At 33.3% G+C, this 70,342-nt stretch overlaps 9 protein-coding genes across 11 annotated transcripts in view; 5 read left to right on the forward strand and 4 right to left on the reverse strand.

Moving 5' to 3' along the window:
• The first annotated feature begins 2,620 nt into the window (after nucleotides 1-2,620).
• LOC114177474 (adenylate cyclase) lies at nucleotides 2,621-5,150 on the forward strand. 2 transcript variants are annotated; one of them, XM_085670545.1, is made up of 2 exons: nucleotides 2,621-3,533; nucleotides 4,647-4,849. In XM_085670545.1, exon 1 carries the CDS (start codon nucleotides 2,918-2,920, stop codon nucleotides 3,515-3,517), a length of 600 nt encoding a protein of 199 aa, XP_085526671.1. In that variant the 5' UTR covers nucleotides 2,621-2,917; the 3' UTR covers nucleotides 3,518-3,533; nucleotides 4,647-4,849. The 2 variants fall into 2 exon arrangements, with proteins under 2 accessions (XP_085526671.1, XP_027918643.1); XM_028062842.2 differs by lacking the exon at nucleotides 4,647-4,849 and adding an exon at nucleotides 4,877-5,150 and having other exon boundaries at nucleotides 2,624-3,533.
• A 2,856-nt stretch (nucleotides 5,151-8,006) lies between these two features.
• On the reverse strand, nucleotides 8,007-10,110 carry LOC114177475 (uncharacterized). 2 transcript variants are annotated; one of them, XM_085670775.1, is made up of 4 exons: nucleotides 9,820-10,110; nucleotides 9,361-9,448; nucleotides 8,691-8,746; nucleotides 8,017-8,598 (listed from the first exon to the last, which is right to left on the reverse strand). In XM_085670775.1, exons 1-4 carry the CDS (start codon nucleotides 9,924-9,926, stop codon nucleotides 8,262-8,264), a joined length of 588 nt encoding a protein of 195 aa, XP_085526901.1. In that variant the 5' UTR covers nucleotides 9,927-10,110; the 3' UTR covers nucleotides 8,017-8,261. The 2 variants fall into 2 exon arrangements, with proteins under 2 accessions (XP_027918644.2, XP_085526901.1); XM_028062843.2 differs by lacking the exon at nucleotides 9,361-9,448 and having other exon boundaries at nucleotides 8,007-8,598; nucleotides 9,804-10,110.
• A 423-nt stretch (nucleotides 10,111-10,533) lies between these two features.
• Nucleotides 10,534-23,783, forward strand: TIP1 (Ankyrin repeat family protein with DHHC zinc finger domain-containing protein). The gene is made up of 13 exons (XM_028062874.2): nucleotides 10,534-11,175; nucleotides 11,632-11,772; nucleotides 11,976-12,088; nucleotides 12,853-12,932; nucleotides 13,063-13,226; nucleotides 13,431-13,569; nucleotides 13,691-13,790; nucleotides 21,129-21,186; nucleotides 21,305-21,382; nucleotides 21,510-21,608; nucleotides 22,814-22,892; nucleotides 22,984-23,132; nucleotides 23,217-23,783. The coding sequence occupies exons 1-13, from the start codon at nucleotides 10,915-10,917 to the stop codon at nucleotides 23,652-23,654; spliced, it is 1,899 nt and encodes a 632-aa protein (XP_027918675.1). The 5' UTR covers nucleotides 10,534-10,914; the 3' UTR covers nucleotides 23,655-23,783.
• An 11,190-nt stretch (nucleotides 23,784-34,973) lies between these two features.
• On the forward strand, nucleotides 34,974-44,417 carry LOC114175724 (uncharacterized). Its single transcript, XM_028060508.2, has 16 exons — nucleotides 34,974-35,128; nucleotides 35,616-35,916; nucleotides 36,015-36,143; nucleotides 36,258-36,465; nucleotides 36,820-36,966; nucleotides 37,309-37,383; nucleotides 38,314-38,385; nucleotides 38,625-38,696; nucleotides 38,966-39,037; nucleotides 39,155-39,226; nucleotides 39,898-39,969; nucleotides 40,550-40,621; nucleotides 41,321-41,464; nucleotides 42,702-42,773; nucleotides 43,513-43,659; nucleotides 43,912-44,417. Exons 2-16 carry the CDS (start codon nucleotides 35,719-35,721, stop codon nucleotides 44,094-44,096), a joined length of 1,737 nt encoding a protein of 578 aa, XP_027916309.2. The 5' UTR covers nucleotides 34,974-35,128; nucleotides 35,616-35,718; the 3' UTR covers nucleotides 44,097-44,417.
• Nucleotides 44,418-44,706: 289 nt separating this feature from the next.
• PHOX3 (Octicosapeptide/Phox/Bem1p (PB1) domain-containing protein / tetratricopeptide repeat (TPR)-containing protein) lies at nucleotides 44,707-48,995 on the reverse strand. Its single transcript, XM_028060506.2, has 3 exons — nucleotides 46,129-48,995; nucleotides 45,802-46,041; nucleotides 44,707-45,124 (listed from the first exon to the last, which is right to left on the reverse strand). The coding sequence occupies exons 1-2, from the start codon at nucleotides 48,104-48,106 to the stop codon at nucleotides 45,893-45,895; spliced, it is 2,127 nt and encodes a 708-aa protein (XP_027916307.2). The 5' UTR covers nucleotides 48,107-48,995; the 3' UTR covers nucleotides 44,707-45,124; nucleotides 45,802-45,892.
• Nucleotides 48,996-52,535: 3,540 nt separating this feature from the next.
• On the reverse strand, nucleotides 52,536-55,304 carry ABCI8 (ATP binding cassette protein 1). Its single transcript, XM_028063482.2, has 2 exons — nucleotides 53,798-55,304; nucleotides 52,536-53,126 (listed from the first exon to the last, which is right to left on the reverse strand). The coding sequence occupies exons 1-2, from the start codon at nucleotides 55,196-55,198 to the stop codon at nucleotides 52,908-52,910; spliced, it is 1,620 nt and encodes a 539-aa protein (XP_027919283.2). The 5' UTR covers nucleotides 55,199-55,304; the 3' UTR covers nucleotides 52,536-52,907.
• A 5,785-nt stretch (nucleotides 55,305-61,089) lies between these two features.
• LOC114176282 (LOW protein: nuclease-like protein) lies at nucleotides 61,090-62,688 on the forward strand. The gene has a single exon (XM_028061264.2). It carries the CDS (start codon nucleotides 61,163-61,165, stop codon nucleotides 62,423-62,425), a length of 1,263 nt encoding a protein of 420 aa, XP_027917065.2. The 5' UTR covers nucleotides 61,090-61,162; the 3' UTR covers nucleotides 62,426-62,688.
• Nucleotides 62,689-63,529: 841 nt separating this feature from the next.
• Nucleotides 63,530-67,185, reverse strand: LOC114177414 (calcium uptake protein, mitochondrial-like). The gene is made up of 7 exons (XM_028062742.2): nucleotides 66,582-67,185; nucleotides 65,858-65,925; nucleotides 65,506-65,729; nucleotides 65,309-65,392; nucleotides 64,799-65,006; nucleotides 64,191-64,487; nucleotides 63,530-64,104 (listed from the first exon to the last, which is right to left on the reverse strand). Exons 1-7 carry the CDS (start codon nucleotides 66,916-66,918, stop codon nucleotides 63,898-63,900), a joined length of 1,425 nt encoding a protein of 474 aa, XP_027918543.2. The 5' UTR covers nucleotides 66,919-67,185; the 3' UTR covers nucleotides 63,530-63,897.
• Nucleotides 67,186-69,156: 1,971 nt separating this feature from the next.
• The window catches only part of LOC114176108 (uncharacterized), a 2,926-nt gene continuing 1,740 nt past the window's right edge, over nucleotides 69,157-70,342 (forward strand). The window contains exon 1 of the mRNA XM_085671069.1: nucleotides 69,157-70,342. This exon is cut by the window's right edge and continues 502 nt beyond it. Within this exon, the coding sequence (XP_085527195.1) occupies nucleotides 69,915-70,342 (428 nt within the window). The 5' untranslated portion in view covers nucleotides 69,157-69,914.

The raw sequence follows: 70,342 nt of genomic DNA on the forward strand, positions 1-70,342 counted from the left end.
AATAAAAGTTATTTATATAATTATAGTGAAAAAATTACAGTATGATTGATAATGAGTTAAAAAATAAAAAATAATTAAATAAAATATATCGAAATAGTATTATACATAATGAAAATAAACAAGAAATAAAAATATTAAAAAATTAACAAATGTTTACAAACAATTTGAGAGACTATTGAAAGAAATCGCACAAAAGAAAACAAATGTATAATTAAGGGTATGATAAGTTAAAAAATATCTTACAGATCTAAGAAAACTTTTCAAATATCAACATATATACTCAGTAGTTGAGAAATAACAAAAAATGTTTTAGTGAAATAAAAAAGTTATTCAAATGAAACAAAAACTAATAATAAGAATAATAAGTAAATGATTTTTTTTATATTACCTAGTAAACAAAATGTTTGTGCTATTAAATACTTAAATTGAGAGTATTAAACATTTTCATGTGAAAGAAAAATATACATTAAATAAAAATATTAAAAAATAATTGAAATATTCAAATGTGAGACATAAATTTTTTTAATTAACATACATATTTTGAACATAATTACATAAAGATTATGATAAGATGAAAAATATAATTGAAATGCAAATGAGTTTCATGACAATCCAAATAATTAGAATAAATAAAAAATAATATATATATATATATGTGGTTATTTAATTAATTAGGAATATTTTAATAATTTAAACGGGGACGAATAATATGGCGGGGATATATACATCCCCATACCCATCCCCATACCCAATTGAAAAAGTCGGGGATTCCCGATACCCATACCCATACCCAGTCAATGCGGGGATTCCCCGTCAAAACGAGGACGGGTTTATTTGCCATCTCTAGATATAACAGACTTAAAGAACAACAAAAAATATTAAAATAAGATTTAGATGACTCTCATACTTTCCAATATATTTAAGTCTAACACAGTATTATAAATTAACTTATTAAATAAAATTCGTGTACACTTTCATACTCTAAATTCTCTTCATTTCTAATAAATAAAAAATCTCTAACTTAACATTTTTTATATATTGTCATATTCATGTTAATGTAGTATTCACTCACAATTTCACCGACATTTTCTTCTAATAAAAAAAATAATTTGAAAAATATAAAGCATATTGTTCTATTTAACATTAGTGTTATTATTAAGTTAAATTACTCTTTTAATCATTCTATTTGTTAAGTAATATAAATTTGGTTCTCAAGTTTTTTGTTGTCTCAATTTGGTCATCATTTTCTTAAAAATGATTCAATTTGGTCCTTGCTGTTAATTTTGATGGGTTAAATATGTTTTTGGTCCCTCAAGTTTCAGTGAATTTTTGAATTAGTCATTCTTCGAAACTTTATACCAATTTAGTCCTTCATTTTTAGAAATGCATGGATTTAGTTCTTCTTACCAAATTTTGTTAAGTTTATTTGACATTTTAAACGCATTTTATGATAAAATTTGAGTTAACATTGAAGCAAAAATGTGTCAAACGGTATAAATAATTCAAATACTATTATGAAATGCGCTTGAAACGTCAGATAAACTTAACAAAATTTGGTTAAAAGGACTAAATTCATGCATTTTTAAAGATGAAAGACTAAATTGATCAAAAGTTTTGAAGAAAGATTAATTCCAAATTTCACTGAAACTTGAGGGACCAAAAACATATTTAACCCAAATTTGACCAGGTGTTAAACTCAACTTCATGTGTCAATTTATTATATTTTTATTTTTTTATTGAATTTTTTACACTTATCACTTCACAATTGTGACACATGTCAAAATTACTCAATTTGGTCTTAATATTTATTTTTAGTTTCAATTTAGTCCAAATTTTTATAAAAATGAAGCAATATTGTCTCTCCTTAAATTGACATTTAATTTAATTTTTGTATACAACTTATGATGATATTCTTAATAAAATTGACATTTTTATTAAATCTTTGTAGAAATATTTTTAAACAAGCTTTTCTTTATTTAGTTTTATTATTAAACAAAGTTAAACCCAAACTTAATTTCAAAAATTAACAATTTTGTCATCATATACAAAGGCATCAAATATATTATATTGTACAAACTTAGTGAAGATTAAAAATCAAATAACTTGTCACACATAAGTTAGGAACTAAAAGTCCAAACAAAACCAAAGTTTAATGTTTTGTATAGAATTTAAAGTTAATTCAAAATATTTATAGAAATATTTAATAAAAACATTAATTTTAATAAGAATATCACTATAAGATTTATAAACAAATAAATTGAGTGTCAATTTAAGGAGGGACAATATTACTTAATTTTTATAAAAATTGGGACTAAATTGAAATTAAAAAACAAATATAAGAATCAAATTGAGTCATTTTGACACGTGTAAAAAAAATATATTTTTTATTTTAAATTTAAAAAAATCAGAAATTGACAGATGACATTACTTTGAACACGCGATTTGATATGGTAAGAAGTAAATTGAATTATTTTTAAAAAATAAAAACTAAATTAAAATAAAAAAATTTTAAACACTAAATTGATATTATTTGACGAATAAAATAAAAAAATAATTTAACCTTATTATTATTATTATTATTGCCGCTACCCGACCCGAATGTTATGACGATTAAGAATAGGGTGCGCTCAACTTGAACGGCGTAGAAGAGGGAGTAAGCGGAAAGAGCGGTTTCCAAGTTAAAAGATGTTGAGAAGAAAGCCAACAAAAATCGAAGTCAAGATCGAAGACAAAGAAGAACTCGAAGAAGCTCGCCGACGCAACGCTTCTGTAACCACTGTCACCACTACGGCCCCCGCTGGCACCACATCTCTCCTCCGTCAGCTGGATCGCGGCGGTGAGGATCCCGCTTCCAAGGCGCATCGCATCGGTCTCTCCTCGTAAAACCCTAGCCTCAGTCTCCCACCTTTCTTCCCCAATGGAGGTCGAAGTGAAGCTGCGCCTCGCAGACGCCAACGCCCACCGCCGTGTCACCAGCCTGCTCTCCCCCTTCCACGTCGTCACCCACCGCCAGCAAAACCTTTTCTTCGACGGCGCTGCGTCCGAGCTCTCCGAGCGCCGCGCTGTGCTGCGCCTCCGCTTCTACGGTGACGACGAGCGGTGCGTCGTTTCGCTGAAGGCGCGGGCGGTGCTGGTGGACGGTGTCAGTCGCGTGGAGGAGGACGAGGAGGATCTGGACCCGAGGATCGGGCGCGAATGCGTTGCAGAGCCTGGGAAGTTGGGATCGGTGGAGTCTAGGGTTTTGCGGAGGGTGAAGGAGGAGTTTGGAACTGAAAAGGGGTTTGTAGGGTTAGGAGGGTTTGGGAACGTGAGGAATGTGTATGATTGGAAGGGATTGAAATTGGAAGTGGATGAAACTAAGTTTGGCTCTGGAATTCTCTATGAGATCGAATGTGAGAGTGCTGATCCTGAAGGAGCTAAGCGGCTCCTTGAGGAGTTCTTGAAGGAGAATAAAATTGATTATTCTTACTCCACCGCCTCCAAATTTGCAATCTTTCGATCTGGAAAACTGCCTTAGTCAGAAATTTGTCTGAGTGAGTGAAATTTGTGTACTTTTGAGTTATTTTATGCTCTGCTTTTAAGTGTCTAAGAATAAAACAAACTCATGTCATTATGAGCTGTTATACCTGTTTTCGTATATGGATGTTTGTTTTATTGTTTCTATATTGCAAATAGACTGTGCTTTCATTAGTTCTAAAATGATGCTAACTCTTGCATAACTAGTAGTTGTGAAACGCATCATTGCCGCGATTTATATGAAGGCAAATTTTCTCATTTTTACTGTGTTTATGCCTGTACTGCTTGGTGATAGAGAAAGGGTACAGGAAAAATAAACTAATTTACTATTACGTAACTAATTTACTATTATGTTATGTGTTTAGGATTTAGGATGGTTGAATGAAAGCTAATACAATTATAGGTTTAAAGGCCAACTTAATGCTCAGTCCTAGGATATTTGTAACAATATAGTATCATAAAGGAAGAGAGGACAAGAATAACCACCAAAACTTTTGTTGAAACAGAATTTCAAACGTAATGAAAAATAAAATACAGACAGAATTTGCCGAAAGACAATACAGAGAATGTCATAGCCACATATACTAACTTTTTTCCCCACTCTGTCATGCTAGTGCAACATATATAACTTTTGAACCACACAAAATCAACCAACTAGTTGGTTATTTTGGGCCGAGAGTGCCACGCCCTATTCCCTCCTCATTTTCCATGTGTATTACTGCCTTTGTCCACAATTTCTCTCTGTCCTGATATCTGCAGGTATACTCGTTACAATACTTTATTGCTCATCTAAGTAAAGATCATGTTCCTGATACTGACAAAAATGTATGTTCAGTGAGAAGAAGAGCTATTAGTATTGTGCTCCTGTGACGTGATTTGTCTTGGGGGATCAGATTAATAACAACCAAGCTAGTACTGACAACACACTTGCCACTGGCGTCAAGTTTGCCTTAGTCATACTAAGGAGTTGTAAAGAGATTCACTAAATAGGAGTAGAACTGATATAACTTGTAGGATAATACGTAAAATCATGTTATTGTTACAGTGACAAATAAGGGATGTGATAAACAAATACTTAAATTGTTAAGTGTATATTATGAAAATAAACTAATTTCCGGTTATGTATTTAGGGTTGAAAATGGTTAAACAAGACTTAGTACAACTTTGCTTAATGTTTGAAGGCAAAAACAAACTGAGAAGATTCATTGTCCCGTTGTTTTTGTCTTGTGAAACAATGCTTTATCCTTGGGTTTATCATTGCCGCAACTAAGGAAAAAGGCCCTTGATTATGCTATTCAAGCAATGGAGGCTTCTAAAGCAGGACAATTTGTTACTTCTGTCTTTTCTTTTTCTGTTTCAGCGCTTTGCCTCAGTGTCCTGGTCAGAATAGATAAGGGCAAGAGGGAGGCAACAGAGGAACTAATGTTGCTGATTAATGTCGGAGAACTGAATGGAAGAAGAATGTAACAGGATTCGAGGTTTTTCTGAGCCTATGAGAAACTGTTTTGCTCAAACTATGCTTATCTACTAATCTGGGTTATGATCAGTACGAATAATGTGTGGCAGAGAAGTGTTTGTAATGTGTTTGTTTGGTAATCCTTTCTTGACTTTGTGTATAATGTGTTTATGGTTCACTCTTGTACCATCTTATGATATATCCGTTGCTTGCCGATAGCAAAAGAAGTATGTTCTGCAAGACTTTTTTTTTGGAAGTGATTGTTCATGAATAAAATGACTGTATTGGGAAGTATAATTTAAGCAAATGCTTCTTTTGATTGTTTTTACCTAAACATTTTCTCAAGTACTTCTTTTACAGGTTATAATAATTTTTTTTATTTTATATATTTTCCTACTTGGGTACATAGTTTTCTTCACAACCAAACTATTGTGGACAAGTTTCCACCATTTTCTAACCAATAGTACTTCTAAAAATTTCAGTTTCATAGTGCTAAGTTATGAGTTTAATCTTCCAGTAAACTATTTAACTTTAGTTTTATCATTTAGTTTTTGTTGTACAAAAATAATTTATATTTATGAGATTTTTAAGTGTGAAAATATTTTTAAACACCTTATACTTTAAAGGGAATTGGAGTTATTATTATGATTCTAGCTAGCATTCATATTAGTTTAGTTTAGAGATGTCAAAATGAGTTTTAATCATGAGTCAAGGGTTGAATTGAGAAAATTTTAATTTTTTTAAAAGTGAGTTTGAACTTGATCTGGTTCACCTAATTTACGGGTTAAACGAGTTTTATTTGGGTTGGAGACTGATTGATCCATTTAATCTACTAACATTTTTTTTAATAATTTTTTTGTTATAATTATTTATTAATCTTAATTATATATTTCAAATTTTATATTTTTAAATGTTAGAATATTGTTTAATAATATTTGTATAGTTTAAATGTTTAATTAATTTGTTTATCAAGTTATATAAGTTGATATTTTAATCCTTAACTATTATTTTTATAATAATATTTCGAGAATTAGACGAATACTTTGATTTTATTATTATAAAAAATAAATTAAATAAATTCATTTTTATTGTAATATAATTCTTTTATTCAGTAAAAAGTTACGTTAATCTTTTTTAATTTAACTTGTGGTAAGTTTTGACAAAATCACTTTCACACCTATACTTGGATTACTCTTTTAATGTTTTTTTTTTTTAAATTAGGCTAGTTTTTTTTTTCATTAATAATTAATTAGTAGAAATTTTGTTCCTTTGGTGGGACATGATCCGAAGGTCACAAGCATTACATGCCTTAAAAAGGAATAACATCAAATATTACATGTTTAACTATCAATAAACATATTTCTTATGATTCTCTGTTGTTTCATTATGTACAAATCTAACTTCTTGTATGTATTATATTTTATTTCAAATTTCAATTCTTTTTATTATTTAATTTTTTAACCGATACAAGATGTGTTTATTAACTAAAGTGTTAATTTGAATATAATATATTTTATAAATATAAAAAAATTATTTATTCTTACTAATTTTATCTTTATTATTATTTAAGGAAACCAACTTATTAGTTTATATAGAATAATGTTAATGATTTTTTTTTCTTAATAAATTATATGTTATGCATCTTTATTTCAAAATTTTAAGTTATGTTACTGCCATCAGAAACAAACTATATTGATTTAGGTTACTAGATTAGGAAGATTTTAGCATTATTATCCTATAGAAGAAATAATATGTATACTTAACAAAGTATATATATATATATATATATATATATATATATATATATATATATATATATATATAGTGTAAATAACTTATTTAGAAAAATCAACTTTTTTATTTTAAAATTTGTTTCAAAAATTTAAATACATATTTTTAAAAATATATAAAATAGTTCAATGAAAGAAAAAATTCATGACTAAACACTCATAGTCATCTAAAAGCTCATAAATGACATGTCTTCGATTTTGATTTAAATGTCTTTAGTGAACTGTGAAAGTGACTTTGATGTCTATTTTGATTGAATTTGAGATACTTATGATGTTTTTAAGTAGAGAAGATGAGAACATAAGAGATCATTGGTTTAGGTAAATCTTTAGTGTCCATGTTAAAATGTCCTAAAATAAATTGGGAAGAAATAAAAAAGAGGAGTAAAACCTATTTATGTAAATCATTTGTTTATACGTATCTCGCAATCAGTTGCACCAGTCAATTATTTTTTATAAATATTATATGTGAAGGAACCAATAAATATACAACCAAAAACGTATTAAATCTAATTTTTTACATAATAATTTATTGCCATAAAATTTAAAAAAAATAATTATTCGATTTTGCTTACTCTATATTTTAAGCTAGACAAAAACTTTATACTAAGACATCAAATAACTGAAACTGTATGAAACATTATGCTAAATCTATCATTAAACCAAAGAAATAGCATTCAATTTATTTATTCAAAATAGTACTAATAATGACATTAAAAATATTAATTCATAATAGTATTAAAAATGACATTAAAAATTGAAAAGAAAGTGGTTTTTCATTTTCAAATTATCACAGTACTTCAAAACATTCAAAAATTACTACCACAAAAATTTAAAAACACATCAATGATAAAATTGTAAAATATTTAATTTAATCACTTGAATCCTATACCATTGATTTTCTTTCTTGTAATTAATTTTATTCAGTTTCGTTCAATTTATTTCTTCTGTAGCTTTTTTGACAAAAAGTATTTAAATTAACAAAATTTTAAGCAAATGTAATTTAACATTAATTAACGCTCTTAAAAAGCTACAATCAGTTTAGAGGTGGGACATTTGGGACTCACGAGGAAGTTGGATAGTACAATACAACCACTGTAAATGTGCATTACTGACATTTCTATTATATTAAAGTTAAGTAAAACCACAACATGCCCTACTGACTCGGTACTCATCTGGTTTTGCTACTTATACAATTGGGTTTCAATAATAATAACTATGATAACACTAAAAAAAGTGGGCAAAAATTAACTCAAATAACAGACAATACAGAAATTTGTATTATATTAAAGTTAAATAAAACCACAACATGCCCTACTGACTACTCATCTGGTTTTGCTTTTTATACAATTGGGTTTCAATAATAACTATGATAACACTAAAAAAAAAGTAGGCATGGCAAAAATTAACTCAAATAACAGACAATACAGAAATTGAACTTTTATATGTGGAGAAGGCTCCACTTGAAAGTTGAAAGAAACTTTGGTTCGGAGAACTAAGATTTACTTCCTCTTCTTAGCTGGTGGCTGTGGAATCTCTTCTTCCTCTTCATCCTCTTCCTCATCCTCATCTTCATCTTCATCTTCTTCATCACCATCATCACCATCTTCGCCATCTTCACCATCTTCACCATCTTTTCCACCAGCACCATTGGCCTCAGGATCATCCTCAGGCTCAGCCTCTTCCTCACCTGAGAAGTCTTCTTCTCCTTCCTCATCATCTTGATCTTCTTCCTCCTCTTCTTCATCTTCTTCCTCCTCGTCTTCATCTGACTCACTAGCATCCTTGTTGTTCACAAGGTAAGTATGTCTTCCCTTGTAGAGATCAGCAAAAGGAAAACTGAGAAGAATCGGCATACATCAGAACTCCAATTGTTTCCAGACATAAAGCATTGTTATATTTTCCAAAGTGTTGCATAAACTTATTCTCACCTTCCATCTATTGGGGTCAATTCTGGGATGATGTCAGTCAGCAGAGATCCGGCCATCTGGGAAACAAACAGACATAATCATTTGTACCCACTACTATATGAAAACGTGAACTACACTAATGTGTCCCATCAAAATTATACAAAAGATAGTAGAACACAAACCAAGCTCAGGACATACACAAATCATAACCCGTGGCCTAATTAATTATTATTGTATGGACTTATTATTACAATAAGAAGCTTCATCAGTAGCTTCCCTAGCAAGCACCAATCATGGTCGTACAAAACAAAGAAAATCAAATATCCATGTCTATTTTCACGAACAGAATGCAGAATATAAATTTAGCACCATTTAAGGAGACGAAATTTCAAAACAAGAAAATATAACTAACGCAGGCACAACTCACATGAAACCCCACATTAACAAACTGTCCTACTGTTAAGCATTGTTAATGTTTTATCAGAACCATTGGTTAATTTCTTGAAGGAAATATGATTCTGGGAAACATCAGGTTCAACGTAGAATACAATCTTAATCAAATTACAATAATTCGATTGCTTTTAGTTTGACCTGAACAAATAAATAACAAAGATGATATTTTAACACTCTCTATTAACAAAAAACAGCATTGGCTTACACAAAACAACAAACAACTATCATTCTTTTGCACCTGACTGAAATTTTTTGGTTCGTAACACAAATAGAGACCAACCTCGGTAACCGAACACACCCAGCAGTCTAGCAGCATCAAAAAACAACAATTATGAATAGGGTTAAGCTGCAACCAAATCAACCCCCAATCCGCACAAGAGAAGAGTAGTTTACACGCTCCCCCCAATTCATTATCAGCTTCCGTTGACTTTGACCACAACAGATAACGGTAAGATTTCAGAAAAAAAAAAAATCCCTAAATTCCTCTCAAGATAAGTAAAAAGTGAACTAGACGTTAAAATTCATGCCAATAGAAAAAACTTTTGATGAACCGAAAACAAAATTTGAATTATTGAAAGTCTGGAAATACCAATTGTTGACGCCACGATAATTCTACAACAGGGATCGGACATTACAATATTATAAGAGTTAAAATTAAAGGAAAGGGTATGAAGGGAATACCAGAATGAGAAGGCAAAGGAGAGATTTGGCGGTGACAAGAATTGTGTCCACCGCCATGGCCTCCACAGCAGAGGCGGTGCGCATGGTCTTCTCCACCGTGATGAGAGAAGATAACTCCTCCATAGTTGTAAGCTAAATATTCAGAAATAAAAAGGAATGAAAACGCAAAGAGAGAAGAGAAGAGGAATCTGAAAGAGAGCGAAGAGAATCGAAGTGGGGGAAGAAGGAGTTCGGTCCGGTTAGGATAAACCTTGGTTGGTCCAGTTAGGGTTTTTGACAGCAACTAATTGCTTATGTCATCTCAATGTTAATGAATATTCTGGACAGGGTTATTATTATTATACAAGAAGAAAAAACTGAAATGAATCTTAATAAATATATAAAAAAGTAAGGGCAGTGGTAAAAGAATCTTATAAAAAACATTAATTGAGCAAATTAATATTAATAAAAGAAAGAATTTTGTGGCAGTTGATCTATGACATCCATAATAATAAATAAAATGTATTTTGCTTTCCTTTGTTTTTGGTGTGTATTTAATAACTAGGTAGATTTTGTTGTATAGGATAAAATGTACCATATTTAAAAAATGTAGTGTAGAGAAACTAATTTTAGATTGTAATGAAACTCAGATAAGTTTTGTTGTTAAAAGTATTTATAGATATAAAGATACTAAAAATATGGTGTGATGAATTAATTCGTAATTGGTATAGTATTTTGGTTCGGGCAGAGGAAAAAGGAAGGGTGAATAAAGAGTTAAGAAGAGAATGGAGTGACAAACAGAAAGACACCAAGTGGCGTGGCCTGCTAGAATAGAATGATATCTATGAATAGACTCCTCTCTCTCATCAAATCGGAATTGCTATTGTCTCTTTGATTCCTTTGTATCGTCCTGAGAGGGTCAACAGGGACGGCCATGACCCAAACCCTCTCTTTCTCTCTCCATCGTTCTTTATCGCCTGCGCAGAAAAACCCTAGAAATTAACCAACCAACCAATCCTCTATTCTCCATTCCCCGATTTTTCTTTTTGTATTTAAATTTTGGTTCAATCGCCAACCCCTCCCTCGAAGTCAACGCGGGAGCCCCTCAATCAGGTTTCGAAAAGCTCGATCTATGTCATCCGAGATCGAGGTCGTCGAGGAGGTGCAGTCGCGCGATGAGCAATCGCTGGCGTCGGGAGGCGGCGATGCCGTGCCGGATGAGAGCCTCCGGAACGACGTCTACACGGCGGCGTCGTACGGGGATTTGGAGAAGCTGAAGAGATTGGTGGAGGAAGAGGGTTGCCCCGTCACCGAGCCCGATGGGTTGGGTTACTACGCGCTTCAGTGGGCTGCACTCAACAATTGGACTGCCGTTGCTCAGTACATCATTGAGGTTCTTTGATCGGTTTGTTGAATTGCGTTTGCTTACCTTTGCTTCTCGAGCTTGCCCCTTGGTTTTGCCCGTTGTTTGCTCTTGCCTCCTTTATGATGTATCCCTTGTTTTGACATTTACTGAATTAGTGTTTTTTACTGCAACAAAAGAAATAAAATGTAGGAGTTAGTTACTTGTTGTTGTTGTTGTTTAAGGAGGGTGTAGATGTAGGAAAGAAGATAGTTTGATGATAATGATGGTGAGTGTCATGCTCTTGGTTTGAATTGGTTAAAGTAGCTTACTGTAGCTCGGGTTGGCTTTTGTTCGTCATGTTTATGTTACGAAATGGCTTGGCTTGTTTGTGGTGGAATTGAATGTATGCATTGAGATTTGGCTTGTTAGAACGTGTGGAATTAGACCTTTTTTCTTTATGTTGATTTGGCGTACGAAATTGAGTGGTTGGTTTATCGTTGGCAGCATGGGGGCGATGTAAATGCAAAGGATCATACTGGCCAGACGGCCCTACATTGGAGTGCAGTTCGGGGTGCTATCCAGGCTGCAGAGCTTTTACTTCAGGAGGGTGCTCGAGTGAGTGCTGCCGATATGAATGGTTATCAGGTTAGATTGATCTGAATGTTTTAATCTTTATTACAGTGATTGCTGGTGGGGTAAAGCAGTTAACGTTATTTTTTAGCTCTTATACCTGGTTGTCTGCATCTGGTTACATCTAGGAAATTGGTAGTTTAGGGTTCTTGTTTTACTTGAACCACATGTGTGCAGCTGTAAATGTTGTTTACTAATTATAATGTACTTGGACTCAGACAATCCATGTTGCTGCACAATTTGGTCAGACGGCTTTCCTTTACCACGTTGTTTCAAAATGGAACGCTGACCCTGATGTCCCTGATAATCATGGAAAAAGCCCCTTGCATTGGTAATAAAAGATCTGCCGTTCAACCTTTCTTTCTGTTGAAATGGATGTTTTCGCTTTTCCATTTTTCCTAATTGCTATGTTGTCAGTTGGCCAACCCGTTAACTGATGCTCTGACAAATTATTTGCTGAGTATGTGTCCTTTGACACTATTTTTACTGATTTATGATACCTTCTTTTCTTCAAGCAAACTGCAAAGGTTGTTGGTTGGTTATTTCAAAGCAGATCGTAAACCTAAAAGTGTATTTGGTAGTATTGACTTATGTAGGGTGGTCATCCCTATTAGCCAAAGTTGAAAACTCTTTTTAGCCTACAGGGTCTTAATTAATTGTCTAATATGTCAACGCTTGTGATGAACATCGTGAAATTTCTCTCGGCACATTTTCCATGTAATATTACCCAACATGAAAGATTATTTTGAAATTAAAAGGCCAATAGACATGTGACATACTTCATTTCTATTACATATGTGGCCATGTTCTTTATATTTATACTTGGAATTCTCTCAATAATACATTGGTCATATCTTCATCCAATTTGACTCACTTCTTTTGTTTCTCCAGATAGAAAGTTGCCCCATGTTTTCCTCTGAAGTTTATTGTACAGTGTTACTGAATTAGTTTACTATATGTGCTAGTTACTGGGTTACATATTCGTATTTTCCCTTCTAAATAAATTATGAATGGTTCTGCTTCAGTGAAATTTTTATATAATTCTTCGGTATTTTAGTGCTATACTTTATGCTTCCTTTCTCACTTGAATTTTAGGGCTGCTTACAAAGGGTTTGCCGATTGTATACGTCTTTTGTTATTTCTTGATGCACATAGGGGACGTCAAGATAAAGAGGGTATGTTTCAATGCTCTATCCTGAACTCCTTTTATTCTCCTCAAACTAATCATCCATTAAATGATGAATTCATCTTTTTATTTCAAAGCATAATTATTTTTTCTTTTTATTTTATTTTTTATATTTTAAGGTTGCACTCCTCTTCATTGGGCTGCTATTAGGGGGAACTTGGAGGCCTGTACTGTGTTAGTGCAGGCTGGCAAGAAGGAAGATCTAATGTTGGCTGATTATACAGGCCTTACACCAGCACAACTTGCTTCTAATAAGAATCACAGACAAGTTGCTTTTTTCCTTGTATGTGTTTTATAATCAACATAGTTTGATTTGATCACTACTTTGCTTTCCATCACTTTACAATATTTCCATCTGTTGTAATTTGAGAATTGGACTGGCTGTGGCTTATTTTCCTGAAAGCATCCGTGTTTATTGAATTTATAGGATGGGCGCTTGAGTGGACTATGTATGTTCATATATTAACCAATTATGGATATCGTGTAGGGGAATGCCCGAAGGCTGCTTGACAAACGCTGTGATGGGAACAGCCGTCTTGGAAGAATTTCCAAATTAGGACTTGCGCCCATCCTTTGGTGCATAATTTTTGTGCTCTTGGTTACTTATATTCATTCGGTCATCTTGGGTATCTATCTTGGCTTCCACATATGGAATCAATTATGTCTGCATGTGAGCACTTGCATGCATAATTATTCCTTTATTTGATGGTTTTCTCACTATCATTTGTATCTTACTTTTTCCTATAGCGACAAAATTGCCAAAGCTTACAGCTGCAGCTGGTCTTCTTGCATGGTTTGGAGTTTTGCTTGCAACTGTTGGTTTGGTTATGTTTTACAAGTGTAGCTTGTAAGTGATGTGGTCTTAAATTTTACAACTTCATGAGAATACCCTCTATGTGATTAAATACAAGAAAAAGATCTTTCTTCAGAGACTTCTAGGATTTTCTTACTGCTGCTATTTAATGTATTTGGATGAGGATTATTGGTGGTTTGATCGGGCAACTCTTATTCTATAGCAATATATAAATTTTTGCAATGTATTGTTCAATTGCTTTGATGGTTCTAATCCTCTTTCCTATACAAATTGTTTAGAGGAAAAGTAGGGGAAATTTACGTGAAAACCATTGGTCTTGGGTGGGAGGGATGTATGAAAAGAGGAGTGTTTCAGGTATTATCTGTGATATTAAGGTACAAGTTCAATTATAAGATAGGGTAGGGATCATAATGTTGCATTGAGTGAGTGACATACTTGATAATATATGTTTGGGAATGAATACAATCTTGCCTTGGGTGGTTTTACTTAAGATTAAAAATGAAGAAATATATCTTGAAGGGCTTGAAGGACTCCTCTCACTATGTTCTGTTTATAATGAAAAACTGATATAAGAATACATAGAAGATTAAGGGACTACACTAGATACCTAGGTGCAAAACTAGGTGCGGCTATAGGTACATCTGATAGATGTTTCCAACACTCTACACCCTATACTTAGGATTAATGATAATACATAGATGTAATTACTCTAACAGTTTTGATATACGTGGAGTAGACTCGTAGCTCCCTTAAGGAAAATAAAGCATGGATTGGATGTAGGGTAGTCCTGATGCTAGAGCAGAATGAGATCAAGAATTATATGTGTTAGAATTATTACCTATACCTATTGTATCATTAACCCTATGTGTAGGGTGTTGAGTGTGGGAAACTACCTACTGCCATATCTACTATTGCATGTAATCATGCCTAGTATCTTAGAGTAGTCTTTTCATATCTTTTCATATGTACGTGCTTGCTTCACTATAAATAGAAGAGGAAGAGAGTGGTACTGTTGTCCACTACTCCTATTTTAAAGTCTCAGTCTCAAGTTGGTATCAGAGCGGGTCGATCCCGCTCTGGTTTCTGTCTCAGCTGGTCCGTCACCGCTGTCCGCGGTTGATCGCCGTTAGTCACCGCCGCTGTCCGCGGCTGTCTAAGTTCGGTTAACCTCGTTTCTGAACTACCCAACACTGTCAAACAACTTCTCGCCACTGTCTGCGTCCTCCGCCGCTGTCCGCCACCGTCCGCCGCCGTCCGCCGACACAGTTCCGTCCGGAAACCACCGGATCTGAACCGCCTCTCCGCGCGACAGCCAACCCCGCCGGTGTCGCAGGCAGCACCGTCGCCACGCGCCTCCACGCGCGTCTTCTCTGTTCGCTGCAGGCAGGCGCGTGCCGCTCACGCGCCGCCTTCCCGTCGCCAGTTCGTCGTCGCGCCACCTCCGTCGCCGTCGCCGGAGCCTCCTCTATCCGTTTTGACCATCAAATCTCTGTTCCGGTGAAGTTCAGTAGCACCTCTTGTGGAAATCGTCCCTTTCGAAGTCGAAAATTGTCACTGTTTCACTGTTTTCGTCACTGTTTTACTGTTTCCGAGATCCTTTCTCTTTATCATGGCCACTGGAGGAACTGGGAGTGCTATTTCATTCTCTGGAAGCCCCTGCATTACGTCCGAGAAACTAAATGGCCAAAATTACTTATCTTGGTCCGCTGCCGTCGAGATGTGGTTTCTCGGTCAAGGACACCACGAACACCTTGAGAAAGATGGCAGCCACGTACCGTCTGAAAAAGCTGAACAGTGGAAACAAGCGGATTTCCAACTATGTGCTCTATTGTGGCAATCGGTGGAACCACGACTTTTGATGTCCCTACGGGCCTTCAAAACTTGCCACTCGTTTTGGAAGCGAACTCAGAATATCTATGCAAATGATATTCAACGCCTCTATGATTCGGCGAACAAGTTGGCATCTATGAAAATGACTAACCATGATATGATGTCATTCATGAATGACGCTCAAGCTGCTGTGGAAGAACTTCGAATGTTCTTGGAAGTCGACTCTCTAGATGAAATGAAGAAAAAGCTTGACAAGTACTATATGGTAATGATCCTCCGCGCTATACACCCAGACTTTAATCATATCCGAGATCAGCTTTTGACCTCTCATGAGGTTCCTTCCATGGAAACTTTGATCTCCCGCATGATACGTGTTCCAACTCTTCAAACTCCAGAAACTCTTGCTGTAATGGAACCATCTGTCATGGTTGCCACCCGAGGAAGAGGAGGTCGTGGAACTAGAGGGGGTGGACGTGGAGGTCGTGGGCGTCCTCAGTGTACGTATTGTAAAAGGATGGGTCATACCCAAGAAAACTGCTACACTTTACATGGATTTCCTGCCAAAACAGCCAATGTCTCCCAGGCAGAGACTACTGACTCCAAGTTCACTGAGGACGAGTATCAAGAGTACCTACGCCTCAAATCCAACAGCTTGGCACAGTCATCTCAAGCTCCAAGTACATCAACTGTTTGCATCTCTCAATCCATGGAAGGTCACAATTCATGGGTAATTGACTCTGGTGCTTCTGATCACATTTCTGGTAATACCTCCTTGTTCTCAACCATTTCATTCCAAGAAAAATCTCATTTTATAACCCTCGCAAATGGTTCTAAAACATCCTCAAAGGGAGTCGGTCAAGCCATCTTATCTCCGTCCTTAAATCTAAAATCTGTCCTTTTTGTCCCTAATTGTCCTTTCAATTTAATTTCCTTAAGTCAGTTAACCAAAACATTGAATTGCTCTGTAACCTTCGATGACAAATCTTTTGTTATACAGGAGCGTGGCTCGGGGAGACCGATTGGAGAAGGATATGAAGCGGGCGGATTATACCATTTTGGATCTCGTCCACGTGTGTCCTGTGTTGCAGCCCCCAATCCTAAAATGTTACATGATCGGCTTGGTCACCCTCACCTGTCCAAGTTAAAGAAAATGTTTCCTGAACTTAGTCGTCTCCAGACTTTAGAATGTGAGTCATGTCAACTAGGAAAACATGTTAGATCTACCTTTCCTAAAAGATCTCAATCAAAGTGTACTTCTAGTTTTTCTGTCATCCATTCCGATATCTGGGGACCTAGTCGTGTCTCATCTTTTGGCTTTAGGTATTTTGTTACTTTCATTGATGAATATTCGAGATGTACTTGGGTTTATCTTATGAAAGATCGTTCTGAATTATTATCCCTCTTCACATCTTTTTTGAATGAAATCAAGAATCAATTTGGTCAAGTAATTAAAATCTTAAGAAGTGACAATGCCAAAGAGTATTTTTCGTCTGCTCTTTCTAATGTTTTGAGTTCCCATGGTATCCTGCACCAGTCTACTTGTCCTCATACGCCACAACAAAATGGTATAGCAGAAAGAAAAAATCGACACTTAGTTGAAACTGCTCGTACCCTTTTGCTTAGTGCCAACGTTCCTGTCCATCACTGGGGAGATGCCATCTTAACTGCAGGTTTTCTTATTAATCGGATGCCATCTTCCTCTCTCAATCATAAGGTCCCTTTCTCCATTCTGTTTCCAGACAATCCTCTCTTTCACACTTCTCCTAGAGTTTTTGGTTGTGTATGTTTTGTTCATGACATGTCTCCCGGGTTAGACAAGCTTTCTGCTCGCTCTCTCAAATGTGTTTTCTTGGGCTATTCACGACTCCAAAAAGGGTATCGATGTTACTCTCCTGAAACCAAGAAATATTACATGTCTGCCAATGTTACATTTTTTGAACAGACCCCTTACTTCTCTCCATCTGTTCAAGATGTCCATGTCATCCAGCAGGTCCTTCCTATTCCCGTTGTTGAGTACAATATTTCCAATGTCCCTGTCCCTCCAAGTCTCGACCAAAGTCCTCCTGAGCCATCATCTCCACCTATTGACTCTCTCCAACACAGGACGCCGACGAATAGTCCAGTTGTTCAAGAACATGGTGAATCCCCTACTTCAGATTCTTCTCCCTCGTCTCTTGATCCCACGACTCCTGATGAAGGTGATTCAGGTTGGCCCATTGCTCTCAGAAAAGGTACTCGTTCCTCTCGAAATCCACATCCCATTTATAATTTTCTTAGCTATCACCGATTATCGCCTTCCTATTGTTCACTTTTATCCTCAGTGTCTTCTGTTGTTATTCCCAAAAATGTGAATGAAGCACTTGATCATCCTGGATGGCGACAAGCCATGATTGCAGAGATGCAGGCTCTTGAAAGCAATCATACTTGGGAGCTCGTGCCCCTCCCTTTGGGTAAGAAGGCTGTTGGTTGTCGATGGGTGTATGCAATTAAAGTTGGCCCTGATGGTCAGGTTGATCGACTCAAAGCCCGATTGGTTGCAAAAGGGTACACTCAGGTTTATGGCCTTGACTATTGTGACACCTTCTCTCCCGTGGCCAAGATGACTACTATTCGCCTCTTCTTTGCAATGGCAGCAATTCGTCACTGGCCTCTTCATCAATTGGATATCAAAAATGCCTTCCTTCATGGTGATCTTGAGGAGGAAGTTTACATGGAGCAACCTCCTGGGTTTGTTGCTCAGGGGGAGTCTGGTATGGTATGCAAATTGCATCGATCTTTATATGGCCTCAAACAATCACCACGAGCTTGGTTTGGAAAATTCAGCTCCATTGTTCAGAAATTTGGGTTAAGACGCAGTGAGGCAGATCACTCAGTCTTTTACAAACATACCTCTCCTGGGAAATGTGTCTACCTAATAGTATATGTTGATGATATTGTTATTACAGGAAATGATACTACTGGAATATCTCAACTGAAGGAGCACCTGTGTAAACATTTTCAAACCAAGGATCTCGGAAGCCTCAAATACTTCTTGGGCATTGAAGTAGCTCAGTCAAAAGATGGAGTTGTAATCTCTCAAAGGAAATATGCTCTTGATATATTACAAGAAACAGGTATGATTGACTGCAGACCAGTAGAGAGTCCTATGGACCCGAATCAGAAGTTAACAACAGTAGAAGGCGAATTATTCTCCGATCCAGAGAGATATAGGAGGCTCGTTGGAAAGTTAATTTATCTCACTATTACGAGGCCTGATCTATCTTTCGCAGTTGGAATTGTTAGCCAGTTTATGCAGACTCCATGTCTTGGACATTGGAATGCCATCATCCGTATTTTAAGGTACCTCAAGAAGGCTCCAGGACAAGGTTTGCTATATGAAGATAAAGGCAATGTTCAAATCTCTGGGTACTGTGATGCTGATTGGGCAGGCTCTCCTATTGACAGACGCTCTACTACGGGATATTGTGTCCTCCTTGGAGGAAATGTTATCTCTTGGAAAAGTAAGAAGCAAAATGTAGTGGCTCGATCCACCGCTGAAGCTGAATATCGGGCAATGGCGTCTCTCACGTGTGAACTCATATGGGTAAAGCAATTTCTTCGAGAGCTTAACTTCTGTGAAATTCAGACCATGAAGATGTATTGTGACAACCAGGCTGCTCTCCACATTGCATCAAATCCAGTGTTTCATGAGAGAACTAAACACATAGAAATTGACTGCCACTTTGTCCGAGAAAAATTGATGACCAAGGAAATTTGTACTGAGTTCGTTGGGTCAAATGACCAACTTGCAGATGTGTTGACCAAGTCATTAAGGAGACCTCGGATTGAGTTCATTTGTTCCAAGCTTGGTTCATACAATTTGTATGCTCCAGCTTGAGGGGGAGTGTTAGAATTATTACCTATACCTATTGTATCATTAACCCTATGTGTAGGGTGTTGAGTGTGGGAAACTACCTACTGCCATATCTACTATTGCATGTAATCATGCCTGGTATCTTAGAGTAGTCTTTTCATATCTTTTCATATGTACGTGCTTGCTTCACTATAAATAGAAGAGGAAGAGAGTGGTACTGTTGTCCACTACTCCTATTTTAAAGTCTCAGTCTCAAGTATATGTCAATAGTTGGTCTATACAATGTAGACTTGATTTACATAAAAACATTTTGGCATTGTTTGAACCATGTTGCAGACCCTGGATTCATAGAAAATGCTTGGGTTCTATTACCGGAATCCAAATTAATAAAGACTATTATGTGTGTTATTTTATGGTACAATCAGGTCTAGTCTAAGAATCTCTTTCCTTGCTACCCTAGGATAGCTAGGTAATACGGTCATGGGTTCTGACAAGTATTACTGTAACCTGTATGTTTACAATAATTCCATTCAGTGTTGCCAACTTCTGGGTGTATATCCTGAGTAGCTTCTCTTTGAATGTAAATTTAGTTTTACTCAATTTTATAAAATCAACTAGCACAATGGAGTTTGTTCTCACTTGTATATTATAATTTGACCATTTAGTCGATGTAGTATTCTCAACAACACACACTTCACACTGATGACTGAACATCTTAAGCATGAGATTAGATATTGTGGGTGATATTAGACTTTCTACACCATCTTGGAAAGTGAGGTCTATCCTTGCTTATATATTGTAATTTGACTATATCTCTAATCTAATCTGTGTGGAATCTTTAATATGCACCCTCACTTAAGAATTGGACATCTCAAGCATGGGACTAGATCTTTGTAAGTGATCTGGTAGTGGTGCGATAGTGAGTGGCAAAATTAGTCCAATAAACCTTTTCAAGGTTATGTTCTAATACCATCTTAGTTAGTGGATTTAGGCCCAACTCAAGTTTACAATATTGACTTCTAAAGTGAGGTTTGCACTCACTTATACACAATGGTTTGTTTGACTATATTTTAATCGGCGTGGGATCTCCAACACACTCATGTTGAGGATTGAACATCTCGGCCTTGACACTAGATATTGTGGGTGGTTCAATAATGGTTAGATAGCAAGTCAAAAGGTAGGTCGAACAAGCCTTATTAGGATAGATTCTAATACCATCTTAGAAAGTATTTAGGCATAACTTAAGCATATAAAATTGGTTTGTAAGGTGAGGTTTTGTCTCCCCTTGTATATTGCAATTTAGTCATACATCTAGTCGATGTGCTATCTTCAATACTTCATTGTTAAAATGTTTGATAAATATATATGGTTAGTGTCCTGTGGAGCTTCTGGACAACTATTTTCTAAACCTTTTTGTTTGACCTCTCAAGATAACAAATCAATGACATTCAATCTAGGGTGGTGTTGGTTTCTAATGTATGGTGATCAATACATGATAAAAGTACAACCCAGAAGTAGACATGCTCTATATCATATTTCATTTTCATTTGCTGTTCCTGTGAATATCCAGCAGTTTCAAATTGCTTCTAGATGCCCGCTGCATTCTATATTTAAGCTCTCTTTAAGTTGTTTTATTTTATTTATTTATTTTTTTGTTTTCTTAATCTCGCATCCCCTTTCTCTTGCAGTAAGGATCCTGGTTATATTAGAATGAACATGCGTGACACTCAGGATTCAAAAGATGATGTGAGTTTTTTTTTTCTTTTATCACCTGATATCTACTTCAATTTTTTCAACCTCTCCCTCAGATTTTATACTGTATAGCATGTGGCATTCTCTTAAAAAGATTGAATGATTGTTGCAGGAGCCTCTTTTGAAGATTGAGATAAACAATCCTGCTTTACTTGCTGGAAACTGGTCCCAGCTTTGTGCAACATGCAAGGTTCTCTTTGCTTTCTTTTGATTGTCTTACTCTGAAGCCTATAAATGTCTTGCAAACACAGACTACAAATGCCCATGCTTCTTTGCTTTGAACGGTTTCTAACAATTTCATGTTGGCTTTTCTTTAGATTGTCAGGCCTCTTCGAGCAAAACACTGTTCTACCTGTGATCGTTGTGTGGAACAATTTGATCATCATTGTCCCTGGGTGTCTAATTGCATCGGCAAGGTACTTCTGGATGTATTTGTTTTACATGCTATGCATTTGGCTGCTAATTGAACATTTTAAAAATTTCAATGTATCATTTACTTTAACGGAAAAATGATACATCTGGGACAATTTGTTATATTCTGTCATCTACCTTATGGATGGAGCATAACACCTATGCTTTATTTGGATTCAAATGGGGATGGAAAGAGTGAGAAAGGAGGGGAAAGAGAGGAGAAAATTAGATGGTTTGGATTAAGTGAAAGTGAATAGATTTGAGTACAAAGTTTGTAATAGATGTGACTAAAAAAATGTGTTATGTACTGAATTACTTATATGCCCTTGGTGGTATTTTATTGATGATGGGTATCCACATGTCTTCAGCATTTAACTAGTAATTTAATATAAGAGATGTAACAACATACACAAGAGATACCAATGTCAAAAATCTCATGCATGGTAATGAATTACTTGGACCATAATCTATTATGGCTTTATGTATAATCGACAACATAACCGATTATGCATAAAGTCAAGATAGATTATATTCCACGTTATTACTGCCCTCACATTTTAAAATTTCATCAATATTAACTTTTATCAATTTAAAATAAAGTTTAAATTGTTTTTGTCCCATCAGTACACTGTCCCAGTAATATATGGAGGGCAAGATGGCTCAATAGGCTCAACTTTCCGCTCATGGCAGGGGGGGAGGGGGGACAAAAATCACCACCCACCCTGCCTGACAATCCCCACCATTTCAAATAAGTGAATTCAAACGCAAACAATCTCCTTTTCTAATCCATATGTACAATAGATACTGAAATGCAAACAGAGCCCTGGTGAACCTCGAGCATGTGGCACGGCATTTATTAGTAAAGGCACCTTTTGATACCAAAGGGGACTCCTTATTTGGTGATTTACAACATTACATGTGGAGATTTTTATACTGCAAGCAGTTAATCTTCTAGTGATTGTTTAGCTTAAATCTTGCGATATAGCTACAAATGTAATGTATCTACTTTATGTGAGTTTGTCATAAAAAATCAATGTATGCCATTTATATTCTGTAAATAACAAGTGTTGGATAGGTTAGAGTATTAATATTGTCTAACTTTGTTGCTAGAGTATGATGATTACTAATCCTACCCACTGAGATTTTTTTTTTGTTCTTCTAATGATCATTAATTTTGATTTACTGATTTTGCTACAATTTATTTCTTCAGAAGAACAAGTGGGATTTCTTTGCTTTTCTTATTCTTGAAGTTTCAGCTATGTTGGTTACTGGTGGAGTTTGTCTTACAAGTATGTGTCTGCCCTGACATTGAGTTACTGTGTTATGTTGTCCATTCTACTGCTCTCTAAACTGCTGATGAAACTAAATCTGTGTGGGCAGGAGTGTTAAGTGATCCACTTGCACCTCATTCATTTGGGGCTTGGATTCATTATGTTGGTAAGAATCACCCTGGTGCAATATCATTTCTAATAGCCGAGTTTTTCATCTTCCACGGTGTGTTTGCTTTGACTGTTGTGCAGGCTAATCAGGTATGTCTTTTTTTTTTTGTGTGCACAATTCTCTCCTGATCCTATGCACGTCTTTTTATTCATATGTTTTCATTTGTGACTTAGATATCTCGCAATATTACAACAAATGAGAGGGCAAATGCAATGCGTTATAGTTACCTCAGAGGTCCAGGCGGTAGATTTAGAAACCCCTATGATCATGGGATCAAGAAAAACTGTTCTGATTTTTTGATCAATGGTTACAATGAAGATGTGGAGTGCATTGAAGAAACAGGTCAGTCAGAGGAAGGTACAGGAATGATGAACATTGCAAGAAGCTCAAACTTGACAAATGGAGAGTCGCATACCCGTGGTCATGGAAATGGACAGTATGTCATTAATGTGAATTCCAACAGTACAAATTCCAAAACACATAATGGTCATGTTCATTCTTCACATTGTAGCCATAATAACCATGGCAAAACCAGGAACTTCAGTGCTCCCTTGGGCTTAGGTCTTGGACTTGGACGGAACAGCAGATCTGTTACACCCTCCTCATCGTGATATTCATTTCTTGGTGAAATTAACCTGTAATGTATTTATAGGCACATGTCTGGTTGGTTGGTTGGTTGGTTTACTTTTTTTATTTTTTATTGGCAACAAAGATTGAATAAATAAAGAAGTACTTGGATACTTCCACCCTTTTACAAAAGCATAAATCAATAAATCCTAACTCAAGACCATAACTTTTACAATAAAATTTTATGCTTGATACACCTTTTATCACTATCATCTACCATTGGTGATGCATTTGTAAAAGATTTTAGAATTGGTTTTTCTTAGTATAGCTCATGTAATCCTTTTGTGATTGTCACTATGATTTTTAAGACCAATTTCATCTTCTATCATTTTTGCATATCTACACAATTTAAACAAAATACAAGGTGATAGTCCTCTACTAACACTAAAGCTAAACCTAGATACACAAGTTATTTTTTGATACTTGTAATGAGTTTTTTTTTCGTAATTTTGTATAAAACTGGATTCCAAAATGTTAGATTTCTACAATTTCAACCAATTGGTATCCTCAAATATGTAAGAAATGAACAATTCAAAAAAGTAGCAAAAATGCCAAGTTGATTGTCACTAACACAAACACCTCCCAATTTGCTCTTGTAAAAATTCACTTATGATGTAACCAAGACATTTGCATTTTATCTTCACAAAAGAAAAGGGTATCATTTGCATTTCTTTTTCCTATTTTGACTGCATTTAAAAGATGTAAATTTTTTAAGAAAAAGAAAATGTGCAAGTGAATCTCTTTGTCTAATCCCTTTTGAAGACCTAAACTCTTCGGTGAGACTTTCATTAATTAGAATTGAGATAGTTGTTGATTTTATACATTCTTTGATCCATTTAATCCTTCTCTCACAAAATCTCAGTCTTTCCATCATATAGTTTAAAAATTTCACCTAAATGAAAATCGTAAGTTTTCTTATAATCCACCTTTAAAACCAAACAACTTTCCTTCTATACTCTTATCTCATCCACTACCTCATTTGCAACTAAAACATTATCTAGAAGATGTAAGGCCCAGTTTTTTGTCCTAATGTTTTAAGGATTGTTTTTAATCTAATAGGCTTAAGGACTGATCCAAAGAGAAAAACTAGACCCTAATTTGCCCTAACGTTTTCATTTCCCTCACTTTCAGAAACAGTCTCTCCTTGCCTCCTTGAGCAGTTACAACGCTTTGCTAGGGTTTAACCGTCAACCTTCTTCAAGCTAGCTCCAGCCAGGTTCCACTCCACATAAATCAACCTCAAGCTCTAGTATCATCTCTCTGGACATACCATTAGGGTTTGGTAGGAACTCGTTCCTAATTCTGTTTTATCGATTGTTTTAAGCTCTTTGGCCATCCTTAGCACAGTCGTGCTCACTGTGTGCGTATCCGAGTATTCCGCTAGCTTAATTTCCAGATAAGGGAAACTAGGGTTTCGGGTTTTAATGTGTATGGTTTGATTTCAGTTCTGTTTAGTGCTCTTTGTGATTGTATGCTGTTTAAAATAACATGAACATGTACTGTGCATTATTCTGGTTGAATATTGGTGTTTGCCTGCGTGAAATAGTGGAGGGTTCTGGTTTTCTCACCCAAGCGAACGTGTCTCGCCTAGGCGAGATTGGCAGTAACTCGCCCATCCTGCCTGCGCGAGTTGTTGCTCAGGCGACGAGCTCCAGTTTTAAGTGAGAGCACATCTCGCTCAGGCGAGGAGGTCTCGCCTAAGTGAGAGTGCGTGAGAGCGCCACTGTTCCCCTTTTTGAGCCCTCGCCTAGCGAAAGGAGCTCGCTTGAGCAAGGCCTTTCAGCCTGAGCGATAGTGCTTGACTATTTTGGTTTTCTCTGTTGGAGGGTTGGCACTTGCTTGAATTTAATTGCTATGTAAAAATATGAGATGGATGATTATGCATGAGTGATGTGGTTCATGGGTTATGAATTAATGGGTTTGGTATGATCTTGGCATGTGATTCAAATGAGATGATTGGTATCAAAGTGGCATGGTATGAATATGAATTACAATCCTATCTTCATGATTTGGGAATGATGAGTTGGTATGGGTTTGACCTGGAATATGAAAGAGGTTGGTTATAAAGGTTGACATAATATATATACATGCATGATAAATAGTACTTGGTTGTTTGAATATGTTTGGTCCGTGGTCAGTGTGTAATTCCTTGAAAATCTCTAGATGAGATTTCAGGATCATGCTTCAGTGGTCGAGACGTAATTCATGGCCCCTATTAGTGGGTGTCCATGGTGGTTACCCATCTATATAGTCTGACTCATCTATATAGTCTGATAAGGATTCAAGGTAAGGTTGCATCATCCTGACACTCTAAGGAGTCAGTTAGTCTCGCTTAGAGCGGACTCTTGTGGTGAGGGTAGCAGGAGGCCTGAAACTCATTAAGGGCTAACCTTATGTGGGGGGATTGAAACATTGTAACACTTGTAACACTTAGCTCGGGAGTGAGCAGCTCGGGGGTGAGCAAAGGTATCCACCACAAGCGCAAGCATCCGCTGAATGTCGAGTCAGAGTCTAGTGTATTGCTTGAGAAAGTCATAATATGTTTGGATGATATATAAATACTGCTTGGATTGGGTAATAGTATGTGATTGCATGATAATTTGTTTTCTACTCTAGCTTACCCTATTTGTTTATTTGGTTGTCTTATATGTGGTTCTTCTCCTTTTGCGATGGTCATCAATTTATTGATGTGAGCATATGCGAAGAACACCCGTGGTCAATAGGGAGCTGATTATTCCGCTGCTTAGTCATTTGGGCTGGATTCTACTGCTTTGGGCTTTCTTTTTGGGGCTATGACCAATGTACTAATCTGTCTCTTAAATTCTTATTTTGATTTTTAATGAACAATGTATATGGTTTAGTTTTGGCATAGTTGAGTGCCTTGGATTGTATGAAGTGATGTGTAAACTCCAAAACTGCATTTCTGTATTATTCTGTGTAACACTTCCTTTAATTACGTCTATTAATTATATGGGGTGTTACAGAAGATTTTGTTCTACCAAAAATGTTGATTGTGTTTCGACTATTACACTATGAAAAACCATCTTCAACCTATTTGCTGGTAGTTTTGAGATTATTTATTATAAGCATCTTATAAGGAAGATTGGCCTGTATTCCTTTAATCTTATGGGTTATCTATTTTCGGTATGATAGTAATAAAAGTTGCATTATATCTTCTAAGCCATGTTTCTTGAGTATGAAAGTTGTTACCTGTTTTTATAATTGGCCTATATTCCTTTAATCTTGTGGGTTATCTATTTTTTGTATGAGAGTAATAAAAGTTGCATTACATCCTCTAAGCCATATTTTGTGAGTATGAAAGTCGTTAACTATTTTTATAATTTCATCTTTTAAAACTTCTTAGTGATTTTTAATAAAATTAAAATTATATCCATATAGTTCTGAGCTTTAATTGTTCTCACAATCTTACACTGCCTCATAAATTTCTTTTACAAAAAGAAATTCTTGTTAAGATCAAATTTTCATCCATAAATAAGGTCTTGAATGGTATTCCATCATCTATATGTGGCTCTTGTCTACCACACCACATGTGCAATTTTGTGCTATAAGTTTAGTCATCTCTTCATTTTTTTTTTCTGCTATTTCTGTATCTAATTTGAAAGCTAATAAATATAGTCTTAAAAGCTATATATGAATGAAATTTGAATGTTTTTGCTTTGGGCATTTACCACTCAAATTGCTATTATCATGAGAAAAGTTATTCTTTTTGATAATCTTATATATGTTTTTTATCACTTTAACTGATTAAATAAGCTGATTACTTAAGATTTAATTTTGAATCAATTTAAAATTTACAAACAATTAAACATTTAATATATTTCAAATCTGGTTTATATAGTTAAGTTAATATAAATTATTTAATTATTGAATTAAAATTATCTATATATTGTTAGTAATTTGATCTAAATGTTTAAATGAGATGAATAATGAATATTTTATTAGTGAAGTTAAAAGTTTATAAATATGATATATAACTATTTTGAACTTAATTTCATAAGAATCATTATTTTTCTTAAACCAAATTTTTTATACTATCTCTTTAATATTTGTTTATAAATTTTTGTACTAGTTTGTCTAAAGGATGTCAGTAGAGAGGAAAAGTGATTCACTAAATATAATTTTTTTTAGACAAAGTTTTTACTTATTTTATTTAGAATGGTTGGATTGTTTGCATCAGTGGTGGATCTTGACCAAAAGTGTCGGAGGGGTCAAAGTAATATAATTTTGAGATCATTAGATTCTATCATTAGTATAATATTTCAAAAAATGACTTCTCTAACTGAACATTTTTTATTATTAGTATTAGGGATGGCAACGGGGCGGGGCGGGGACGGGTTTCGCTATCCCATACCCATCCCCGCATAAAAAATTCATCCCCATCCCCATACCCAAACCCAACGGGTATCAAACTTTTTTCCCATCCCCATCCCCACCGGGTAACGGGTATAATCTCGTACCCATACCCGTACCCGTGTTCTAACTACTTCAATATTAATTTTTATAAAAGAAAAAAAATTACGGTAAAGAAAACATAATATTATGAAATATTCAATATTAGGAGGATTTTCTTCGATGCCAAATACCTTAAAATAAATTATAATTGTTTACATTTTATATTAGAATACCAAATAAAATTTCATGTGAACCAAAACATTTATTAAATTTGCAAACTACAACATTGATGAACTTAGTTGATAAAACTAAAAAATATTTCAAAAAAATATAAAAGGAAAACAAATATTCAAATTAAAATATATTTTAAATGTTTGTTTACTTCAATTTTTTAAATTCTAATGAATCTTTTTTTTATACACTAATAAAAGTTATAATATATCACTTGATCAAAATGACACAAAGAACACATAATAAAAGGAAAACAAATATTCAAATTAAAATATATTTTAAATGTTTGTTTACTTCAATTTTTTAAATTATAATGAATCTCTTTTTTATACACTAATTAAAGTTATAATACATCACTTGATCAAAATGACACATAGAACAAATAATAAACATAATAATAAAATTTTGACATAGATTTTGTATCTTTTGAACTTCAATATATGTAGGATAGTGACAAAAAAATATTCATAGAAATTACATTAAATTTTTATATTGTAGTAAATAAAAGTTATTTATACAATTAAAGTGAAAAAAGTTACAGTATGATTAATAGTGAGTTATAAAATAACAAATAATTAGATAGAATATATCGAAATATTATTCTACATGATGAAAATAAACAATAAATAAAAATATTAAAAAACTAACAAATGTGTGTTTTAGAAATAATTTGAGAAACTATCGAAAGAAATCGCACAAAGGAAATCAAATGTATAATTAAGGTATGATAAAATGAAAAAAACCTTAGAGAACTGATTATTAAATTATGTTTGAAGTGGTTAAAAATAAATAGAAATATCATTAGTGACCAAAAAATGTGTCATTAAATTACAAATAAATTAGTAATTAAATTGGTCACTAAATCAAGTACCGATTCGATCATTGAATCGGTCACTAATTTAGTCATTGATTCAGACAATAAATCAACTACTACCACCAATGACGAAAAATAGTGACTGATATGGGTTACTAACTAAATCAGTCACCATTTCATATTTTTCTTGTAGTGAATTATCATATACTATTCCTAAATATCATTATATATATATATATATATATATATATATATATATATATATATATATATATATATATAAAATTTTAACCACTTCAAACAGAATTTAAAGTGAAAAAAATACATTATGATTAATAATGAGTTATAAAATAAAAAATAATTAGATAGAATATATCGAAATATTATTCTACATGATGAAAATAAAAAAATAAATAAAAATATTAAAAAACTAACAAATGTGTGTTTTAGAAATAATTTGAGAGACTATCGAAAAAAATCACACAAAGGAAATCAAATGTACAACTAAGGTATGATAAAACGAAAAATATCTTAGAGAACTAAGAAAACTTTTCAAATATCAACATATATACTTAATGGTTGAAAAATAACGAAAATTATTTTAATGAAACAAAAGAGTTCTTCAAATTAAACAAAAATTAATAATAATAATAAGTAAAGAATTTTTTTTATATTACCTTAAATTGAGAGTATAAACATTCTCATGTGAAAGGAAAATTTATAATAAATAAAAATATTAAAAAATAATATAAATATTCAAATATGAGGCATAATTTTTCTTTTATTAACATACATCATTTTAACATAATTACATAAAGGTTATGATAAGATAAAAAATATATTGGAGATGAGAATAAGTTTCATGACAAGTGAAATAATTAAAAGAAAAAAAAGAAAAAAAAATATATATATATATATATGGGTTACTTGATAATTGTGAATATTTTAATAATTTAAACGAGAATGGAAATATGACGGGGACGGGTATTATGACGGGTATATGTACATCCCCATACCCATCCCCATACCCAACTGAAAAAGTCGGGGATTCCCCATACCCATACCCATACCCAGTCAATGCGGGGATTCCCCGTCAAAACGGGGACGGGTTTATTTGCCATCTCTAATTAGTATAATGTTTCAAAATAGGTGAAGAGATAAAATCTATCTTGTTTGTCAATAATTTCCTTTTCATCACTCTCAAACGATTAATTTATTCTTCCATTCTTTATCAATGTACCTTTTTTGTAAATAATACTAAAAAATAATTGATCATAATCTAATAAAAATTAAGACACGTAATTATTAAAAGAAAAATATATTCATTATTATTAATACATAATACATTATTATGTTTTTCTATATTCATAAAAAAATATACAAAAAGCTCATGAGATAAAAAAAAATAATGTTTTCATTATCAAGTAAGACAAGAGACGGGAAAGGAAGAGGATAAATGAGAAATATAATGAGTTTATGTCTAACTTTTTTTTACTTTAAAAACAAAAAGTAGACATATGAGAGTGAGAGATTGTTACAATTTGTGAAAAACTAAAAAGACAATGAAAAGGAAAATAAAAATTATGTTAATAAATATATTGGTTTAATTACTTTTTTTGATTCATGCTTTCCTTTAAGAATTTTAAGTTGGTCCTCCAATTTTTTTTTTTTAATCTCAATTTGATCTTGATTTTTGAAAAACTGATGTAATTCAAAATCTTTTATGATAAATTTCGTTAAATTCCTTGAAAGAGATCAATGATCTTTTCATTAAAATTGAGACTCTTAATATAGATGATTTGCTTTGTTGATGTAATTAACCTAGTCCTAGTGTCAATTTTTAAATAAAAGTAGAAACCAAAAGAAAAATTAAACTTGAATATTTTTATTTGTTATTATATTTAATTTTATGTTTTATTATGTATTTAAATTAAATATTATGTTTAAATAAAAGAAATAAAAAATAATTTTTTTTTAATTTTTAATATATATTGCCTACAATTTAAAAAATTAATATATATATATATATATATATATATATATATATATAAATAATCAAAATTTTGGGGGGTCGGGGCCCCTCCCTCCCAAAGAGGTCCGCCTCTGGTTTGCATGCTTATGTATAAGTATTTATGTTTGACAAACACATAAATATATGATAGTTTATAAGAGTTTTCTATAGACAAAATTGAGTTTCTATGTGAGACAGACTATTGGAGTTTTTTTGGAGTAGTTAAATTTTATAGGAAAATATTGTTATTTTGGATAATCTTAATTAATAAATATAAAATAAGGTATATTTCGTTAGCGAAGGTTTCAATTAACTAATGTTGTGATACATGTTGTGTCTAAAGTTCCTTAATTATAAGTAATTTTGTTGCATGTGTGATGTGTGTTTAACATTCTTTAATAGGTGTAAAATTTGAAGTATTGTTATTATCTGTAAGTTTGATGTTCCTTAAATGCATGTTGAATTTAAAGTTATTGTTTTGTATTTTGAAAAAGGATTCTTATTTATTTGTCTAGTCATAATCTTTTCTTTATTTTAGTCTTAAAAGTAAAGTAAAGTAAATTCATTGTTAAGTCTAAAAGAAATAATTTTATGGAGTGAAATTGGAATGCATTTTGAAATAAGGGAGATGATTATTTATAATAGTGTTTATGTGATGGTGTAGGAGGTTTTATCAAAACTGTTATTTGGAAGTATTGTTTGAGTCACTCCAATAAGTTTTTTATTTGATATTTTTACTCAGCAAAAACATACATGTTTAAGCGAATGTATCATCTGAGTCACTTCACTTCAGCAAGTGCTTCATCAGATACTTCACTCAATGAGTGTATTATTTGATATATTTGCTTAGTGAAACTATTTTCATTCAAATACAAGTATATTTGCTTAGTATTTATCTTTTTTACACTTTATTTAAATATACATGCTATGTGTATGTGTACTTATACAAATAAATTATTGAATCACATGTTTGAAGAATTTATTACTTTAATTAAGTGAATTGCAAAATATGTATACAATGTGAATGTTAATGACATGTTTATGTCACAAATATGAGATGCATGGGTGAATGTATGTCTAAACAAGAGATCTATATAAAAGTAAATATTCTCTATTGTTGATGATTTAAGTTGCGTAAACTAAGATATTAAATATTGAGGAGCGAAGAAGAAAAGTTTATTATATCATCAAAATAAATTTTGAAGTTCGAAAAGTGAAGTAGAACACTTTAAGATTTCAATATACCTTTAACGATCTATATAGTTGAGATTTGTGATACTAAAATATATCAAGTGTTAAATCTCTTGTTGAAAATACTTAACAGATCTTCTTGAAGGTGTTTATAAATATTTTTTCTTAAATATTTTTAATATGTGGATCCACACGTAATTTGTTATGTGTGTACGCATGTGATGGAAAAAAATGGTGGACTATGTAAAATTATGAATTTCATCGTTAGAAAAACTAAATTTAAAATTCATGGCTTTTTCATAATTTTTTTTGACAATTTATCCTAACGTTTGTTGTATATGTAACAATTTGATTTAAATATAATATGACTATATTTAGCTGCCATGTGCATGTACTTGTTTGGAAAGGATTAGAAAGCTAAGTTAAATCGATTAGTATTATGCATAAAATGTATATGGTAAATTATTTTTTCTATGGTTAAGTTTTATTTTTTACCAATTCACTAATAAAATTTAGAATTGTGATTGTTGTGCGATGTTACATATTTAAATATTGACGGACAGAGAAGAAATCAAATCATTTTAAATTAATTTTAATAGATTTTTTTTCTTTTAATTTAGCAACTAAGTAGTTTTTTTTTAATTGGCTTTGTTTTTGTACAAATGATAAGCTTAACATTTTAAATGATTATTAACTACCGGTATATATATCGATTATTAGTATAGGTTAAATTTTAGTCATATTATGTAATTTAAAAAAAATGTAAAACGATATTCAATTATTATCCAGTTAAAAAAAAATGTTTTATCCGTATGATCTGACATGATAAAAAAATTATTATATTTTTTATTCATTAATTTAATTTATTAAACTCAACCTTATCTGTAATTGCCTCACAATTTCATTTTTATAAACATAAACAGATTTCAAAACACAAAACAACATCAATTTGACTACCTTTTAAATGTAAATTATTTTTACTGTCATGCAAATTTAGGTTAACTATTTACATTGCTTGAAATGATTTATAAGAAGTTAACTCAATATTTTCCCTTCTCAACCTTTTCTACAAGAAAAAATATAAAAAATGAAATAATTTTCCTTATTTTTTATTTTTAATTTGTGTTCATTTTAACTTCAAGAAAAAATTATTTTCCACTTTAAAAGTCCTAATAGAAAATATGTTCAAACAAACTTTAAATGAGCTTTTTTCGGGTGAACTTTTTCTGTAAAAGTTTAAATTTATTTGTAAAATTTATAATTTGATTTTATCAGAAAAAAAAAGATAAGATAATGATAATGGACACTTTAATGAAGTGAAGAGACAGATGAAGAAGACAATAAATGCAAGGTAAGCTGTCATTGTTGTCATAAGAGATATTTTTAGAAAATTAAGATAAAAATAACACGGATTATTTTTCATTCTTCAAATAAAATTAGACATTGGTTTCCATATCATGCTTAATAAAAAAAATATATACCAAGATAAATTTATATTATTGAAATAAAACTTAAATTTCAATCCAAATAATATGAAACATATGTATAAAACTACATGCAACTTCTGTCAATAGTCCAAACCTTACAAATACCAAATTAAAATAGATGAAGGATTATAAAGGTAGGGTTCATATGTACTATAATTTATTTTATCATTATTTTCTGTCAAGTTAACTCTGACTGAGATGTTTTCTGGTGTTTATGTGAAAAGTAATGTTTAATAGTATCTAAGCGTTAATTACAAGCATTAGTATTCAAGCCAAGTGTGTGAACATGCTTAATCACACAAATTAATAATGATTTAGTTGAATGTGACTTGAAGCACAATGAACTGGGAAAGTGATTTCAACCACAGTGATATTTTCTGTAGTTTATGTATGACTTTTTCTTTACCCTTTTGGAAAGAGTTTTTTTTTTTTTTACCAAGATTCATATATTATTAATTAACAATGTTTTTAGTAATAATAAAAAACACAGTAGTAGTAACATCTAAAACCATAAATAATGATTTAAAAGATACTATACAAAAACTTAAAAGTTTCTTTAGATTAACAGAAAAACTTAACTTTACAACATGAAACATTTCAGACATGCATAAAATATAAGGAAGATCATAATGAAGAGTTTGAAAGTTTGACCTTTGGAGCCATTGAAATTTGTAGTGTAAAAGAGTGAGACATTTTCAGAATCCAAAAGCTGATTTGATGCATCACTGTTCATGATTCATAGAACTTGGACCAAAATCTAAACTTTGATTTTGTCATGGTTTTGTAGGAAGATCAAGATATTAGGACACATTCTTGCATTTGAAGCTACACTTCTCCATGTGTATTATTTTCTAAAGAAGAGGAAATCAATTATAAATAAAAATAAAGGTTAAGTACGTTTTTATTAATATATGAATTTTGACGTAAAATTAGAATATGTTTACGTTCAAAATTTTGATATATTAAATTTATTATAGATAATTATTTGGGATTTATGGGAATAATAGAAGGGAAGAAAGAGGAAGAGTGAGAGAGCGGAAGGGGCGGACGTGGGACCCGCATGCACGAGTATGACCCCACTCTTCTCCTCTATTCTTATCTCTACACTCTCTCACTTCGCTCCTACTGCCACGTGTCTTCTATCACCCTCCTTTTCTCCTGCTTCACTTCCTCACGCTTTTCTTCTCTTCTCTTCTTTTCTCTTCTCCAAATTTCATCTCTCTCAACAAAATCCTTCTTCTGTCGCGATTCTGTTACACACCTCAATCTTCTCTCTCTCTCTCTCTCTCTCTCTCTTTCTCCGTTTCAAAGGTCTCTCATCAAACCTAACGCTACACCATCACTTTCTTTTTTCGTATTTCGTGTTTTCAATAATGCTAAAAAATCGATAAACCTTAAGATTACTTTATCTTCTCCTGGAAGAAGGTCCAGTCACTGCTTCTCTACACTGACAATTTAAATAATAATAATAACGGAGGAATCATCTTGATCGTGAAGTAGTTTTTTCTTCAGTGTTGTTTCTCTTCCTGGTGGTCACTGTAGTAGTACCTATAAATTAATTTCAGTTGCCGTAAAAGTTAATCGACTTGTTTTTTGATTTTTTTGTCTGTTACTATTAGTGTTTTGTGGGTTTGATATTATTCTGTTTGGTCGAAATTAATTGTGGTGTGGTTGCTTGATCAAGGATCAATGATCAACATGAGTAATTCTGCGGTGACCTTTTCCCCCAAAACATTAACTGTGGTTAGTTTGACAGAGTTTGTTTAATTTATTTGATGTGTTTGTTCATGCATTTCAGTCCGACAACACCAGAAAATCGTTGAAGTGGGATGGGAGCTTGACTTTCTTTGGCATATTTTATATGCGTATGTGATCGGAGGATATCTATCGGCAGTTGAGTGATGGGGGGTATCTGCTCTCGGAAGAGAGATCAACACGTGGTTGAAGATGATTTACATAGAGGAATTTCGGGAAGGTATTGTAGAAGTGGCAGCATAAAATGGTCGAGGCCCAGGAGTTTACGTTCCAAGTCCAATCAATGTCCCGGAGTGGGAACCTGTCCCTCCCTCATGGATTTGTGCATAAACAGGATACGCGAGGTGCATGTTTTTTGTCACCTTGTTTTTTTTTTTTTTTGATTTTGTTATTTTTTTTACCTTACATGGTTACTTGATTCACATGTTTTGAGTTATAACAGGATTTTCACAAATATGATTCCTTTTCTGTTCTTCCAAGAGACATTAGCCAGCAGATCTTCAATGATTTGGTCGATTCTCACTGCCTGACAGAAGCTTCTCTCGAAGCTTTCCGAGATTGTGCTCTTCAGGTACTGGTTTAGATGCTTGGTGAAATTGGAAGCGTTGCCTTGATCCTACTTTCCTGCATACAAATTTCTGTTACAAATATGACCCTATTTATATGTTATTTGCTCTGCATGCAGGATATTGACCTGGGTGAATATAGTGGAGTGGATGATAATTGGATGGATGTCATCTCTTCCCAAGGGTTGTCTTTACTTTCAGTTGATGTTTCTGGTTCTCAGTTGACAGATAATGGACTACGACTCCTAAAGGATTGCTCAAATCTTCAAGCATTGACTCTCAATTACTGTGATCAATTTTCAGAATATGGGCTCAAGCACATTAGTGGTATAGTTACTATTCTTGTGATCAGTTTTTCTGACCAGAACACGTATAGTTTTTTTATGAACATACAAATCATTCAAATTAGTTAAAGTAAAATTTCTGTATTTTTATTTTGCGTCTTTGCTTGTGGTATACCCTGCATAATTATTCTTAGATTAATTAATGTTATTTTTCCTTATAATGGCTGTAGAATATAAATGATGAAAATAAATCTTGATTGAACATTATGTAAAATTGGAATTGCGCGCTATGATTTGAATAACATTATTTGTTCTGAATCTTTGGTAACAAATGGATTAATTTAAGAGTTCTGTCTGATTAATATAAACGATTAAGAATGCCAATTTGTTTCTGTAGGTCTTTCAAACTTGGATACCTTGAGTATCAGGAAGAGCAGCAGTGTCAAGCCTGATGGAATGCGCGCTTTCTCCAACTTATTTAATTTAGAGAAGTTGGACCTTGAGAGGTGTTCAGAAATTCACGGTGGATTTGTTCATCTTAAAGGTTGCTGCTATCCTTCATTTTTGGTCATTTATATGCAATGCAAGTTAACTTAATTCTGATGTAATTGATATTTTATAATCAATCTCACATGACTTTGAAGTTAAGGTGATGATGGATTTTCATCGTTATTGGTTAATTGGGGTGGTTGCTGTTGCCTTGCCTGTGCTTATTGGTGATGACAAGTTCTACTTCATTTAATCGTTTTATGGGGGGAGGGGGGTATAAGTTAAGGAGCTCATTATTCAGATATTGGCAAATGATATCCTACTTAGAATGCCCTTTTATACAGCATGATTGTGAAATTACTAAGTTATAGGTTTAATTTGTGTTTCAATAATACAGGTTTGAAAAAGCTTGAGTACCTCAATATTGGATGCTGTAAATGTGTTACGGATTCAGACATGAAGTCTATCTCAGGTACTGATCATAAGGTGATATGGTTTTTATCATAGTTATTGCATTTCAGGTTTATTTATGTTGTACAAAGGCAGTATTACTGTGTCTCGTTCATTTGTTAGTTATGTGACCTCAGCTTTTTCATGGCATTGTAATCTAGTGTCTTGCATTTATTCTCACTTCTAGTTAGCAAATAACCAAAAACTGGGTCGGGGGAACATTGATTTCCAAATTTGACTTTCTATTTTTTTTCTTTTGTGCTTTTTTTCTCTGGGCTCTCCACTCACTCTAGTAATAAGCCCCCCTTAAAGCTATCATGAGTGGAACACCAAAGAGTAGCCTTACGCAAAAACCTATCTATTATGTGTCTGCCTGCTCAGGTGATTAAAAAATGCACGGATAAATATGGTATTTTTCTTCAGCAAATACACCAGACAAACTTTTAAACTGCACATGCAGCAATATTTCTCCTGAAATTTTTGGTTTAGACTTCTAGAAAATTTAACTCTGACGGGTTGGTTGAATGGGACAACACAAGGTTTAGCATTTGACTAGTTCCTGGTTTAAGGACCCACTTGTCTCCTTCGGTTGAGGTACTTGTAAATACTTACAAGTTCTGAGTTAGAGGAAGATTGGCTGCCTTGGATTGGGGTGAAATTTCTTATAAAAAGGACTTCTACAACTTTTCTTTTGTCTTTTGTTAGTGGGGATGCATGTGAAATTATCTACTGAAAAATACTATCCTTCACCAATGCATAACTTCAGAATAGGGATGACAATTGCACCCAAACCCAACAGTTACATGCAAAATACACCCGTGAGTTTATACTGAAACATGTGGTTTTGCAACTTAAATCAATTGCCGCATTTATCATCAGTTCTTTTTACTTCTAGAATCAGGAAGCTAGGCCTTGGTATTTTTGTGCTGACTGTTGACATATAATGTTTCAGAGCTTATAAATTTGAAGGAGTTACACATTTCCAACAGCAGTATAACTGATATTGGGATTTCTTATTTAAAAGGTATATTTCCAGTTTTTGTCATCCATTACAAGTGTCATAAGACACTATGACCGTTGCTGCTATTTTGCACACATGATAACATCTGTAGTTGTCAATATCCATTCTCAAAAGAAAATATCATATCATTACTATCACCAAAATAGAGTTTTAGTATGTTGAATAAGTTCATGACTTTGTTTGCTCCAGGTTATTATGTTTTCCACATTATACATTATCTAGGCATTTCTTTCTACTTACAGGTTTGGGGAAGCTTACCACATTAAATGTTGAAGGATGCAATCTTACTGGTGCATGCTTGGAGTCTATTCATGGTAAAAATCGATTCTCAATTTATTCATTGAAGTGACATTTCATTTCATTTTTCAAGTTTAGACAGCTGTTTTATTTTGTGGAAGTTACTCTGCAATTGATGAGCTTCCTGTCATTTTTATTTGGAAAATTAAGGATTTGACTAGTCCAGCACGCAATCAACTGCTGTTAAAGGCAAAGACTATGTTTGAACTTGGAAACTCATTTTCTTAGTATTCCAATGGTTACATTCTCTTAATTAGATCTTTAACACAATATTTTTTTGATACAGCCTTGGCTTCCTTGGCATGCTTAAATCTCAGCAGATGTGGTCTCTCCAATGATGGATTTGAGAAAATTGCTGGTAATTTTGATATAAAATGACCCAGTTTGAGGACTTAGGGTGTCATGTTCTTACTTCTCGCTCTAAGGACGGCAAATCATTGGATTCTTGGTTTTACAGCATGTCCCTTTTCTGCAGGTCTTAAAAGCTTGAAGAGGTTAAGCCTGGCTTTTAACAGGATCACCGACTCATCTTTAGTTCATCTGAAAGGTACTTAAAATATCAATATCTCATAAGAGTGACTATTTTATCCACATTCTGCTTCCCTAAATCAATAAAAACTCGTTTTTTTAGTGCTTTTGCACTATTTCTGCAGACTTTTATCTTTGTGTTTTTATGTAATCTTCATGTTTTTCTATCTGCAATGTCCTGACTGTTACAAACCAAAAGGAGAGGTGAGAAACTTTTTATACATTTTGAATTTTCCTAAAGAGTCCATCAAACACTGATGATGTCTAATGAACTAATTCAATTTTTGAAGTGAACGTATTGTAAATAAAGGAAATACGAAAGTCTAATCTTAGCTGCAAATATCTCGCTTCATTATTCATCATAAATTATAGTAGCTGTTAATGTGTAGTACATGAGTTATTATTGTTAATAGCATCTGCACAAAATCCTTTTTCGATAATATCTTATCCTTCTCTCATGTTGTAACTTCTAATAAAAGTCATATAAATGGGCACACGAAACTGAAAATTGGAAAGCACCTGGAAATTATTAGGTGCATAATATTTATACTCTTAAAATTTTTAAGTGCTCATGGGCCTTCAACAAGTAGTTTTTATATTCCACATTGTTGCTACTGGGACGTTGAATATCATCAATCATCGTTTATACAGCATGTTCACTATCCCTAAATATTTTTTTTCTTTTTACAGGTTTAACAAATTTGGAGTATTTGAATCTGGATTCTTGCAGGATAGGCGATGATGGGCTTGCAAATTTGACAGGTTTGCACTATATTTAAGTATTTAACCATTTTCCTTTTGTTAGATTTATATGGTCATTGCATTGTTCAAAGTTTGAATAGATTTGTCATACTAGTTCAAAGTTTTCTTGATCTGTGCCTGGCGATTTGACAAGAGGCATTGAGGCTTTATATACCTTTTTGCCATTTTTAGCTGAATGATTGAATGGCATATTTTGATGATTCAAACCCAAGTATCTTGTAAAACAATAAAAATTGAGATGGTAAGATCCATGTATGTGAAACTTTGCATCTTCCAACTTGAATATCTGAATTGCACTTATAAAATTGTCGTGGGGATTTAAGCTAGCATTTAGCCTTAACATTGTGTTTAGAATGTGTGTGTGTGTGTGTGTGTACACACACACACGTGCTTGGTCTGGTCACCGGTGGTTTTAATTCAGTTTTGCTTATAATTTTTATTTTAATTTCCTCAATTTGTTCCATCAAAATGCTTTTTGAGGGGGGAAACTTTTGGTTATGAAAATGAGATTTTAGGAATTAAATAATTTTATTTGAAGTATCACCTATGGTGTGAAATTATTAGTTATTTGTTCTTTCAGGCCTCACACTCTTGAAAAGTCTGGTGTTGTCTGACACTGACATTGGGAATAGCGGGCTGCGTTATATATCAGGTTGGTTGATACAATCCTGTATATATGGTTTTCAAATTAAAATACAAATTTTATTTTTGAGTTTTTTGGCAGACCAAATTCAAATTAGACTATCCTCATGGTTAGAAAATATCGACTTACTAATGCTATGTCTGAGGTATTCTATATATCATAACCCCTTATTTAGTTTGTACATGTCAGATTTTAGTAAGAAAATTTAAACTGTTTACTTTAATACCATTATTGCTTTAAATCCGAGACTGTCTTGGAATCTGAGACTGTTTTATTATCAATTGGAAGATAAATTTTAGAAATCCCTTTTGAGTTACCCAAATATGAGTGATTTTTTTTAATTTAAATCGTAAGTGTTACCAATCTGGCCCTGCATTACTAGGATGAGGTTGCTGTTTATGAGATTTTAATTTAATTCAAAACATTATATGGTTTCAGGACTTCATTCATTAAAACTAAACGCTGTCATAATATGAAATTTATTTATCTGTTTGTGTGTAGGTTTTTTGTAGTTACATCTACAAATGCACACTCACACAATGTGCTGTTGGAGAACTTTACTGACAATACATAAAATGCATGTCTGTTTTGTGTAGGTTTTTTGTAGTTACATCTACAATTGCACACTCACGCAGTGTGCTGTTGGAGAACTTTACTGACAATACATAAAATGCATGTGTTGATTATGTGGTTCTTGCTTTTATCCAGGTTTAAATAAACTCGAAGATTTAAATCTGTCATTTACTACAGTAACTGATAATGGCCTGAAAAGGTTGTCAAGGTTGACACAACTTAAATCACTTAACCTGGACACCCGACTGATTACTGACAACGGACTTTCGAATCTTATCGGTAAGCATGTTCACTTTCATCTATCCACTTATTTTTTTTCTTTGGGCTTAACTACACCTTCATCCCTCTAGTTGAGACTTTGTGATTTTAGTTTCCCAAGACTTTCTCCAAACAAATCAGGTTCCTCTAATTTTAAAACTTAAAATCCTCAAATCTTATTTTATATTCAAACAGTTAGGGGTTTATGACTGATTTAGGATATGGAATATTTAAAACTTTAGATGTCAGAAATAAAGTGAAAATTTGTTAAGCATAAAAGGACTCGGTAGGTAATGGGATATGAGGGTTTGAAGAAAAGGAAATTTTGGATTCTTTTTTGGTTTTTGGTGAAATTTTGTATTTTAGTTGGGGAGTTTATATTATTGGAAATGATTTATTTGATTCAACTAGTAAATAATTTGAAAGTTTTAAGTAAGAGGAAATTGACAGAGGAGCTTAATTGACGTAATTACAGAAATTGAAAAATTAAATTACAAAACCACACATTACCTAAATTAGTTAGAGTCATAGGGAAAGAACTTGAAAAGAAGATAAAATATAATTATTCAACTTCTTATATTCCAAACATTCTTAGGATATTATATATATATATATATATATATATATATATATATATATATATATATATATATATATATATATATATATATAATTGCATGAAAAACCTTGAAAGGTCATGTATTAAAATACTATTATAATTTTTCAGTGTTACTTTTTTTTTTCAGAAATGAAATAAAACAGATGATAAAAGACTGGTAACAATGAGTTTGTTTTACTTTTTCTTTTCAGGAATGAAATACAATAGATTGTAAATAAAAACAAGTCTGTTTTTTTAATGGAAAGGGAATGAACTAAGTAGGCTAGGAAAACAAACAAGTCTTCTATTGTATTCTATCCATTTCATCAGTTTTTATTTTTTATTACAATTAATTTTATGTTTTAATATTTATTAAACTTAAATGACGTGAGTTAAAAGAGATTGGAAATCCTCCTAATTTAATCCTCACTGTTACATACGTATAAATTTAAAAAATTAGAATTTTAAAATATTTTGGGGTTCACGGCATCTTTCCAACCCTTAAATCCCCCTTAAAATCATCCGCCAATGATGGTTTGTTATAGTAAAATAAATATTTGAAAAAAGTTGGGGTATTGATCCTTTTCTATTTGGGGCTATGTGATTAATTTTGCTTGATTGCTTCAATTCTAGCTGTCTCACTGGAATTGTCTTTAACAGGTCTGAGTGGATTGGTAACACTGGATCTCTTTGGAGCACACATTTCTGACCATGGAACTGCATATTTGCGATGTACGACTTACAGTATATTTCTCTAACCTACCTAATTGCTAGTTGACTTTGTTAACTTATAAGATATAACTGAGTAGTCTACATTTGAAATGGACGTGCATCAATAATAATTGGGGTTCTTGCCATTTTCTTTTTAGGAAATTTGATGATTATCACGTAGGTATTGGGCTGCACACTTTGATTTTTTTCATGAAAATGTAATCAGTCAAGAAAATAAATTTAAAATTGCTTAACTGGAGAAACAAGCGGTGGAAAATCTAGCTATCTAGTGCAAGTCGATTATTTTTTCTGACGTTTTCACTTATACATACAAATTTGATGTTGAATCTTCTCTGCCTGTAGACCTTGATGGCAATCTTATTTTACCTGTTCCCCTCTAGAATTGATGTAAAATAGAACATTTGGTTTCTTTATGTGTGTGTGTATATATTTTAATTTCTCTTCTTTTTGCTAACTTAATTAATGACACCATTTACTTAGTGGAATCTGCAATAAATCCATGCTCATTTCTTTATGCCTATACTTTGAGAGCAAACACCGAAACACCCATATATGGAGGGAGTACTACTTGGAAACACCATTCAACACCTACTCACCTTTTTTCTCATTTGTTGTGTATTGTTAGAAATGAGCACTGATTAAAAATAATGGGAAAATACTGGTTTACGACCCTGTGCTAAGATTACTGGTTATCTTGCCGGCTTAAATTTTAGCTCCTATTTTGGTCTCCATCTTGCAGCATTCAAGAACCTGCAGTCCCTTGAAATATGTGGTGGAGGATTAACTGATGATGGCGTAAAAAATATAAGAGAAATCGTCTCCCTGACACAGCTAAACCTGTCCCAAAATTGCAACTTGACAGATAAAACTTTGGAATTGATATCTGGTATTTTCTGCTTCCCTTCATTGCTTTATATATTCCAATAAACATCTTCCAAAAATAAATGTTTGGTGGAAACAGACACAAAATTGTAACTTGAATGGATAGCCAATGATATATTACCTCTTGCAAGTTCAATTTGGATTTTAATTATGCACCACATGTTACGTGCCAATTGCCCTGTAATTGGATCAAATACAAATTTGTCTTACTTTGTTAACCCATATATCTTATGTTTCTTTTTATATCTGAATACAGGCATGACAGCACTGCGGTCGCTAAATGTTTCAAATTCTCGTATAACCAATGGAGGACTACGGTATCTGAAGCCTTTAAAGAATTTACGCAGTCTTACCTTGGAGTCTTGCAAGGTTACTGCTTCTGAAATTAAAAAGCTTCAGTCGACTGATCTTCCAAACTTGATAAGCTTTCGGCCAGAATAAACCAGAAGGAGAGAATTCTGTTATCTATCTGGTGAACAATTCTCTGTACATATTTATGGCCACTGTTTGAATAGTTAAGAAAAATGTACATAAAATTGGCATGCAAGAATGTAATTATGCTTTATTTTGCATGTTTGTATTATCCCGTCCAAGAATAATTGTGCATATATCTTTCTTTCCCCCTTTCTCTCCTGAATTTAGATGCCTGATGGGGCTATCTATATTGTCTGTGCATATTCTCATGTATGTGGATGTTTGGACCAGAGTGATGATGCTCATTACTGTATCGTAAAGTAATGAATTGTGACTGGCTTTTAGTTACTGACTAATGTTTATATCTGATATTTGTGGGATGCATTCCATGTTTTATAATTCATATTACTGTTTTTCATTGTCATGCCATGTCTCAGGCCGCGGGCATAGCAATGTTGGAATTACAGCTGAGTGAAAATAGAATTCTGCTCGTGTTGTTAACTTAACCCTGTCAAAATCAGTTATTCGATGCCAGTCTTTTAGCGAAAAATTAAATATTTGAGATTTAATAATGCAGAATATTCTTTGAAAATAACAAGAATAGCATACTTTGAGGGAGGGAAAAATCAGATTAATATTTAATGAATATTTTTTTAATCAATTAGAATTCAAATCATACTCTTGAAGAAATTAGAAACATATATGTATCTGTCATATTTAAATAGAAAATGCACAGCAACGGGTAAGTTTAACGCACTAGGAGGAAAACTCTTTCAGAAAGAGACTACCTCGATAAATAACAGAAGATAAAGAAACATGCATCTCCCGTTGCTTGCTTTTGGTACAAATTTAACATCCTACAAATCTATGAACTGATTGAGGGGCAAAGAAAATGAGGAAAAGCAGAAACTAAGTAAAAGGTAATTCCTGCAACGCCATCTTCCCAAGGTGTAAAGAAACTTCTAGACCCTTTTGATTTTGGAAATGTAAACACCATTGAAAGAATATTTCTAGTATATTGGTGAACCCACATTCTTAAAATGTGTATGAATAACCTGCAGCATAGACAAACCAAGGTTGTCATCAAACACGACTATAATCATATTATCAACAGAGTAAGTACAAAAAGAACTCAAGGAGGGTGAATAATATAATTAAGCTATGACAACCATGTAGATAACTAAACCTTTCTCTGCGAGCATCAAGTTGCAGTGGAATACCAAACATCATTTTTTACAAACATGATGTGATTCTAGGACCAAATTGGAGAACTTCAATGTATCTAATTATTTAACTAGTTATTTAATAATCGGTCCCTCCACTAAGACAAACGGGGTCATAAACAACGACAACAGCACAAATTGACAGTGTATACAACATGATATCAACATTCATTATATGATAAGAGAAATCTAAAATTCATGGTGAATAATGACTAGTCATGGAGTTTCCATTGTTGTGGTGTTTAGTTACAAATTCCAAAGACTACAAGGAAGTGTCACGGGGTCGAGAAATAGGCATGAAATTGTGCGTTGTAAAATATATTTGCAAAAGAAGCTGCTCTCGTAAAGTTTAGCTAGTAAAAATTAAAACCATTAGCAGCAAAACATTTTATGCAGGTGAAAATGTTTTCTACAGCTACTCATGAACGCTGAAATTGTAAGACACTTTTGAAAGATGCAGCCATAAACTCTTCCTACACAAATAAACACATAAGTAACTAACCAGTTACCTTCTGATGACAATAGCATTTCAGGCACAGAAGCAGCTATGGTGACTGTTGGCCGTGTCACTCTTCAAGTGCTTGAAGAAACATATTCAACTCATGCAAGCTCAAAGGCATGATAAGTTTTCGAAACTCGCCTTCTGAATAAGGGTTCCAAACGAAATGATGGAACTCCACTCTTCCACATTTTAGCTTTGTACATCTCATTCCATGCCTGTACTATTTCATCAATTTTGAAGGCAAGACCTGACAGTGAAAAAGTTAACATATATGAATGTATAGCATTATATCTAAGTAGCTATATCAAAAGTTTCTAGTGTCTTGAAAACATACCATCTACTGCAGTATTGTTTGAACAGTGGTTCTTCAAAATTACAGCTATATCTGTTGGAGAAGCTCCTGCAAGTTCAAATTTCTCAACTGAAGCCGCAAGAGTTTCATGCCACACAGGTAGCCCTGATTTGAACTCCACAATTGAGCGTTCATACAGAATGGTACCCCATAGGAGATTTATTTGAGACCTCATATGTGCCTCTTGTGCTGCAAGTTCTTCTAAGGACATACTTTGAAAAACCCCATCCAACCCCATCTTCTGCAAATCCAATATAGAATAATTTGAATCAGGCATTTTACTCAACTTCTGCTTTTCAGATTCTTCCCATATCTGCATTCCTTTCTCCATATTTTCTTCAGCATTGTTGTAAAGATGGAGAACCTCAGAGGAAGGCAATGTTAATAAGTCTACATTACTACTGAGTGCATGATACCACAAAAGTTTTGCTTGCTCAAACTTCTGCAGCCCCAGAGCCAAAAATCCTTCATGAAAATCTGACTTAATTTTAATGGCTGCATCATATTTTTCTCCTGCCTTTGAATATTCTTCCAGCGCCCATTCATATGAACTCTTGATCAGTTCGCATACATGCTCTTTAGAAGAGTCTTCTGTTTTATACACCTTTTTCCTTGCCTTAGACATATGCACATTTCCCCAGTTGAACAATGCAAGAGCAGTCATCTCTTGGAACTTATCTCCTGCCATGTCAAATAGGCCTTGTGCTTCTTCGCCTGTAACAGTCTCCTCCATAGCCTCGGAATAGAGCTTCATACCATGTTCGTGAAAATCCAAATATCTGTCACATTCAAAACCAACATGGTTCTTGAACAATTTGGCAAACTGAATTATCCAATCCTCAATGCAAGAAGAGCTAACAGTTCCATTTGCTTTTCCCACACAACCATTCTCAACTGCAATGTTAATACCAACAACTTCCCCCTCCTTCACTTTAAATTTCTCAAAAAGTGGATCCTGCTCAGGAGTGGCTTCTACTATGTACAGTCTGATACAACTATGAGATCCTGTTTCAACCCTTCTTAATTCATCGTCAGAAGTGATTGTGACTAAATCACCTTCTTGGTCCCTGTATTTGACAAGAACAGCTCCTAGGCTCGAGAATCGATCTTGAATTACTTCTCTCAACTGGAAGAGGCTACAATTGATAGGAAGTTCAGCACACCGTATATCATCACCAAAAATAAGTTTAACTGTTTTGTTAGGAACACGTTCCCTTCTACCATTACTTCTTTCCTCTATAACTTCCTTTATATCAGCCTTCTTCTCATCATTTTTTTCCTTGGCCTTCTTCTTCTTGGATGTGTTGATCTTCTTCTCCTCGGTTTTCCTTTCTAGAATTTTGTCATTCGGAGCCTTCTTTTCCTCCTCATAGCCCTTCTTCCGCATATTCTCTTTCACTACCTTTTCTGGAGTCAAGGCACTTGGAGTTTCAACATAATTTGGAGGCAACTCAATTATTGTATCGTTAACTCTCAATCCTTTCTCTTCAAGTGCATTTTTCACCTTTTCTGAGATCTCTAATGCCATGACATTATTTGGTTCCATCTTCAGAACAGTGCTGACATCTCTTAGAGCTAAATCCAGCCTATTTAAAGCTTCATAGCACCTTGCTCTCTTCAACAGTGCTTTGCTATATTTGGGTGTCACTACAAGAGCCAAATCACATTCATGAATAGCCCTTGGAAACTCACTGACCCCCATCTGCATATAACATGCAGCCATGTTGCTCCTCAGATAGGACACATCAATATGATTTCTCGGAAGTAACTTCAGGGCTTTCTCATATTTTAACATTGCTCCTTCTAGATCCCTCTTTTGGAACAGCTTGTTTCCCTCATTCTTCAATTCTTGAGACATGGATATGAACACCATAGTATCATTATCATAAGCTTTGGGACTGCTATCTCCCATTTTAGTATCCTCCCTTGTCTCTCCTACTTGCTTCGTTTTCTTTCCCATTTTCCCACTCTTACACCACACTACTCAGTTTATTCCAGTCAAACCAAGAACACAAGAAAACCAATAACAAGGTATTCCAAAAAGAAAAGAAATATAGAGGCAATCTAACATGAAAGACCTTCAGATATAACTAACATGGCATCATCCAAAACCCAAGGAAATGGTGGATAATATAACAAAAATCAAGCAATCTTTGACTGGAACAAGTTCAAAATCTCAAAGTGGTGCCAATGAAAATTGACTGGGTTGTCCTCTTGTCACAATGGTTCAAGTGACACAGATATTCAACACAGACGCATCCTTCTCTCTCAATTATTATTTGTTTGAGCGAATACAAACTCTATTTCAGAGACAGACTTCAGAAAAGGTGAAACAAAACCCAGGATTTGGGAAGAGAAATAAACTTATCTGGTGACGAGTTATGTAAAAAAGCTTCAAACTTTGCAACTGCAAGGAAAACCAAAACACAATGTAACAGCAAGGAAGTTTGGAATGGAAGAAAACGAAGTCGTGTTGTTGCTGCTCTTTTGTAATGTGGAAGAATGACTTTTCATAGCCTTCACGTTAACGCCACTAAAGCATTTGTCATAAAAAAAAAATCACATAACGTGAGCTTCTTAACTGAACTCAGAATCTGATATATCCCATGACAAGTATTTTTCTTTTTCTTTATTTTTGTATATGGTGGGTCCATTCTATATTCCTGTGTTGCTAATGAATTAACCATTAATTGACAACCTTCATAATCATGCGAAGCGACAACAACTACAAGTTCACCTTTCACATAAAGTGTACGATTGTTCCTTTCCTCATCCAACTTAATTAGCAATAATGATTTCAAAAGTTCTCATCTAATTTTGGTATGATTTTCTGAAAAAGTATGATCTCAACACCATCTGGTAAGTAAACACTCAATTTGTCACATTTAGAGTAGAAGAATAAGTTACATTATTAAAGCATAAAAAATCATTAAATTGTAAACAAGGACAACAAAACATGCTCAGATCGCAAAGGAGATAAAATAACTAAAAATCAAATACAAAACAATGTCACAGAAGAGAACAAGGTAAAAAGACAAGCAAACGAATACAAGTAGAAAAAAAAAAAAAAAAACATGACAATATAAGAGTAATTGAACAAAACGATAAACCTATAGCCACCCACATAAAAATTAAAAAACACGAAACATCATTCTCCACTCGTTGTTTTACATCTGTAGATAAGTTTTGGTTTGAAATTTTTGAACAATGATATTTTGACTACTAAATTTTGATAACTTTTTCTTACAACATAATTTGTCATTTTTTATGTAGTTTTTAAATATTGAAAATAAAAAAAAATAAAAAATCACTTAGAAAATGACACCTAAAATTATAAAAAAAAATTATCAAAAATTAATTTTCGAAATTTTTATAAAAAAAATAAAAAAAAATAGAGGTGAGAGTGAGAGAGAGATCGGTTGGTAGAGAAAGATTCGAGTGCACTGAAATGGTAGATAGGAAAAGTGAAAAAGCATGTCGGGGATAGAAAAAGAAAGAAAAGCTGGTAACTACGCACCACATTTCTGTGTGTGGCAATGCTTGCTTGCCCCTAAAGTAATAACTTTCATTTTTTTTTTTCACTAGTAAGACTTAAATATGAATAACAGAGATCTTGTACAACTCATCTACGTCATTCTTCACAACTCTTACACTTGAAAAAAAAAAACAAAATCAGAAAGACAATACCAGAAGTAATCTTGTATAAGTCTTCTTTATATTATCGTATAATGATTCTTGGAAATAATACAAAAATATAATTTTAAATCTCACATTATATAAAAATAATAAAATTAAATATCATAAAAAAATTATAAGTTTAATGTATTGAGATTTCGAATTAAAAGTGAATTCATAAACAATAATTGCTTCTTCTTCTTTTTTCTTTGGCCTAGATTCTATATCTACACAATAGGTCATGGCCTAACTAATTACAATTAGGTTTAATATGCATTGAACTAATCGTGTTTTTTTTTTAAATAATTATGAGGACTTGCAATTTGTTCAATGTGGAAGTTGAATATGTTGTCTTTTTCCTAGGATTGTTTCTTTTTAGAGTTTAAACTATTGTTGTCTTATTAAAGATGGGAATAATTTAGCATTGTCCTTTATCGTTGCTGGTAACATGAATTTTAAATTCAACTGTTGTATATTAATATATTTAATAATTTATTAATCTTTAGAGAACTGCTACATGGTACCAAAGTAAAACATCCAAAAAAAAAAAACCAATACATGGAGAGTTAATAGTTTTTTTAAACAAATATAAGCTAACAATTAAAAAGCCATAAATGAAAGTTCAGTTAAAATAAACTGCTCGTAGATTCATATTTATTAGTTTTGCAAACAATTAATTATAATTACTCAATCAACGCTACAGGAAGAGTTTAAAAAACGCCTAATTAAGATTAACTTCAATTAGGTATTCTCTTTCCAACATTTTTAAGTTTGGAAGTATTTTTAAATGTCAATTAAGTAGAGTTGTCAAAATGGGTTGGAACCGTCACGGATTCGAGTTGGGTTGAAATTTTTTTACAAATTTCGATACAAATTGATTTTTGACCCGACTCATTCGGATTGAACCTGTGGTGAGCTCGATTGAGTCACCAACCCGCAGATAAAAGGATCACACAAGTATTTTCTATTAAGTTGGGTATTACATTTGGAACATGATGTTTTTTTTAGCCAACACATAAATAATTGTATTTTTTTAATTTTAGTTTGTATTTGGATTGTATTAAAGTTTACTTAGATTTTAATTAGAATTATAATTTAGTTTTAACTGAAAAATAATGAAAAATAAATAAAAAATGTATTTTTTTAATTAAGTGTACTCGTGAGCCAATCCGTTTAATCTGCTAACCCGTAGTTGGTCGGGTTCGAATTTTGTTGGTTCACTAAAAAGTGAGCCGAGTTGGGTCGACTCACTAAATCATCAACCCGTGGTGGATTGAGCAAGGTCGGGTCGAGTTACCTGTTTTGACAGCTCTACAATTAAGTTTTAACTAATAAAGTAAAAAGTCATTAATATATTGGAAATAAATATTTAATAAATTCAAAATCAAATGTTTGGAGTTTAATTACATTTAATCCTAATAAGAAGGAAGGTAATCACCCATATTATTCTTAATAATTTTAGTGAATTTTAAAAAATGGATCATTGTACCAGGTAGATTCAGAATAAAAACACGACATTCAAGTTTCTAAACTTTTTCACTATTGAGCATGTTGGTTCTTCCATCAAGGTCTTTATTAATTTAATGAGAAGTGGGTTATTTAGTGTACAAGTGCCAACTCTAAACTCCAAGGCATATAAACAACTACAATCTTACTATAATGAAACATGTCATTACTCAGGTCCTTCTAAGAAACTAAAGTCATAAAATATCAGTTGAGTGAGAAAAAAAAAAGGTGTGTAAGTGAAAGGTCTTTCAAAAGAGAAAACGAAAAAAAAAATACCCATAATGTTATATCAATGACTTTATAGAATTCAAAATTAAAAATAATCTCAGATCGAGTAAAAAAAAAAACTAAATAATATGGAAAGAGGTTAGAAATTTCTTATTTTAAAGTTGAGTTGAAAGTATTATTATTTTTTTATATAAAATTAATTCATATTTCATTGTTATATTTTATTATTATGGCATCTCTTCACTAAATTCTCTTCAAAATATCATGAAATACTTGAGTTTCATTTTTTTTTTCACTTGTGATGGCACTTTGTTTGTGGTCCTGCTAAGGTGAACTAACCAAGGGTGGATTAAAAAAGAAAAGGGTGTTGGGAGGCATAATAAATCCCACTGAAAGAAATGCTCAAATCCACAATTAGACATTCGATTATAACATCTCCAACCTTAACATGGCTACAATATTTAAACAAACAGAGAAGAGAAGAAAGAGTATCAATTGCACATGGAAGTATCCAAATCCTACTATTGTAATCTATTTGACCTGAATAAGAAGGACAACCATCACGTGGAACAGAGAATCAGAGTTATGTATACACAAGAAATCACTAGGAAAGAGCTTAAGTAAAACTTTGGTAAGTTATGAGACACTTAGAGCTACCTTATCAGAACAATTGAATGCATTAATTCATGAACATTTGTTTATTGCAAAGTAAGAAGATAGAAAACGAAAGGGCCGAGGTTGCTTAAAATTCACTTTACAGACTGGAATTAGTTACAGATTTCACTTTCCACCACCCATCCTGAAATTGTGTTCAACGTAGAATGACACAGATTGAAATGCTCCAAATGAATTAAAGTGTGCAATATTTCTACCAAATATCTGAAAAAGAAGCACCAGCCTGTTTGTCAGGATCTGCATATTTAGAACTAATTCTGATATTATGGTTTGACAGAATTACTGGACACTGAACAGTCAGGCTGTGAATGTAGAAATATATTATTTTATTATGACAACGTGGGATATGTCTTTCCCTCGTAAAGGAAATAACAATGTACCACCAGTACCTGCTGAAGCCATGATACTAACAGATTCTGTCAATACCTCTAAAACACTGAGTTACATTAAAGAACTAGTAATCCAGAGTAAATCCACAAACAAAATTATAGGATTACAGTGATTACTTATTAAGGTAGAAAATTGGTAATGCTTGAGGGCCCTTTTGTGGTAAACTTGAAGACAACATCTATATACAGCATGTACACATCCTTCCGAATGCAGCACCTCTATGGCCTTGTACAACTTCAAGAACAAATGGCCTGAGCAAATTCCAAATAATGTGCTTAACAAACTGTTTAACCTACTGAGCCCTCGAGTTTCAAGCTCATGAGTTGGTTCACCTCGGAACCAAATTCATCAGGAAGCTCATTAAAGACATCACGGCAAAATCCGGAGATCATTGCGGCCATTGCTTTTTCATAGTCTATTCCCCTTTGTTGAAAATAGAACAGTTGATCTTCCCCAATTTTGGATGTACTGGCTTCATGTTCAATTCTTGCCGTTGGATTTTTCACCTACAAAGTAATCGTGGTTGCTTTAGCAAAACAAAAGTATCATGGCAAATATGGAAGCAGGAGAAAATAAAGAAAGACAAAACAAAATGGGAAGTGATGCGGGTTAGGTGAGGCAGGGAAACTGCATAACAATATGCTTTTGGAAAGAATAACTCCAAAAAAATTGATGACCTGCTGTTTGGTTTTGTAACCAAAACTCTGGTGTAAGTCTAATTCAACGTTACAAACCCTCTCTCCACTTTAGTTTGATTATATCAAATCTCCGGCACATTCCTTCTCATTGAGGATTCAACATTTTTAAATGTGAAGTTTCACAAGACCGCACATTAGTGTGGGTTCTACTAACGGTTAAGATAGATTAAACAACAAGCTTAGATATAAACTCCAATACCATCAAAGGCCAAATCCTATCTTAAATTCTTAAGTCCAAAATAATGATTTCCTTAGTTCTAGACTATTGTTTATCCTCTTGCATTCACCCCTTCCTATTCTATCTAAATAAATAAATAAATAAACATTTCCTCTGATTCCAACCAACAGCTACAACAAAAGCCTATTCCAGTAGGTAAAGTCAGCAACATAAATCACACAATACCACTTTGTTTATCAAAACAACCTACCTAAAATCATTCCAGCAAGACAAACAAAACACAAGAAAAGCAAAAACAAACCTGAATGTAAGGATAGGTATTGGCAGCTGCTTTGTCCCCAATAAGCATGGAGTCACACTGAGACGAGTTTCGCGCATTGTCCGCCTTGGACAGAACCTGAACCAGCCCTCTATAACAGTTCCTGGAATGTCCAACCGATATACCCTTGGAGATAATCCTACTCCTTGTGTTCTTCCCTTTGTGTATCATCTTGGTCCCTGTATCAGCCTGCTGATAGTTATTCGTCAAAGCAACAGAATAGAACTCCCCAACACTGTCATCTCCCTCCAACACAACACTCGGATACTTCCACGTGATAGCAGAACCCGTCTCCACCTGCGTCCACGATATCTTCGACCGCGCCCCGTCACAAACCCCTCTCTTCGTCACAAAATTGTAAACCCCACCGTTCCCATTCTCATCCCCAGCGTACCAATTCTGCACCGTGGAGTACTTTATCTCCGCCCCCTCCCCACAGTACAACTCCACCACCGCCGCGTGGAGCTGGTTCCGGTCATAAGACGGCGCAGTGCACCCTTCCAAATACTCCACAAAGCTCCTGTCGTCGGCGACGATCAAAGTCCGCTCAAACTGCCCCGTTTCCAGCGCGTTGATTCTGAAGTAGGTGGAGATCTGCATCGGGCACTTGGTGTCTTTGGGAATGTAGCAGAACGACCCGTCGCTGAAGACGGCGGAGTTCAACGCGGCGTAGTAGTTGTCATCGGAGGGCACGACCCTCCCTAAGTACTTGCGCACTAACTCGGGGTACTCCTTAATAGCCTCGGAGATGGAGCAGAATATGACCCCGGCCTTCTCGAGGGTTTTGCGGTGGGTGGTGGCGATGGAGACGCTGTCGAGGACGGCGTCGACGGCGACGTTGGCGAGACGCTTCTGTTCGTTGAGAGGGACGCCGAGCTTGTCGAAGTAGCGGAGGAGTTCGGGATCGGCGTCTTGGAGGGATTGCAGAGAGGGTTTCTTCTTGGGAGCCGAGTAGTAGCAGATATCCTGAAAATCGATGGGAGGATACCTGTTGTCGGACCAGGTAGGGAGTTTCATGGACAGGAATTTGTCAAACGCCTTCAAGCGGAATTCCAACATCCATTGAGGTTCCTCTTTCAGGGACGAGATCAGACGAATGGTTTCTTTCGAGAGGCCTTTAGGGATTGAGAAGGAATCGATGTCCATGCTGAATCCGTACTTCTTATCATAGTCGCGGTTGCGGAGGATTTCACGGATCTTCTCGTCGGAGGAAGTGGCGGTTGCTGCGGCGGTCTCTTTGACCTCGGCGCGCACCGTAACGTGGCGCGAAGGTTTTGGGGGTTTGATGTTTAGGGTTTGGGGGAGAAGGGATTTGGGGCGGCGCGTGGGTTGCGGAGGTAAGGGGGAAAGGGAAAGACCGTTGCAGCGGAGAAGAGACGCCATGGATGAGGTTTGGTTTGTGACAGATAATTAATGAAAATTAAAGAAAGAAAATTGGGAATTTGTTTCCTCCAACTTACTTGTGGGTGTCGTGTGTCCTCAGCGTGCAACTTTGATTTTTCCAAAATCATCAAATTCATATTTAGAAATTTTATGCCCATTCACTCTTCTAAGTCTCGTGTGCGCCACGCACACAACTAAAATTTGTTTTTCATTCATTTTTACTTGCTATTTTTCCAATAATTTTTGTTTTATTTTATTTTTACTTGTTTTCATTTTTAATCATTTCTCTATTATCCGACAAACTTACTCCATATGTGTCTGAAGATGAATCGAACAACATGTTTGTTACCATCATATAGAAGCAGAAATTTGTTGTTGTGGTAAGAGACAACTAGACAGTGTTTTTGGTGAACGAGAAAGAAACAGTTAGTTATTATGAGTTTTGTTTTGTTGCAGTGTGAGCTATCAGTTTATTGGATATATTTAACCTTGATATTGGTAATCTTTTTATTTGTTTTAAAAATACCCTTGAGATGTAGTAGTTTTTTTGCCACAGTTTTTTTATTTTTCTTCTTGGCGGAAATAATATTGTTTATTTAAATTCTTAAGTCAAAATGTTGAATGCAACTGTTGCACATGTTTTCTTGTAAAAGAAGAAATTCATGAAGACATGGACGAGAATTGCCAATAGTTACAAGACGAGAGTTGCTTCCAGAAAAATAAAAGGTTCAATTGAAATATTTAAAAGAAAAAAAGTGGACCAGAGGAGATGCCTGTGCTGAATTTATATAGATTTATCTTTTTGAAAATAAATCTAATTAAAAAATTCCTGAATAGACCTCCACACTCTATTTTATTTTCCTTTAGACGTATTCATTAGGATTGAATTTTTAAATATGCACAACCAGAGAAACCGCGAGTAAAATTCACCGACCGTGGATTTGAGTTGGATTGGATCAAAATATTTTTATAAATTTTAATATAATTAATTTTTTATTTAGCTCATTCAGGTTGAATCTGTGATGATTATGCAAATATTTTTTGTTAAGTTGGATTTTGCATTTAAGTTAAGTTAGGTTATTTTTATAGTCAACACATAGCTAATTTGGTATTTTTGTAATTTTAGTTTGTATTTGGAATATATTGAAGTTTATTTAGATTTTAATTATAATTGTAATTTAGTTTTGACTAAATAAAATTTAAAAAATTATTTTTTTAATTAAGTGAGTCTATGAGTCAACCCGTTTAATCTCACCAATCCGTGATGAGTCGGGTCGGATTCAAATTTTTTTGGTTCACAAATAAGTGAACCAGATTGGGTTGGTTCACTAAATAATCAACTCGTGATAAATCGAGTTAGACCAAATTAGATTATCCGTTTTGACAACTCTTTGCACAACACTAGTATAGACCGGTTGAACTTCAATTTTCTGAATTCCGACTCATGGTTTGATTTCTCTGCCTTTGTAATTGTTTCTAAGAAGAAAGAGAAGGAATTTTTTAAATTAAAATTTATGAGGAAAAGTAGAATTTTAATTTTCCATTATAAAAAAAGTAAACAAATATAATGGTTTGAATAAAAATAAATATTAATTAATATTGTGTAAACTAATGTAAAATATAAATTATTATTAATTTAGTAATTTTTGTTAATTATCTTTGGTGATAATTAATTTTTTCAATATTGAAAGCAAATTGAATGTAATTTTTAAATATTTGTAGTGATACATTGGAAAGGTAAAATTATAACCGCCGTTAAATTGTTTAAGAGTAAAAGTTATATAATTGAGATAAAGAATTAATATTTTATAATTTAAGTATAAAATGTATGAGCAGAGAAGAGAAATAACTTAAATCATTTCACAAAAATCTATGTCTCTCCAACAATAGTTTATTTTTATCTTATTTGTGCATCATAGTTTATTTTAAGAATTTAGTAGAGAACAAAGTAAGTTTAGTCTTTAAAAAGCAATTAAAGTAAGTTTTTTTTGTCCATTTTTTTTAGTTGGTTTTTAAAAGTTTTTGATACATGGAGATTGGAGGTTGGGAGTTTTGCATTGCATGTGGTCCTTCTAGACTAAAGATAGATATTTGTTTGTTTAGGATAATAAAGAGTATGTTCAAATTATTTATCGTAATCTTCTATGTATAAGTTTTTAAGCTTGAGAAAAAGTCTTTTAGCTAATTAAATTATGATAGTAAGTTAGGATAAATAATTTAGAAGTGATGGTGGCATGGTCATAGTGTTTGTTTTTATCTAAGAATTGTTGTTATTTGAACATATTAAAATTGTTTGAATGTTGAGATCAATATGTTATGTATTATTCAGTAGTGAAAAATAAAAATATTACAAGTGAATCATATTGATTTAATTTTATGTTATTTTAAAACAAAATAGTCTATGTTAGATATAAGAAATGAAGAAACATTTTGAAGCAATTAGACTCTTTGTTATATTTTGTAAATTTTATAAATTATACAAAGTTTTTGGGTTAGCAACAATCATTGGATAAAATTCATTTAATTAAAAATTTGTGAGGTTTGATCAATAGATGATTTAAATTTCATTGGGTGAATTATTTTGAAAACTCCTAAAAGATTTTTGTTGGATAAGCAAAATTTTTAATGAGAGAACCAAATTCATTAAGCGTGTTAACACATTTGGTTGGATGAGCAAAATGTTTGAACAAATCCAACATGTGTTTAATTCACTGAGTGAACCAAGTGATGACTAGGTGAAAAAGTATTTTGTGAACTTTAAAAAAATAAACTTATAAATGTTTGTAATATTGAAAATTGTTTATCTTTCACTATTTGTTATATATGGTTAATATATTGTATTTAAATATTATTATAAAGTAATTGATAATTAGTTATAACATTTGAATTGAGTTTGATGTATTTTTATGAATGAAAATGTGTGATGTTATGATTTTTATATAACATGTGAAATATTAAATATAGTTATTTTCAATGATGAAATATTTAGATTGTGTATTAAATTTGGGATTCGTGAAGGATATATCCTAACTCTATTGGTATTGAAACTACATAAATGAAAATATCATGCGATGAGAGTTTAATAGATTTATATGACTTGATTTGTTGTATAAAAAATGTGCTTGGTAAGTCATAAAGATTTTTATATGATTTGGTTTGTTGTATAAAAAAAAATGTTTATATTATGTAGTTTACTTGTGACCACAGCTAAATGAAAGTAGTTCTTAAGTGTGATAATTATCTTTGTAACATGTTTTTCATTCTAATTGAGTAAGAATGTTTAATTGTTTTTTTTAAATCGAAAATATAAGGCATTATTATTTTTATTAATATTTGTAATAATTAATAAATATAGTATTTTATTCTTAGTTCATTTTTTTAAAATATTATTATACTTGTAAACTAATCAAGTAAAAAGGTTATATAAATATGTATGCTTTATTATTTATTGTATAATTATCTATATTAATATTTTAAGGAATTCAATCTATATTATAAAAAAAATAATTAAAATATAAATAAATATTACAATAATTTTGACAATAATATATTAATTTTTCATATTTTATTTAATTATTACAAATAGCGTTATCTAATTATAATACTACTGTAATTAAATTTTAAAGTATTTATAATGTAATTATATCTATTTGAAATGTGTGTATTTTATATGATAAAGAAATATTATTTTTTGTTTCAGTATAATCAATCCAACTAAATGGTCGTTTCTAACGATGGTTGGGTATAGTCAATAAGTCTAATATCGTTTGAGCTTCACTCGATTTGAAAACGGATAATATCTTGAAAATATAGTGGTTGTTTTTTCATCAAGAATTTTTATAATAATAATGAAAGGAATAGAACAAAATAAAAAAGAGAAGATGATGATTAATACTTTGGTATACTATAAAACCGTGAATTCCAAGATTAGTTGCCTCAAATTGCCATTCTTCTAGGATCACAACATGTATAAGGTAAGGTAACACGTAATTATTTAAACTTTTTATTATGATAACTTATTGGATAAGACATCTCAAGTAAATTATTGTTTACATAATGATGATGATGATGGATTTAGATTTTTATAAGAGTTTGCAATGAGTTTGAAAACTTATTGATTTTAAGATATTCTTTTTTTTTTAACTAGTTCGACTAGTTCCACAAAATTAACATAAAATGATGGTTAAACAAAAATTGTCTAACAAGACATGCAAAATGATCATATAAAATTATATATTGATGCTTTATCAATCATCGATATCTAATTGTAATTATGAATACATAATGATACAGGATCAATTCTATATATTTTTTATCAATATAATAACTCTTGCAAGATCTATAAACATAACAACATTCACTCTCATTCACAACTAGAAACAATTATGATCTATCATATGAAGATCATTATTGATATTAGAGCTAAAAAATTTATGACGTTTGCATTACGGACGATAAGAAATTCATTTGATCGGTTCAACTTATTTTTTCTCTAATTTATTCGTATTGAACCTTACAATGTCATCTTCAACAAATATTTACATGTGATATATTTTTCACCACACTTTAATAATCAATTTTGACAATTTTTCTATTATGCAAGTCATTTTATAACCGTCATGTCATGTTTTATTTTGACCACCATCTACAGCTACTATAATCACAATCACCATGATGTAATTCATGATACAATACAACGAATATCATTATCAATATAAAAATAATCATTATAATAAATATTATAAATTTGTCAAATATAACTATATATGAAAAGGGAATTTCTCATTTGGGTGTTCAAAATTATATTCCTAATTTTCCTTTTCAATAAATAACAATTTTTTTAATTAAACAATTATTTTACTATTTTTATATTGTAAGTAATCATTTTGTTAGATTTAATTATTTTTTCATTTATTTTTTTAAATTAATTAATTTTTAAACAAAAATAAGTATCATTAATAAAAAATTACCTAAAAAATAAAAAAAAATATTTTTAATAAAATTTTAAATTTATTTTATATTTATTTTTAATATTAAAAAAAGTAAACATAGTGTACCGTATTTTCACTAGTTATGATAAAATTGTTATATAAAAAGATCTCAACTGGATAAAGTTTTCATTCTAATACTTTAATTTTTTAAATTTCTTTCTAATAAAACTTAAAACTAAAAATATTTAAATATTTTATTCACATCCAATTTTAAAACATTAACTTTCAAATTTTATATCAACATCTAATCTTAAGCACTACAATTCTTTTATGTTAAAATGTTTCGATTAATTGCACTAAAATTGATAAATGGTTTAATAAATCATAATGATGTGTTAAGAAAATATTTTTAATTTATTATTAGATGCTGATTATATTTGTAAATGTTTAAATGTTTCCCTTTCGTTATTAAATAACTAAAACAAAATATAAATTTCAAAATTTCATTTTATATTCTAACTCATTCTATATTTTGTATTTTTAAAAAAAAAATTAAATTTATATAAAAATAATAATTTATTAAATTTTATATATTTTTTTCTTTTATCTTTCATTGAATTTTTTATAAACTATTATAATAATAACAAAATTTTATTCTCAATTAAAATATAAAACTAAAATTGAAATTCAATTCAATTTTTTCCTAAAACTTTTCATAATTAAATAACTCTGTATTTTGTTCTAAATTCAGTTTCTCATAATTTCCTCTTTTTTTAGCTTTTATACCTGAGAGCTAGAGGTTTTGCTAATACAAGTTAAATTGATTTAATTATGGATTGTTTGGTTAGTGACATTTCCCCATTTTACTTTTTTATTAAGTCTTGTTTTAGCTGTCATTTATTTAAAATTTTCTGTGTATAAATATTTATGAGAAGTTGCCAAAAAAAAAAAGATTTAAAGTAAAAGATGTAGAAAGGAGTGTACTGAAAATTAACAGTGAAGAAATCAGCAACAGAAGAAGAGGTGGTGGGTGATGGCCAAAAAGCGGAAGGGGAAGAGAGCGCTCAACGTAAAACACCACCACCAATTCCAAACCCAAAACCAAAACCTCGCCGCTTTAATCGCCCAAGTCACACACACAGCACACTCATTTCTATCCCGCAACGACGTCGTTCTCCTCCCTTCCCAATCCCTCCGTCTCGAATCCCTAATCTCATCCCTCATTTCCCTCTCTCCACACCCCAAACCCTCACCCCTTCTCTCTCCGCCACACCGCGACTGCTGGTTCCGCCGCTTCTGCTCCTTCTCCGATTCCCAATGGCTCAACGCCTTCCGCATGTCCAAGCCCTCCTTCTCCCACCTCCTCCACCTCCTCACCCCCTCCCTCGCCCCCTCATTCCCCCACATCGCCCCCGACTGCGTTCTCGCCGCCGCTCTCTTCCGCCTAGCCCACGCCGCCCCCTACGCCGCCATCGCCCGACGCTTCGGTATCGCGCCGTCGGAGGCCTGCCGCGCCTTCTTTGCCCTCTGCAAGGCGGTCGTCGACAACCTGGGATACCTCTTCGAGCTCCGCACCGGTTCCGAGAGGGTTGTGGTGGGTTTCGGCTGGAGTTCTCTCCCCAATTGTTTCGGGGTTTTAGGGCTGGCTAGGTTCAGAATTGACGATTCGTTGTTGGGCGAAGATGGTTGCTTGATGGTTCAAGCGTTGGTGGACTCCGAAGGGAGGTTCTTGGATGTCTCAGCTGGGTGGCCAAGTACCATGAATCCCGAAACCATTTTGCGTGAGAGTAAGATTTATCACGAGGTTGAGGAATCCAAGGAATTGTTGAATGGACCGTGTTATAATCTCAACGACGGTAATTTGATTCCTCAGTATATCCTGGGAGAATCCTGTTTTCCCCTTTTGCCGTGGCTTTTGACTCCTTATAACAGAGTGAATGAGGAGGATAGTTTTGGCTCGGCGGAGAGGGCTTTCAATTGTGCTCACGGTAATGCAATGGAGTTGGTTGGTAATGCCTTTGGGGGGCTTCGTGCCAGGTGGCAGCTTCTGGCGGCCTCGAGGAAGTGGAAGCCAGAGTGTATTGAGCATTTGCCGTTTGTGGTTGTTGCTGGGTGTCTGTTGCATAATTTTGTTGTGAAGTGCAATGAGAAAATGCCGGATGAAGGGGTGGGAAAGGGTTGTTGCTTGGAAAAGGAAGAGGGGTTTCCTGCTTTTGATGGGGTGGGGGATGATAATGCAGTGAGGGTGAGGGATGCACTTGCTATGCATTTGAGTAGGATGAGTTCCAGAAAATGAATAAATGGTGTGGGTGGAATATTAATATATGGTATACGTATTTTGATTGGTCAATTTGTTTTTGGGAATTGTTGGCATTGGCAAGTGTCACTTGCACTTTGGAAACCATGTATGGCATCAATTCCATCATATTCGATTCGTTGCCTTCCTGTAGTATTGAAGGATAGCTTCAGTAGGAAGAAATCTGCAATCAGCATAAATTTTTCAGTTGTTGGCTCCGCAAGTTTCAGATTTCTCATATTACTGATGAGCTGTTTTTAAAATTTGTCACAAAAATTCTCTTCCTTTCGGTGGAAGCCAATTAGAATTTAATTACTGGGTTTGTTAGTGGAACCATGGTTAGTAAGTAGCATAAAATCCTTTTAGTGATTGACACTTTTTGATTTGAAACCTGTTTAGCAAACCATCATTCAGATTTGTACTTGTCATTTCCTTCCACCTCTTGACAACTTACCAGAATTGTCTCCGATGAAGGGGTAAAAACCAAGGTCGCTACTTATATATAGCGATTAAAAAATTATAGAACTGCTGCAATTACATTTAAGGTTAACCTATAAAAACACTGCAAAGCTCATAAAAATTTTCATGAGCTCAGCCTTACTTACTCTTTTCCCATCATACGTGTCAGTTGTAAAGGACACGGGTGGTTACTAAAGAAAAGCAAGTTAACTTTTCTGCTGTAGAGGTCCACAAACAAAAGGGCGTTGAACCTGACAAGTTGTTGTGTCACTTGTGTGTCACATTGAATTATTTCAGTGTGCCTAATCTAGGAAGTAGAAGAGGGACTCTTTCCAAATTTGTCGCTTTGGTTTCAAATGGGAGAATGTGACTTTGTCAAGTTAGTTGTCAATTCCAAGTTCATGCAAGTTATTGTTCCAACTTTTGAAAAGACGTCAAACTACCCTCGGAACTAATTATGAAAAACTCATTGCTAAGTGTAATTTTTCGATCAATGGGTGAATTAGTTAGCGAGTACCCACCAGGGTTGGCAAAATTTTAAATAATTTAGGTGAAGTCCTACGTTAAACTTTAGTTGTAGAAACAGTGTAAATTTGTCCAGATCTTAATACTTGTGGTCCTTAAATAATTAAACCTTTCTTCTTTACTTCCTTTCTTTCCAAAAAAATTGTAATGAATTTGCTGTTTTATACACTGATATTGACCAAGGGAAAGAAATATATAAAGAGCGAGATATAATTAAACTTTTCATAATCGATCTACTCATTTAATGTTAACTCGTATTACTGGCATTAACAGTGAAAGGCAACAGTTAAATTTAAGGGATAGCTGGAGATAGAATGTACAAATAGAAGAGGACTTGGGCACCAAATCCGAAAAACTCCTACACTGTACATTTATGTGTAGATTGCAGGCAGTGATGGTGTGACAGCAATGGCAATTCTCCATTTCTACGGGAATGAATCTTCTGCCAGATTCCCTAAATGATGCTGCGCATGGTTGAATGTGTTGCATCATAATTGAAGCTTGGTTGATGAACAGTTCTTTACACAGTTCGACCAGCAAGATACTAAACCCATGAAGCCAGAGCCTGATGTAATATCCTCCCTTCTTTGTACAACTCTCACAAACTCGCTTACACTTAGGGTTCCGTCACGGTTAGCATCAAACACATGAAAAATTATGTCAACCACTTTATCTGTAATACAGACACCACAAACCTGCATGAATAGAACATAACACGCAAGAAGTTATTCGTAAATTCAAAATGGTTTTGATTTAATTTGGCAAAGGGAGATATCAGTACTTGAGATGCTGCTCTCTGAAAATCATTTTTTGTCAACGCCCCATTAACTTTTCCATAACTGAATATGGCCAGAGAAAAGGATTGCAACTTCTTACGCAATTCTGCAAAATCTTGAAACTCCTTAAATGTAATCCTCAAGTCTCTTAGTTGCCGGTTCCTGTTCAGTTCTTCTACCCTATCCAACAGTTTGCTTATGTGATTGACGTCTGCAGATGCAACCAAGGACAGGGCAAAATCTTTGGCTGAAATGCTTCCTCTTTTATTGTAGTCATAATGGGAAAACTCTAACCTTAAGATCTGTAAATTAAATTACAAGGGCAGTACAATGTTAATCACGAAATATTTTGCTATCTTTAAGGATGCACAGTCACGCCGATTCAAAAACTAAAATTTTCATCAAGTTGTCAACATATTCTGTTGAAGTTTAGTTCAAATTTTCAGTGGACCTTCTAAAACAGAGATCGCTGTCAATGAAACAGGAAGCAGTTCGTACAACAGGAAGTTTATTCTTAATGTAAGACTTCTTAGCCACATTTACCACTCCAACACTTACGACAACAATGAAACATTCCAAAGACAGCAAAGTAGCATACCGTGAACTCACGTACCTCATCATGCAGCTCTCTTAAGAATTGAACAAATCTTTCATGTTGTAAGCATGAATTTCCATGTTTGCCGAAAAAATACTCCAAGAGACCCCCATTTTCTACGGAAGCTTTGATGCGAAGACGTCGTCCATCTCTGTGATTGGCCCCTTGTCTGTTTTGTGATCGCATCAAGGCCATCACTTTCTTGAATTCTTGCCTGTCTATTTCACTGTTGACAAATGCCTCTTAAAATATTCAGATATCCAAAACTTAAAACAAAAATCCAAATTCTTATACAGACAGATCTGACTAGTGTAATCAAAAGATGATGTCTGAATTTGATTTCTTAACCAAGTGATAGTGGACTCTACATTGTAAAAGGATCCATATCTAAATTATGGATAGTTTCACTAGTGTGTGTATTGTAAAAAGAATCATTGATACACACAACACAACATGCCGAAGCTCATTGGGAATGTGAAGGCCAAAGCTTCATGCAATTTGTAAATACAGGAAAAGAGAAGTTCCTACCCGTTGTTATCAATGTCAAACATTTTAAAAGCCACTGAGAAGCTGGACTCTGGTATGCTGAGGAGAGTAACAAAAAATATATACCTGATGTTAAGAAAGAAGAGCTTTTGTTATCCAAATAACATGGCATTAGTACTCACTCAGCAGTTGTTATGACAGAAGTTTCAAGCAAATAAAAAAGACAACATAATACTCACTCTGCAAAGGAAATGAGTCCGTCATTGTTAGTGTCAAAGAGCATAAAAAATTGTGAAGGTTCACACTGCAACTCTCCCGGAATCTGCTCCCCTCTTAGAAAACCCTCCCTAACACGGGTTGATTCGGAAGGAGGAAAGACAGGAACAATGGCACGCATCAAATCTGCAGGTGTCATAAAAACTTCACCACTAGGGGATCGAACAGATGCAAAGTACTCGAAAACCTGCACTTAACATGGTGCCAGATAAATGAAACATGTCACAGTAACAATTCGCTGCTTTTTAAGCTGAAGAAAGAAAAACAACAACATGACTGATAATTATACAAACACATGATGGCAAGATTGTTTACCTTTTCAGGAGGGCTCTGCAAGCGAATGCGTTTTTCATAATTAAAGAATACTCTTCTTCTATAGTCATCTGCATCAAATCAGAAGCATAACAAATCTAAACATTTGCAACCAAGCAAATAAATTAACAATTAAACTACAAAAATCCTATGCTTTTTGATTAAACTTGACTGTAGATATTACTTTTGAATTAATTATTACTGAAGACAACAATTTCCAATTATACGTCAATGCATGATTGAACAGCTGTGTAAAGAAGCTTTTAAATTATCAGTATTCTAGTTTTAGTACCCGTATAGCACGTGAATTTACAAAGTTTATTGAAAACTACATATTTATTATGTTAATAACTAATAATATATTAGTTAAAAAAAAAAAACATCTGTCAAAAGATATGTACATGTAGGTAATTTAGTTGCTTTTAGTTGCGGTGAGAACTATCTTCAAGTTTTCTTCGATATCAAAATATTCCAATTAAATTCAACTTCTACCCTATACCAATATTAAAGGTTAAATCAATAAGAAAACATTGAACGTTGCAAATTTATCAGGAAATGAATACATGTCAGGGAGTTTAGTTTCTTGTACATCTTGCTCCACCAGCTGAACATGGTATCGTGACATTGCAAATTGAAATTTAAAAAGGGAAATCAAGAGCTATAATCAGAAAACAAATGTAATAAAGATGAAATATGCAACGTAAATGATTGATGAATAGGAGGATACCGTTAAAGAGAAACCTGGAGGGTTTGCTCTGACGCTTTTGTTGGAGCTGATCCTGATTGGCAAAATCAGAAAATGACTGAAGAGAATTGGAAGCAGAAGAAGACAGAGAGGACCAATACCAAAAGCCTAAGGTGGAGGCAACAACCACAACCCCAGAAGTGATTGCTCTAAGAAAGGCCTCAAAGTCTCCGATCCTCTCGTCACCATGTGTGGGCCCAACAAAGGAGCTGAAGAAAGAAGAAGAAGATGATGATGAGGTGGAGCCTTGTGATTGGCTGCAGAACGGCCTTACGTTATGCCGCAGAGCAAGTTGAATTTTCCTACCCAAAGAAAACATGCTAAGGTTGAGTTGGGACTAATGTGAAATTGGGACAACGAGAACACACGATATATTGAGTGTGCATAATGTTATGTCGCTGAAAATGTTGGAAGAGGAATTTTAGGGCGCAATGAGAAAACGTTGGAAAGGAACACTGATTCAACATCGAACAAGGATGTAGTTTGTGTACGGATGGAGCGCGAAATTTGTGCTCCTTTGACTCGTTGCATGGTTGGTTATGATTTCTCCCTTCATGCATGGACATGGAAACCCCAATATCCTCTTTCGCACAATTCATCATTTTTAATAAACTACTCTCTTTTCTAATTTTGTAATGTCTCAAATCTCATTTTTTTTAATTATATTATATAAAAGGATCGTGTTGTTTTTATCTATAACAATATATAAAGATATTTTCTTTTATATTCATATTTCATATTTCTACTTTTACTCTTAATTATTATTTTAAAAATTAATTGTTAATATAAAAATACTTTTTAGGCTTTTTTGTATTTTAGAGTCCATTTAAAGTTAAATTTGTAAAAATGAGTCCGTTGATAATTATTATTTTTTTTTTGCAAGATAGGATAAGTCGTCATGAAGGAAGACGACATTAAAGGTGAAGTCGTCCTTCACCATAAGATTTTTTTTTTTTTTAAAAAGCAAAACCATACCGTGGAAGGCCGATTTCTATTCACTTCAGAAGTGAAGTCGTCCTTATACATGACGACTTCACTTTTTTTTTAGCATTAAGTTTTAAGTTTTATATTTGTTTGATTTTACAAATTTAGTATTACTTTTTATTTGATAGTTAATAGACTAACTAAAACACAAATAAAATATACTTAAACAGATTAATTGTTCAAATATAATTATCAAAAGATTTTTTAAATAAAAAATAATTATTATATTTATAATGTAAAAAAAATTATACAGTGTAAAAGTTCTTTTATAGCTATATTTTAGTTGGTGATTATAAATAAATTTATATATATTAAAATTAAAATTAAAATAAATTATTTACTATATTTATCGGTACACTTTTTATTCTACATATACAAGCTATATGTAGCACACATTTCTTTTTTCAATATTTTTTAATTTGTATCATTTTATCTTTTTAATTTTGTATTAAGGTTTAAAGTATAAGTATTTTAGAATTTTTTAAAACTATTTTTTTATATTTTTACTATAGACAAATATTAAAAAAAAAAAACTAAATAATATATATTTTAAAAAAGCAAATATAAAACTGAACGTAAAAAAAAGACTAAAAAGTGAAGTCGTCATGTACGAGAACGATTTCACTTTTAGAGTGAATAGAAACCGACCTCCTACAACACGGTTTCGTATTTTTAGGAAAAAAAAAGAAAAAAAAAATCGGCATGATGGAGGATGATTTCACATGTAATAGTCTTCTACCATAACGATTTGATCTTATTTTACAAAAAAAAAAAAAAATCAACTAACCATTTTTTCAAATTTGAATTTAAATGAACTTCGAAATATAAAAAAGCCTATTTTTTATCTTTAACAATTATTTAAAAAACAATTTTTGTATATATATTTTATTTTTCTAAGTAACATCTAACAATTATTTTAAAAATTAAGTATATATTTATACATACAAGTTACAACCACTTTGGTTTATTTAAGAAATTGATAAATCATGAATTACATAGTTATTTGTTGTACATGCATCTACTATTGTGTAATTCAACGAGTAGATATCACATGTCAATAATATTATTAATAAATAATCCAAGATAATATTGACATTAATAATGCACAGATTTTGAGATAGTAAATATGCAGAGAAGTATAGATCTACGTTAAGAAAGTAGTAGTGCTGCGCCCCCTTCCCCTTTCACAATTTTGGTCCATTTCTCTAAACAATCAATTCACCATTAATATCTCACGTGATATCGGTTGGATTCGTAGGTCTCTGTCAACCCCTGCTGCCAAGCCATAAAATTTACAAATCATGATCATTCACCAACCATGGCTACAAGCTTTCAAGGAAACCAAACAAAGTAGATGATGTTTAGGTGTTTTATTAATACTTCATGGCATTTCAATTTTTTGAGACAACAAAACAAACAGTGTTCTGTTCTGATGTTTGTTCGCATGATGTCATATCAGTAGTTAAGGACCGAAGCATGTGCAGCTCAATACCTTGATTTGGACCAAACCAGAGGATCTAACTGCGTACTTTGTAGGTAACTTGTTAACTTGCCGTGTTCTTCGGCTTCTGAAATGAGTTGATGGATGCCATTGGTTTGCTGCTACAGTGGTTTTACCATCCATCTTCTGTCATCAATTATGTGTGGAAGGACACTCGCCCCACCAACTGTGACTTCATTCAACCCATTACTTCACTGCATCATAGCCAAGACCGACATGGAAGCTTACCAAAAATAATTATTCCTGGTCAATTTATATGGCTTCTCTTCCCCTCCTGTTTTTCTTCTATACATTACTGCTATCTAATTAAAGTGGCAGGTATGTGCTAATTGGTAGTAGGTTTACCAAATTCATTTGCCCTAACTACTTTCCATTTCATGGGCCCTTCATGGCTTTAATTAACTTTAACCCATGTTACTCAAATCCTAAGCCAACCACTGTCGTAATCTAACTCACTAAGCACCGCAAAGACACACTCTTATTGGATATTTTCAACACAGTTCATGTTCACTCTTGTTACCTACGTAACATGGCTGCAATAGCTTCTAACTTTGAGGATTAGGACCTTTTGTAGTATTCTACTGTACAATGCCCGTGAACCTTCCTTACGATAATATGTCAAAAATCTCCACACACGAAATTATTGGGTGTCTGTTGTCACTCTCAGTCTCAACTACCATCCAAATTTCATCATCACAAAAAAAGACAGGTAGTGGAAGCAATTGGTCTGAAAAAACAAAATAAATAGCCATATACCGACCACATTTATCATTTAAACACTGATTCTCATACTCCACACTCCTCCTTATCTATCTCTCTATATCTATGTGATGCCCACCTCAAACCTTACCATATCCTACCCTTTTCGCACTACCCACATGGACTGGTTCTCCTGGCTATCCAGAACCACTCTAGAACCCTCCTTAATCTACGACTACGGCCTCACCTTCGCACGCAATGAGCTTCAATTGGAAGACGCTTGCTACTTCAACCACGAGTTTCTTCAGAGCATGGGCATCTCAATTGCCAAGCACAGACTAGAAATTCTCAAGCTTGTCAAGAGGGAAGGAAGAGGAGGAGGAAGACGGCCCAAAAACCTCTCTGGGGTCATCAAGAAGTGCCTCAGGAAGTGCATGAACAAGTTTGTTTCTCGTGAGGATGATGGTGATGGTGATGATGATCGCGTAGTGAAAGGCGTGCCCTCTTTGATGCCTGTTTCAATGGCGCCACCTGAGATTAATTGGTACGAAGGGAAAGT

The sequence above is a fragment of the Vigna unguiculata genome, chromosome 3, assembly GCF_037176805.1.
Source record: "Vigna unguiculata cultivar grain cowpea cultivar isolate G323 ecotype 2 chromosome 3, ASM3717680v1, whole genome shotgun sequence".
Classification (NCBI taxonomy): Eukaryota; Viridiplantae; Streptophyta; class Magnoliopsida; order Fabales; family Fabaceae; genus Vigna; species Vigna unguiculata.

Bases quoted from the DNA above. Each gene is read 5' to 3' on its own strand.
- LOC114177414 (XM_028062742.2), bottom strand. From the start codon at position 66,918: ATGTTTTCTTTGGGTAGGAAAATTCAACTTGCTCTGCGGCATAACGTA. The intron at 65,926-66,581 runs GTATCCTCCTAT...GATTTGATGCAG, and splicing joins CTCCAGGTTTCTCTTTAACG to ATGACTATAGAAGAAGAGTA. The intron at 65,393-65,505 runs GTGAGTATTATG...TCTTAACATCAG, and splicing joins GGACTCATTTCCTTTGCAGA to GTATATATTTTTTGTTACTC.
- LOC114176282 (XM_028061264.2), top strand. From the start codon at position 61,163: ATGGCCAAAAAGCGGAAGGGGAAGAGAGCGCTCAACGTAAAACACCAC.
- TIP1 (XM_028062874.2), top strand. From the start codon at position 10,915: ATGTCATCCGAGATCGAGGTCGTCGAGGAGGTGCAGTCGCGCGATGAG. The intron at 13,570-13,690 runs GTATCTATCTTG...TTTTTCCTATAG, and splicing joins TATTCATTCGGTCATCTTGG to CGACAAAATTGCCAAAGCTT. The intron at 21,609-22,813 runs GTACTTCTGGAT...TTATTTCTTCAG, and splicing joins TGTCTAATTGCATCGGCAAG to AAGAACAAGTGGGATTTCTT.
- PHOX3 (XM_028060506.2), bottom strand. From the start codon at position 48,106: ATGGGAAAGAAAACGAAGCAAGTAGGAGAGACAAGGGAGGATACTAAA. The intron at 46,042-46,128 runs GTATGTTTTCAA...TTTCACTGTCAG, and splicing joins AAACAATACTGCAGTAGATG to GTCTTGCCTTCAAAATTGAT.
- LOC114177475 (XM_085670775.1), bottom strand. From the start codon at position 9,926: ATGGAGGAGTTATCTTCTCTCATCACGGTGGAGAAGACCATGCGCACC. The intron at 9,449-9,819 runs TTGCCTTCTCAT...TATTCATAATTG, and splicing joins GTCACCGCCAAATCTCTCCT to TTGTTTTTTGATGCTGCTAG. The intron at 8,747-9,360 runs GTGCAAAAGAAT...TTTGTTTCCCAG, and splicing joins AACCAAAAAATTTCAGTCAG to ATGGCCGGATCTCTGCTGAC.
- ABCI8 (XM_028063482.2), bottom strand. From the start codon at position 55,198: ATGGCGTCTCTTCTCCGCTGCAACGGTCTTTCCCTTTCCCCCTTACCT. The intron at 53,127-53,797 runs GTTTGTTTTTGC...ATTACTTTGTAG, and splicing joins ATACCTATCCTTACATTCAG to GTGAAAAATCCAACGGCAAG.
- LOC114175724 (XM_028060508.2), top strand. From the start codon at position 35,719: ATGGGGGGTATCTGCTCTCGGAAGAGAGATCAACACGTGGTTGAAGAT. The intron at 36,967-37,308 runs GTTGCTGCTATC...TCAATAATACAG, and splicing joins TGGATTTGTTCATCTTAAAG to GTTTGAAAAAGCTTGAGTAC. The intron at 42,774-43,512 runs GTACGACTTACA...TCCATCTTGCAG, and splicing joins TGGAACTGCATATTTGCGAT to CATTCAAGAACCTGCAGTCC.
- LOC114177474 (XM_085670545.1), top strand. From the start codon at position 2,918: ATGGAGGTCGAAGTGAAGCTGCGCCTCGCAGACGCCAACGCCCACCGC.